Here is a 70,578-nt window from a genome sequence, read left to right as displayed (position 1 = left end):
TAGATGCAGAGAAGCAGATATATATTTAATTTTCTAGATTGATCCCTTTTATTTTTTTGCCAATAGAACTGCAGGAGCTGTGGTGCGCTCTTTTGAAAATCTAGCCAAAAAAATGCCTAATTCTCTTCTCACTTGTGCAGGCCAGTTGGAGATTGCTAATGGTGTCGGTCTGGCATACATAAAAGGAAAAGCAGGCCCTGACTCCTCTGTTCACAGAGAGCCAGGCTGGGATGTTCCCCGTCAGCCTGGTTTGGTGGTTTTGCACTGTTGGGGAAGCCTCTTAACCCAGTGGAGCTGCTGGTGGCACCAGGTTCTAGTCAGACTGAGTAAAAAAAGGTATATCCAAGCTCTGCTGCCCTCTTATGCCCACATTTCCTTTGTTTTCTCCTAGGTATTATCTTTCCAAAGAAGCTCTCGGCCCTTTTATAAGTGCAAGTGTGTGCTCGCATATGTGCGAGCCTGAGACACATGCCCTGGCTTACAAAGGCATGTTTTCGGGGGCAGGAGCACACAAGCTGGCTTTGAGCACAGCCAAAGGAGCAGCCCGCTAAAACCACCTGCAGGCTTTCAGGCAGCCCAACTGCAGTGGGCTGCACCCACTGTTTTGCTAAGAGGCCGTCAAGCAACACATTTCTGTGCCGTTTTTCTTGCTGCATCTGCGCAGAGCTGCTAACAAACAAGAATTGCATTGTCCCAGGGCTGAAATATTTTCATGAAGGCAGACCAAGGAAGCTGGTGCATTTTTGCTGGAGGTTGTTTTGCTCTGGCTGCTGTGTCCTTGGCTGACTTTAGGCAATAGCGCAGCAGTACTTATTGCTCTACACGCCCCGTTTTCACACAGGGATTGTGGAAAGAGCTGTTAACCAGGGATGCCCTGAATTGGGAGATAATATCTGTGGAAAACATTTTCAAATCTCTGCTTTGACTATTGACCATCTATGACCCCAGTATGGTGCCACAATGTGCAGTTGCAATGCCCAGCCACAGCAAAGAGGATCTGAAGCATTCTCAAGAAATCTTTTTTTATCTTGGGGTAAAAACCTCCAAGAACTAGAAGATAATAAAGCAAACCCAGCTGCTTTGGCTTTCTTCTCTGCTTCTGCAGCTAATGCCAACCTGCCTGTGTCCCCAAAGCAAGCTGTTGTCCCTCCTGGAAGATGTGTCTAGATCTGTAGCACCTTGGCGCTGCCATGAGCTGCAGGCAAGTCCCAGCATAACCAAAGCATCCAGAGCTGCAAAAGGCAAATTTCACACACTGTAATTCCACACACTGCCGTTCCTGCCTTGCCCTTTGGATACACTCTCTTGTGAAGCATCTGAAGCAAATTTGAATAGCTGACAGCTGTTAAGAGCCAAGATGATGGCTACATAGCTGAGGAAGAAATTTCCTGTCTTTCCTTTCTGCTAGGTTCTTGCTCACTTTCTGTGTCTTTGTGGAGCCTTCCTGCAGGAATGTCCCCAACATTTCCACTTTTGTTTGGATTTTTCTGTTAATCTGCACTGGTTTCCTCTGACTTTTCTTCTACACCAATCTCTTTCCTTTTTGTTTCTTTCTCCTACATTTATCACCTCGCACTTGCTTTACTCATCTAAACGACTCCATTGTCCTCTGTGCAGTGCTCCTCTCTTTCCCTTTACTCTTGTGGGCCAAGTGCAGAATCACAGGTCTCACGCACAGGGCAAGAGGCAAATGTTGGCTTGGGAAACAGCTACAAAAGCATCAGAAGGCCCTGTTCCCCCTCTCTGGAGAGGTAGTGTCGGCCATATGAATGCTCTTAATCCATTCCAGAGCAGAGTAAACTGAGTTCACTGAACCAGCATTGGAGCAATGCATGAGAAAGGAGGATGTGTACTGCCACGATCCACTTCTCTCAAAGCAATAATTTCTCGTGCTGCTTCGGCTATTTTGCATTACTTGTCTGAATACTTCCTAAACACATCAGAGCATGGGTAGGCTAAGAGTTAATTTGCAGGAACGCATGCTGCAGCCAGGTGGTCATCAGCCATGCAATGCTTTAACAATAAACCACATCTTGCCACTGAATTCTGCCATGATTTAGGGCATGATGTTAGAAGCAGAAAAGGATTTTATTATATCTCTACACAGAAGATAAACAAATTTATATTGATTTTGTACCTTTCTGCTGGCTATTTATCAGCTCAGATTAAACCTCACAGCTCTGCCACTGATGTTGTGCAAACACTGAGGAGCACAAATGGTGCAGACCCTCTGCAGATCTGCCAGAGCGTCCACTTACTTACCTTACTTTGCTTACTTACTCAAAGTAAGCAAAAAAGTTAGGAAGCCTATTGGAGGAAAACCCACCTTTGTTTTCAACTCAAACTGTGCTGTCTCACCCCAGTGAATCTGCCAAAATGGACTAGAAATGAAGTGCGATTCCCAGGGCTTTGTTCTTCTATAGAGGCAGGAAAATACCATGCAAATGCCTTTCACCCAGTATTTTGGTGCTTCCGTTTTCAGTTTCGCTCAAGATATGTGGAAGGGAATGTACATAACAAAATCTCTGTGGGAATGCGCCCTGGACTGGAAGAGCTGGTTGGATGCTTCAGTGGAAATTTGGGCTTGGACCCATTTCCTTATTTCTTACAGGGATATGAGTTTGTCTTCTGGCTGCTGAATGTGCTTCAGGATTTATGTTCTTTCTTTTATTTTTTTTTTCTTTTTCTTTCTCTCTCTCTCTCTCTCTCTCTCTCTCTCTTTTTTTTTTTTTTTTTTTTTTTTTTTTTTTTTTGCATTCTTTGTAAGTTCAAGTTCAAATCCCAGCATGCTGCGCTGGGGAGATGCTCCTACTTTGAACACCAAAGGAGCTGCACACATGCCTCACATCTGTCTGGGGCCACCAGCTTCTGAGGGCAACATGACAAGCATTTAGAAAGATATCGTTTACAGTGAAAGTCCTTCCTTACCTGTGGTAATTAGTGGTCAATTAATACCCTGAAGCATCATGGGGAACATCCTTTTCCACACTCTGGATGTTACATCTTGCTCCTACTGTAATCAGTGGCAATACGCTCATACCCTGGATAAGTTTCATCTCTACTTTCATTTCTTACTACTCCTCATCTAAACCAGTAATTGCTTATTCTTCCGTATTGCTACTCAACTGCCACTTGGTTTTGTGCGTTTAGGCCCATGGCTTCATTGTGCAAATACCTCTGCTGTTTGTAGTGGGCCAATAATAAATCAATACTTCAGCTCCAAACATGGAAAGCTTTGTGTGGTAGCTGGAAATTCTGGTCCATTCTCCCTCCCCTCAACCTCTCTGCCTCATTTATATCTAAAAATCTGTGATCTTGCCTTAAAAGAATCTGTAATGACTCATTGCCTTTCTCTGACCTACTGCCAGTAACACAGTTAGTTATAACCAGTTAATTAGCTGGAAATTCTAATTACTTAAAATTCAGGCTTTTCCTGGGATTTTGCTATTGCAGGAGAATGCCAGATAATAACTATGCTTTTCAATATACTCTCATTTTATTTTTCTTGGGAAACATACAAAAATTATGTGTAAATATTTCTTTCTCCAGTGAGCACACTTTATTATCCCTCTTCCTTTTGCTTTCATTAAAAACTGCTCCCACCCCTTCTTTAACTTGAACATATAAATAAATAATGCCTGATTCAAACAGCCTCAGCCATAAAAACCTGCTTGAAAAGAATCTGAGGCAACTACCACATCTGGAATAATAGTCAACATATTTTAGAAAGAGACTTCATTTTTCTCACACAGGATACTAAATCATGGTGGCTCCATGTGCCAAAAATAACACAGTGGGATATGACTATGGGAGGACGTGAACCTATAATGAGGTTCAATAAAGTACTAATCTTATTGGGTAATGCAATCTGGTTTGCTTTTGCTTAAAAAAAAGCGTGCGTATGTGGGAGTGAGTGTGTGTGTATGCATACATGTTGGTGTGCTTTTTAAACAGGATTCTGGGATCTCCTTTCAGTCTCTCCTCACTGTTTTGCAATGCAAATAAATATTTCAAAACTCATTAGTTTTGTCTCAAATTAGCCTCATTCCAGGATGGATGACAGATTCCACCTGCCCCATCGTTGCAATCTGGGAAAATTTAATGAGACAATATACTGTTCTGAAAGAGTAATAGCTTTAGTGTTTACTGAAAGTCTCCAGAGGTTATCTGCTGTGGCACACAATTTCTTCAGGTTTGACACGATCCATTTTGCTCCAGTTCATCCCCAGTTAGAAATGAACCACTAATTACAGGGCTGTGTATTAAAATCATTCAGGAATTTGGAGAAATAAACCTGTGAAAGATCAAAAGTTGCATCTGTTCTTGCCTTGTGTCCATGGAGCCTACAGACCCCATGATGAACAGCAGGCAGCTCTGTCAGAGCAGCACCAGCGAGCCAGGAACGGAAAGGAAAGGTGACAACTAGCATGAGAAGTATGAGAAAATTAATCAAAGAGCAACTCTGTCTGAATTGCAGAAAATACTTTCTAATACTGAAATCCTACAGTCTAGGCAAGAGTTACTCGAGAGAAAGGGGAAAAGCCTTATTGCTTCAGATATTTCTACCTCTGTTTATGTGGAAGAAAGACCAGAGATTGGTTGTTTTGGGTTCACCAAGAGCTTGTGGACTTTCTCCCCTTTGTGGATCGCTGAATGGGCCAGTGGCCACTGAAGGGCCAAACATGACCTCTGAAAAATGGCAGGAAATTCAAGACCTTTTCTAGTTCTCTCTCTCTTTTTCTTTTTTTTTTTTTTTTTTTTTTCCTGAAAGAAAAGATTAACCAGCTGAGGAACAGTTGGATGAAATTGGTTTTTTGAGGGACCCTGGGAAATGCTGTTCCCAAGACACTGATCCGAGGCTGCCCTTTTAAACAGCTTTCTCTCTCATTACTCCACAGGAGGGATGGTTCACTTGGGGTCCAAGCAAATACCAAGCTGTGACTAGCAGGCCCTGTCTGGAAGCATATACCAGAAGAGTTTCACAATATGCTTGTCCTGCTCTTCTGTACCTTGCTGTTCACTGTGAACCTCCAGGAGATGGGGATGGATAGGTAGGTTTGTAGGTAACCCAAGATGGCTTCCCTCAGTTGATGCCTCCTCTGGTGTCCTGATGTACTTTATTCACTGGAGGTGTAATGTGGCAAGAGCTTCTTCCTGGAATATCCTCTGCAGTCCTGCTTTAGGATCCTCCAAGATCCTTTCATGCCTTGGTGTGTTGCAAGCAGGAGCTTTGGCCCAGGAAGACAATGCTGAGATGTCCCACATGAACATAGTGTGAAGAGTTTGACCTTCATCTTCCTCCACAGATCTCACAGCCTTAATGGGAGATGGCACTTTGCTTCCAGCTGATGGAGGTAAAAACAGTAAAATAGTTTACCAAGGTCACCCAGCTGGCCAGTGGCAGAAATGGGAATAAAATCCAAATCCCTGGAATCCTCTCTAATGCATTACTGGACATTTTTAGCCCACAACATTCTTCCTTCCCTTCTGCAGTTTTATTCCCAAGAGGCTAGTGCAAATGTCATTCAGCACTTGGGTTTGTTGTGAAACAAGAAGACATAACACATGGTTCTTTTGACTTAGAGAATGCTGTCCCTTGCAGCTTTATTCAAAAATAACTCTGAAGTCCCCCCAAACATTTTGATTGCCAGTATAATGCCAGCCATTCTGAGCTTCAACTGATTTATTTTTTGCCATGTAATCAGTCTGGTTTCATAAAAATTCACCTATATTGCCATTCAGTCACATGTGCTTTACAAATGTGCACACTGTATTGAATCAGATGTGTGGGAAATATATATTTTTTCCATATGGATCACAACATACCGTAAAAGGCTTTCCCCTGCCCACACTCCCCCTGACAGTCTCATGAGGGCATATATCATAACAATTGAAATCTGATGAGAAAATGAAAAAAATGCTTGGTGTTCATATCTTCCAAGTAGTTTTCCAGAGTCCTGCTGCTGAAAGGGACATAAATCATTAGCAACACTCAGGCACAGTTTTTATCTGAATATACAAAGCAAAATACAGATTTTCTTGCTACTGGAAAGAGGGAAGTATTGCAACCATGTAAAAATCTTGAAATTGGTATCACTGAAGTCATATGTAACTGGAGAATTTGTACATGCTAGAAAACACGGTACCAGAAAAGGGAGTATAGTCTCTCCCAAGAATCTCCGTGGCATGATTAACCTGGGACACTGTAATGCTTTTCCACTCTGGTGGATCCCAGTGGGGGGTGCGAATCATCACCCTCTAGACCTACTTCACCCACCCCGAACACACTCACAGAGGGGCCTGTCACAACCTAAAATTCAATCACAATCTTTAGATTGCTGGCACAATCTAAAAATAAGAAACTGAAAGAAGTCTAGATAGTTCTGTAGTCAGTTGAAAAACAGGTAATAACTTTTATGAAAATATTGCCCAAACCTTTCACTTCCCCCCAAATTTTGAAATTTAACTATTAATCAAAAGAATTAATTACTTTGGAAATATCCATCAGGTTCATGTGTGTGATGACTACATTCACAGAGAGTATGATCTGTTCCTAGAAGTGCTCTCAACTGGAAAAGAGGATAAAACCCAGGACTGAATTATCAGTTGTGAATGACAGCAACACGCTTTGGCTGCTGGGTCTGTTCTCCATTGCAGGCTGGACAGAAGGCACAGATTTAATCTCCCGAGCTCCTGTGTAATCGCTCCCCTTTGGTACATGGAGGTGCTGGCAAATTCGGGGGCCTGTCCTGCTCTAGCACGTGGCGCCTGGGGTGCCCTCCAAGGCTGGAGCCACATGTGTGCGTCTGGGCTACCTCCTGGCCTGGTGAGTGCCTCCGGCGAACTGCCCAGCCAAAGTTGATGGTTGTAAAGGAGAATGTTGCTGAGAAGCAAAACACTGCTGAACCAGGCTGCATTTCCTTTTGGTAGCAGCAGGTAAGAAAGAAGCAAGTCTGACATCTCTTCTCCCCAAGCTGTGTGGCTGTGGGCTTGCTGGACCGCTCTTCAGAGGCAGCAGGATTGGTTCATGTGCAGAAAAAACAGGCAGATTTCCCATCCTACATCAGCTACTCCTGCTTTCTAGCTCCATCTTCTGGAAGTGAGACACAACCTCAGTTTATCAATTGCAGGTTTCCAAAACCAACCAAGCAATCAGTGCCTGAATTAAGGAGGCTTGATCAGGAGGAGGCTGGGAGGGCCCTCAGATGTGTCAGTGGTTGGCAGCGAGAGGAGATAGACGTTCTTTTCTCTGTGCTCATAGTAATTGGGACAAAAAGCAATAGGCTTAAATTAGAGGCCATAAAATCTAGGCTAGGTGCTAAGAAAAGGTTAGTAATGTTAAAACCAGTAAGGTGGTGAAGTAGGTCATTTAGGGCAGTGGGATCTCCAGTGTGGGATGTTGCTATGAGGAGGTTACACTGCACCAATTGGGTCTAGATGTTATGATCTCACCTTGGGATGGCGGGCTAAACTAGGTGACATCCTGTGACTCTCATCAGCCTGACCTTTCATAACACTGGTAACGCCTGGGCAGTCTGTAGGCCCTGCAATATGCCTGGCACAAAAAAAATTCCCCTCTTTCATTAGGTCTGAACCTTTTAATTAACTTCCACAAAGCACCTCTGCAAGAAAAAAAAATCTCAGCAGTTAAATGAAACCTGAGAACCAGAGTTACATATAAGAGCATCAGTAATGCTGGGTTACTGCTCCTGGCTGGCACGTAAGGGCTAGACCTTGCAGGGTGGTCATGGGCTTTTCTGAAGGATCAGGCACCAGGGCCAATGGGTAACCAGATTCTCTGCCTCCTTTTTAAGTCCTTGCCCATTCAGTGTGAAAGAACAGGTGGATCCAACCCATAAAAGCCCTCTGGCCTCTCAGTGGCCATTTAACTAGAAAAAGGATGAACAGAAATAGCTGAGAAAGGATTTTAGAGCTCAGCTCAGCAGGTTTTAATGCCGGAAACAGGTGCAAGTGGCTCTAGGACGGGGCCCACCCTGCTGCACATAGAGACAGATCCTCTCCAAACCAGAAAAATTAAAAATCAATGTTTTCTTGCTGAGACTGGGCTCCTCAGCTTCAGCATGGTAAAAATACAGCAGTCAAAGTGCAGAAATCATCGGTCCCTGCCTCATATGTGCTGTTGCTGCGGCCGTGCCTGCTGCGCAGGTGCCTGCCCGGGCTGCCCCACGAGACCAAGGAGCAAAGTTTTAAAAGGTTCAAGTCACTCTTTTGTTTTGGGGTTGCATCTTGTCTGCCAATGCTAGGCCCTACAGATCATTTTAGATCTACTACTTCACTTTATATGATCCACTTCAGCACCACTGTAACTCACTCAGGTGTGCTGCCCCCCCCCCCCCTGCAGCGCTCTGCGTGACGTGCCACCGCGGCCCAGGGGCTGTTCTGCTGGGGGTACTCGCCAAAGAGGAGTTTTCTCTGTTTTTGCAGGGAGAAAAATCATTTCACGGTTTAGCTTTGTGCCAGAGGGTGGTGCTCAATACATTCTCAGCTGAATTTTCTGCTCAGGCTGAATTTCCAGACTCGTATCTGGTTGCTGAGGCCAAGGTGGAGCTGTTTGCAAGGTGAACAGGAGCAGTTTTCCACCTGCTGCCCAGCTTTGCCTGGCCAGAGGTGAGCAGAGGGTGCTTTTCTCACATGCAGGGCAGAATCCATTGGCAGCACCTCGTGCCTTCGTTTTGACACGTCCACAGGCACTTTTGATGGAGGATTTTGGGAATGTTCAATCTAAACCACTTCTGAAGGATCTGCTTTTTAAAGAGCACTGAGTATCTGAAAATCAAGCCCTTGAGGGAGTCTGCTGATAATTCAGCGGTAAACAACCTTGAATCTGGAAATTATTCATTGCCCTGAGGCCTTCTGTAACGTGCTACCTACCATGAGTGGAAATTGTAAAATTTGGCCCAGAAAAATGTCTAAATCTGAATCTAAAATTTTAACCTGTGTTTCTACTGTTTGTTTGTCATGAATCTCTGCATTGAATTTATCAAAATTAGATTTAAAGATTAATTAGATAATAATAATAAAATATCTTTAGAAGTATTATTTCAGATTTGTAATGAACTAATGCTGGTTAAAAATCTGAATCTTAAATAGGGCAGAGAATGAGGCTTTGCTTTTGTATCAGAAAGTTATCTGGCACTTCATACAAAACATATTTAATATGTGTTTTTAACACAGTGGACCTTTTGTTCAGTTTGCTATCTCTGGAAAGCATTACAAACACAGTAAATATTTAAAATACATATGATAGGAAAAAAAGCCATCACTTGAAATCTTTATAAATCATGCAGCAAGTCCCCACTATTTCTCCTCGAAAAAATATGAGCCAATAAAAAAAAATAGCCGAAAAGGAGGAATTACCTAACAAAAGAGATACATAGGAAAAACTGTCCCATTTTATCCCACATGCGTGAGTGACCACTAGACAGACAGGCTCCTTAGAAAGAGTGCAGAGCCTGTCGGCTTGCAGGGTGCAAAGCTGTGTCACGGGTCTCAGCTGCAGCTGGAGAAACTCTACTTTTCCTTCCTGCCGCGGGGAAGTCCCAGGTGTTCTCTTCATCATCATCATCATTGCCTGGAGTCACCACTAATCTTTGTCAATGTATCTACAAGGCTTAGGATTTCAGTGGAATGGGGGACTAGCCAGATGAGACCTTTTTTGGAGAGGAGAGGAGAGGCAAGGCTGGAGTGGTGCTAGCTCTGGCAAACTCCCAAACCCCTTGCCCATCACAAACCATTTCTGCAGGCTCAAAATCTTGAACTGCAGCATGATTTTATTTATTTATTTATTTATTCTCCTGCCAGTATGGGAGGCGGTCATTTCGTGCAAAGGCACAAAAATAAGATGAAGGTAAGTTACCCCTTCTGTGACACCAGGCTGAATTTCCAGAGCACCCATTTCTGCTGAGGGTGGCACAAGGTGCTTGCATCTGCTGCTCTTCCCTAGGCAAAGGACAGGGCAAGGTTCTGGCCACTTGTTTGAAGGCCAGCAGCAAACTCTTCTCCTCTGTGGCCCTGAATGCCAGAAACAGGCATGGGGCTTGCTGTCACACAGATACAAGTCACCCTAAGGTGGGAATAAAGATCTGAGTGGCAGGTGCCATCTCAGCAGCCTGACCCAGGCGTTAGGCTGTGGACCATGGGATGTGGTGTGGAGTGGAAACACTGCCCCATCCACCGAGCTGCTGCAGCTGAACAAGTTGCCACATACCTGCACCAACTGATCCCTTGCTGATTCCAGCACCTTTCCAAACAAGAGCTCAAACGTGGCAACTTTTATCATGCTAAGATGCTTTTAACCTCAGTGAAGCTTTAAACCAGTAGGAAATAACCCAGTCACATGTATCCTTAACATACACATCAGAGTAATTAGGCTGGTTATTAGCAGTTGTACTGTTTTAAAAAAATGATTCTTATAGTGAAATGGTTGATACTCTAAACAAGTAGGAGTGAGTTTCCACTCTTATGCTACAGCTACATTATTTTATGTTGATCCTGATCTGCAGGAAGAGATACATGACTGAAGTGAATCACGTGCGCACATGAGGAATGCTGATGCTCACCAGAAAAGCTGCAGAATAAAATGCTGAAATTCCCAAGGATACCAAGGAAACGTGTGTGGTAAATTCCCAATCATTTGAAATGGCTGTGGAAATCTAATCCTGCAGACATCTTGAGAATCTTGCCTCCTTTCCCTGCTTCCTTACCTCTCCACTTATAAATCTTTGTCTCTCTGTTTCTGGTGTGTGACTTAGGATTTTTTCAATGCTTATTTTGGCAATGAGCAGTGGTGGGATATTTTAGCTTTGCCTGGAGGCTGGAGCAGGATTCTCTCCTTGGAGATAGGTTTAAATATGAGGGACTTGGCCAAGAACTTCTTGGTAGAATTAGTTATTCTCAACAGTAAGATTCTTAAGAAAAAAGTCAGGAGGCCAACTTGGACATCTGTATGGCTTTTGGCTGAGATAATTGTAAACCATGGGATAGTGACCTAAGCAAACAGCAAAGTAAACGGCAGATGATCTGATTAGTTTCTTTGGCTCTGGCATGGACATCTTATCTGTATGTTCAACACTGAGTGAAAGACCATTCCTTAAAGAGCCAAGCATCTTTGTGGAAATTTTCTGTTATTAGTACCCATGGTGATGTCAGTCAGGCTATTCCCCAGCTCTGGGGCAATGAAACCCCTAACCTGGTACAGCCAGCCTCTTCCATAAAAACGAAGGAGTAACTTTCTGCAGGACACTTGCAACACATAAAATTATATTTCTGGACAATATTCAGTTGCAGCTGGATGGCCCTTGGAAAAGTTTCACTCTATCTCTTTCCTTCTTTTAACAGCAATTCTAGGCAGATTTCTGAGTCTTGTAGTCTTAGAGGGAGCTAGTTCTTGTTGATACTAAAATGCCAGTGTATATAAACATTAATTCTGGTTATTATAAATAACAGAGTGAGATAGTGAGGTATGAATATTGCATTTCTTTGCAGTGCTTAGAGACTGGAGTTTGATTATAGCAAACAGTTTTTAAAATTTTCTGTTATATGGGTTTTAGATATGACAATAAAGCCCTAATTGTTATCCTGCTGAAGTAAAGCAAATTTTGTGTATAGTATGTGCATGGAGATCAAAAGCTAGGCTCTTTTATTCCACCATAGGAGGGTAATGATTCCATTTAGCATTCATTAAATTAAAATGTAATAGCTTTCAAAATACCAGTTGTCCTTTAGCCATTAAGCCATGTAATAGCGTGTTTATATGTAACATGGGTAGCATTTTCAACATTTTAATTCCAGGAACTGAAAAAGGTTTGGAATTATTTTGCTACTGTGACCTTCCTTGCTTGTTGCATCTGCAAGCCATGTTCAAAAGGGAAGAAAGTAGAAAAAGAAAAAGTCAAGTCCTCAAGTCTATGTAAGTCAGAGCAGGTGAAAACCTCGCTGGGAGCTGTAGGTGCAAAGTCAATGGTTTGGCCCTTTCCGATTCATGCATTTAAGACATTGTTGCATGTTGAAGTTTAACTCTGGTGACATGAGGACTTGCACCTCTCATGCGCTCCAAGCTCTAGCCCAGCCTGCCCCACCTGGCATGGCTCATGGGGACAGAGCACTACAACATGGGTAGAGCCAGAGTGGTTGAGAAGGGAGCTACTTCATACAACCCAAGAGAAAAAAAGAAAATTATTTATGATCCCTGGAAGCCAACTCTGTGAGATCCCAGAAAGATCATCAGCTAGCTGTAATTTTTGCAAGGGCATGTGCAGATATAGAATAGAAGCTCTCCACCTGAAAGCTAATGCTTTCTGCAAAAGGAGGTTGCACCTGCTTGTGATCAGTGACTCATGTATATGGCACAGGCAATACAGCATGTCTTCACCATGAATAATAACAGGTAAAGACATTTCTTTTGTCAGCTGTGAAATCAGTGGAAGATGCTGCCCGTAAAGAGTCTGTGAACCTCTCAGACTTGGGGTGCATTTCTGAGTTTGGTGAAGCCAGTGCAAAAATGCCCATGAGTCCCTTTGTGGAGCACCCTGTGCCAATGATATTGGCAACTGCAGCAGCTAAAGTGCAGAGAGACTCAGAGGCTTATCGCTCTATGTCCTTCTCCAGCTTTGCAGATCGAGAAGGCACAGAGCCCCCACAGCTGAGCACCTCCACATGGCTAGCTCCCCTTGGCACCCTCACTCTTCTCTGTTTAGGAACAGAGCAGATGCCTTCAGTGCACTGACTGAAAATATGGAAAAACAAAGCCCTTTGCTTTCCTATTCTTACACCACTCAGAGTAAATTGTTAACAAGAATAGCAGCTTACTTCCAGACTTTTTCCTCTTTGAGTCTGTTCCCTTCACTACTGCCTATCCTCCAAAACGAATCACAGCTTCTGAGGTCACACATTTTCCCCATCCAGGGAAATCATCTTTTCTGATTTCACTTTTGAGGGAAAGAAAAGAACACGCTTGGAGATGTGGGTAGCTGTGCTGAAACCATTGTCCCCAGGGGCTTGTTTCTCTTTAGGTAAGCTTCCAAAGATCTCATTTTCTTTAGGTTATCTGAGTTCCTTGAAGCTCGCTCAAAATGGGCTTTGACCTCAAGAGTGCAATTTTTCTTTTAATTGATCTCCACTGCCTAGTCGTGGCAACAAATACCAGTGGCACCAATCGTTTTCATGGTAATTCACAACTTCATTCTCAGTCCTGGTGGCAGCCTAGAAAAATGTTGGGTGAGGAATAAATTACTGACTCAGATTTCACATCCTGGAGAAGTCATTTGCTTCAAATTCACCTCCAAAACCATAAGTCCATCTCTTTTGTAAATAAGGGCTGCTTAGAATTTAGTGTGGCCCCTGGAAGGGCCCATTCTGATTGGTGCTATAACAATAAGCACATTAATTAAATTAATTAATTTAAAGGGGCAAAGGTTCAGTGGGCGGGTGGTGCTTTTGTATTTCCAAAACAGTTAACTCAGCTCAAATTCAAACCTGACCAAGACAGATCTTCTTTGACTAGCAAAACCCAGTGTATTGCAGAGATTTAGTAATGCTCTTTGTATAAGATCAGCCCTTGACAAGCCTCAGTAGCTGGGATGAGGCATGTTCCTAGGTTAACAGAAACCCAATAAGATATCAAATTTGTTGGGGCTCCCTTTTCTTTTTGAAATCATTGAGAGAATTGTGATGCACCAGGGCGCAGGGTGCTATTCTTCCTATCTCTTAGCTCCATTGTGCTGGGGTGAACAAAGGCAAGAGGTGTAATTTAAAGGTGCTGTGACCTCCCATGAGCAGCTCTCCCCATTGTGCTCAGGTTTTTGTTTTCTGTATGTGTTTTTTTTTCACTGAGATCTACTGATCATAAATATGCATGAATAAAAGAGCCAGCAGAGAGGAGGGGGAGGGGGAGGGGGTTCATAACCAGCTTGGATAAAGTCCTTTTCTGAATTTTCCACTTGCAACTTCCTGACGTCAAATGAAATAAGGGACCACACCACCGGATTAACACAACCGGAGTTCCTATTTCCAATTGTAAAAGCCGAACTCCAGCATCATAACAATCATTATAATTATCACTTACAGAAGGGTCTTATCATATAACAGCTTCTTTTTATTGGAGAGGGAGGAGGGCAGAAGGGGGAGATAATTCCAACCACAGGGGCTTGCGTCTTCATTCATTACTTTCCAAACAAGTCAGTGGAAAATTGAAGTCCCTGAGCAATTTACAGATTACAGCTCTCTCCTGGTACAGGGACACGTGCGCACACACAGACATGCACCGAATCTGCCCCAGACATCAAACATAAAACAGGTACATGTTGGGTGACTAGTGGAAAGAAAAAAAAATCCACCACCCTTTTTTCCCCCCCCCCCTTTTTTTTGCTCCAAACTCGGGCAGAAACGTACGTAACCTTCCCTTTTAAGCCTAGCAACTCCAGCCTGGCCGCACAGCTCCTCCTGGATTAATCTTTCTTTTTTTTGGCTCAGTGAATTGTGGTCAAGGCCATTGTAACGTGAGTGCTGCCGGGGCTGGGATTGGCTGCAGGAGGCTCCGAGAGGCCCCTTTTCACAGGGGACTAATTGCTTTAGACCACCAGTATTTGGGAGCTACAGATGTCTTCCTTAATTTGCCTAGAGAGCACAATCGGCCCCATCTGTTGCATTTTTTTTTCCTCTCCCCCCCTCCTCTGTCTCTCAAGTCGCCTTCTTCCCCCTGTCTGCAAAAGCCTAAATTGAAAACTCATCAAAAAGTAATACAAGAGCAGTTTGGCTGGGAAGCTGCTGCCGTGGGGCTTTGCCTTTAATAAAGGCCCCCCTGCTACTTTTACACATGGGCTGGAGAGCAGAGAAAGGAGGAGGAGGAAAGCAGAAACAACCCGGGGCGGGGGGGGGGGGGGGGGGGGGGGGGGGCGGAGGAGAAAACAAAACAAAACAAAACAAAAAAAAACAGAAAAACCCACCCCACCACGCTAAAAACTAACAGCCAGATGGGGTATTTGGAGGCAGCATAATTTGATGTGTCATGGCTGGAGGAGAACAAGGGGCAGCTCCTCGTTTTCGGTGTGTACCCACAGCAAAATAGATGACTTCTGGAGAGGAGAAGGGAAGGGGGCCGGGGGCCGCCGGTTTTTCAGTCTGAGCGTTGCCGGCGGGGGAAGCTCCTGCACGAGGCTGGCTTCCCGGGAAGGAGGGCGTTGGAGAGGGCTCGGGCGAAGGGGGAAGAGATAAGGAGGGATCGGCCCCTGCCCGCCGCGGGGAGGCCGGGGCACGGTGCCGATGGCAGACCATGGCAGACTGGTGCCCCAAAACCCCAGAAATTCAAGAAACTCTGCTGGGATTAATACACTGATCCCAGAGGTTTTTCCTAATCCGCAGGCTCTTCTGGTAGGAGCTGCCTAGGGCCGGCGCCATGCGGCGGGGGGCAGCTTCACCCCCGAGCCAGCTCTTGGGGGGAACAGGGGACATAGCTCTCTGAAAATATTAATTGGGAAGGTTGTAGGGGGAAAGAAAAAAGAAAAAAAAATAACTTTTATTCAAAATCCTCAGCCCGGCCTCAGTGGGCGCATGCCAAGGGTCATGGCAAACTGAAAGCAGCCCTGCGGCCTCAAAAACACCCGAGTCAGGCGGATGTCGCTCTTTTACGAGGTGACGCCTCTTTGAGCCCCAAGGTTGTTGTTCCAGGCGGAGGACAACGTGCGTTTTGGCGGCGCCCCGCTCCTCAGGAAGCTGTGGAGAGCGGCAGAGTCGCAGCCCCGCAGCCCGGCCCGGCTCGCTTGTTGGCGGCCTCCCCGACAAAATGGCCGCTCCCCCGACGGGCCGCGCGCGTAGGAGAAGCGTCGCGGAGCGGCGGCTGGCGCTTCTTTATGTTCAAACAGCACCGTTTAATCTCTGGTAGGTGACCAAAAAAGTTGTGATGGCAGAAGAAAACCACCCCCCGGGGGATTTAGTCACCTTTTCCCCTTTCTTCGCCGGGCCGGGCGGCGCTGTGGAGGGCGGCGCGCCAGCGGCAGGGCTCAGGGTGGCAGGTTGGGTTGGTCGTCGTGGCCGGCGTCCCCAGGACCTCCCAGGTCTTCTGGTGCTGGAGAGACTGAAGCTAGCGATGGCGGGAGACTGCTGCTCGGCGCGCTGCAGAGAACGGCAGCCGTTCGTGTCATGGTCGCCGTGGCCGGGCAGGCGCTCAAGCGGCACAGACGAGCCCCGCGCCGTTACCAGGATTTAGCCTGTAACCTGAAGCCTGGGTGCCAGCGCTGGAGCCTTCAGCACTTGATCGATCATTTCCATTTCCTGGTTGTCCATCAGGCATCTCTGATGACATGGCAAGGCCATTTTCAGTCTTCGGAAAGGTTTTGTTTAGACGTTCGGTTACAAAGTCCATTTATCTTGAAGGACCCCCTCAAAACAACGCACAAGAAACCACAGCAGCAGCTTAGTGCTAATGAACCCTTTGCCTTCCATAGACGGCTGCAGTAAGAAGAGCTCCTTCCCTGTTTGAAAGCTTGAGTGGCTGGACGTGGCCCTCCGTTTCGGCTTGGAGGTTACTAAGAGGGAAACAGACAAAAGTACCCACGCAAATACGGACAAAAGTGACCCAAGTCCACCATGGGTGCCAGTCCTTTCTCTAAACTAGGCCAAAAACCATGCCAAGGAGCTCCTTTGTGACAGACAAATTTCATCCAGCGCTTGCTGAAGACCAGTAATAAATGTTGCACTATACCAAAGGCTTTGTGTGGAGATAGTCCCCTGAGCCATACCATGGGGGAGATTATTCTTTCCATCGCTGCTTTAGGGGATTAGAAAATCCTATTTATGGATCTTTCCTCTGAGGAAGGCCCAATTCTTCCCCTGCTTCCTGCAGAGAGACACTCTTGCTTCTCTGGAGTTAGCAGGGGTGACAGTAAATTGTATTTTCTCTATGTCATTTTGGAATGAGAAGTAAGGCAAGTTCGCTAAATCATTACCTGATTCAAATGGGCCATGGAGATGTCCTGTTCCCTGAGACACCCCTGCAAGTGGATTTGTTTTATATATGGGGAGCTTAGGGACTGAATGAAAATACCAGCATCAATACCCCTCCCGGATAGCAAGTACCTTACGGGGTTTGTTTGCATATGCTATCTCTCACGTGTATGTTTTGTAATTTCTCAGGTTGGTGCTGTGTTGCTTTTCCCGCTAAAGAATTATTTATTTATTTCACACACTGTCACTCTGACTGTGAGTGGGGATATTTTCACTCTCGGGGAATACTGAAGATTTAGTGATTTCAAAGTTGTTAAATAAAATCCTAAGTCATTTCACTCAGGTGCGGGGGAGCTTTTGGAGAGATTCTTACCTGAAACAGCCTTATTGCTGCCTTTGCTTATTCCTTCAGGAATAAAGCCCTACATTTCCCTGGAGTACCCCTAGTTAAAACCCTAGTAACTTTGCTTCTCTTAAAGAAAAAGACAGTTTATCAAACAGGGAAGATTTCAAAACTGCTGGCTGAGAACAAAGGCAGCAGGACTGAGACTTCCAAGCGAGTGCTGTGTCACAGGAGCTCCCTGGTGACCTGGTCATACAGAAATCATTACAAGCTCGTCTCTGTTCCTGTGGCCCTGGAGAGGGAAGGGGCTAGTTACTTATCAGGGTAGCCCTCTCCTTGGGGAGAAGGTGTGAATGGTTTTTTTGAATAAGTCACTGGATAGCCTTTGCTAGGCGAAGGCTGACTGCTGCTTCCGATAGGTCTCTGTCTTCTGTCTTGCTGTTCAAAAAATGGATACTCTGTTGTGACATTTATTTTTCCTTGAGTAGTTTTCAGAAAAAAAAACAAAAACAAAACAAAACAAAAAAACCCAAACCCCCAAACCTGTGTGCAGGTAGGTGGTGTTAATCAGAAACAACCGTGTGGCATGTTGTGGAGCTGCATGAGTTTTTATCCTGGGTGACAGGCATATATCTTGTCAGGGTTTGTTTCCCATAGGGGTTGAATTAAAGATCAACAGTTGAAAACTTTTAGAATAATATGGTGATCAAAAGAGGCAGCTCTAGTTCTTGTTATTAAGACAGCCCACAAACTGTTGAAGAGCCCCTGGAAAAGCCATTCAACTTCTGTTTAATAACTCCTGTGATAATAATTAGCTCAGCAAAGACAGATTTTAAAGGAGCTTTAAAATTCTTGTTCAGTGGCTTGAAAGAAAAAAGGCAACCAGAAGCCTCTGTCATCTGAACATCAATGTGAATCCCACAAAATCCCATTATTCCCCTTTTAGATCAGCAGTTTGATCAGTTCAGCCTTTTCCCTCCCCAAGGCAACAACTTCCCCCCTTTGTGCATGTTTTCCTTCTCCGAGATCTGAGACTCACCATAGCACACATGGAATGAAATAGAGCCTAGATGTGAAAGGAGACCCCAGCCCCCCCAGACTCCACTGAATTCTCAGAAGTGAGAGCAACTTTCCATGCTTGCCGTGCCAGAAAGGGGGATCAAGGAACAGGAAAATGAATAGATGGAGGTAGAGGAGGGAAGTCTGCAGGAGTACCCAGATTCATCCAGCTGTTTTTGTAACATAACAAGAATGAATTTATTGCACTTAAAAGCCTGATGAAGCTCTCAGGCTTCAATTTGAAGCTTTATCATCTGACACATGGAGTCAAAGCTTAAGAATATGAGATGCACCTTTTCATCCAAAACTACAGTGGAAGGCAAGAGAAAAATCCTCATAAAGATCTATTTTTTGGTTGATTTTTTGAATGAGTCAATAACATACCAGTGGAAGAAGTGAGGCTGACCCTAGCAAGACTCTGTCAGCCAGAGACTCAGCGTGGCTTTGCTTCAGCTCGAGACCTTCAGCTACCCCCAGTTCCCAGGTTCACTGAAATTTAGAACAGCTCACGGGCTGCTCTAACGTGAGGCCACCAGAACCAAGCAGGGTGCTCGGACCATGAAACTCCTTCGTCTTCATATCTGGAGCGCTGGAGAAGCTTCTTCCCTGAGACCTGTGTCTAAGGGGAATGACCCAGTTTAGAGGCGTTTATAGACAAAACTTAGAGAGAGCTGCTGCTGTTTTTGCACTCCCAAGAGGTGCTAAGGAAGCTTTCTGAGGAAAAAATCTGTAAGTGCAGAGAGATCCACAGCCACCAGAAGCTTTTCCAGCACAGCCAGGTGCTAGAGAATATTTCAGCAAGATTTGAGATAAGAAAAGGGGTGAGAAAGAGAGCCTGATTTTCAAATGGAGAGATAGGCACAGTTCCTAGGTAGCTGGTTTTCCTCTTGACCCAGTACCGGCTGAATATATCTATCCTATACGGTTTATATGCCAAACCTTCCTTCCAGTTATTCTACACAACTTTGGGCAAGAATAATTGAGGCAAAACAGTCATGAAGCAGTTACAGACAACTGCAAAGAGGCTTGATAACATGCTGTGCCTGATAATCCTAAACCATGTGCCATGATGTCATTAAAGTATTTCCAGGCTGAGAACTTTGATTTCAAGCTCCACCTGTGTTTGTACGGCACCTACCAAGCAACAGTCCTGCTCAGCGAGGAGGCTTCCTAGCTGCAATACCAATGCACATAATGCCAGTTTGTAGCTGAGAAATAACCCCCTCCGGAAGGAAATACACAGCTTCACAGAGGCTGAAACAGCTCTAGTGGTGACACCACAAAAAACAATCAGTTTAAATACAAACAAAGCCTATTTTCTTTGCTGAATTTTCTCTTTTGAGGGGACTAGAAGTGACATATTAAATATAACTAGAGCTGAAAGCAGGTTTTGCTGGTAAAATAAACTATCAGTTGCTTCAGAGTCTACTAAACTGTTTTGGTTTTAAAAGCCAAATAATAAAGGAGTCTAATAAACGGTTGGGTTTTTTTCATAGCCGTTTAAAAGTGGATAGAACAGAGATCAGGAGTTCAGCCTCTTTCCTTGTTCTGTTTGTGGTATATTTATCTTCATGAAGAGAACGGTAGCAGTGGGATTTATTTTTCTGAATGAATGTCTCTAAGCCCCCCATACCTCCGGGGCTTATAGTAAGGTTGGATCCAATGACAGAAGAGTGAACATTATAAGCCCTTAGAGAGGGCTGAGTGGTTGTAGATAGTCTCAAGTGGATGCGCTTTCAGAGCGCCGTTACCCCGGCTTACATTAGCCGCCGAAGAGACTTTGTCTGTCCCCGATGCCCTCGGGTGACCTGCGACCCCTGCGACTTCGCTCCGCAAAGATCTGAAGGTTGTGTGAGCCGGGCCGAGGAAATGGAGAGGTGCATTGTGCCACGGAGAAAGGCGAACACAAACACGGGGTGTTCTTAAAGGAAACAAAACCGAACGCAAAAGCCCCTTCCAAAACTGGCAGCGCGGCGTAGCCGAGGGGAAAGCGCAGGCACACGCACCGCCGGCCAGAAGCGCCAGGAAAAAAATCCCTGCTTGGGTGTTTCAGAAAATCCCCCGTTGCTCGGGTCTCTCTGCAGTGGGAGTCCCTGTGGGATATTAGGCTTGAAGAGTGGCTAAGCAGGCTGGGGACGTTTTAACTGGGAGTGAGTTTCCCTAGTGGTTCTGCATTTCTAAATCAAAAAAAAAAAAAAAAAAAAAAAAAAAAAAAAAAAAGAGAGAGAGAGAACAAGAAAGAAAGAAAAGCAATCAAAAAAGCTTGCTTTGCTTTTGTAGATTATTTAACAAATTTAATGGCAGAGATATAGTACAGAGATTATATGCTGTATGTATTGCCCCAAACAAAAAGCACACAGCCAAATGCTACTTACGTTCCCAGCCAGCAAATTCTGAAATTTCCTTCAGAATTTCAAGTATCAAAAAGGGAATGAAATTTTCCACTTTTTTTGCATGTCACTTTTTGCCTTACCTTGCCTTCCTGCTTTTTTTTGTTTTAGCAGGGCTAGTTGTATTTCTGTAGGACCCCGGCTTGTGCAGTGTGAACACTTTCTGCAAGGTGACCAGTACATCTGCCCTGTGACACCTTCAGGCCTGTTGTCATCTCCTTCACTTTTCTGCTGCATCTCAGAGCCCACTTCTGAGAGGAGTGAGCACTCTTCCTCTACCTGCAGTCCACCTGGGTATTCAATGCAAACGCTTCCTAGCCTGTGCAGAGCTCGCCAGTCACAAAATCAGACCTGCGACTGTGAAGCCCACCTCTGGGCAGACGTAGTCTGAATGGCTGTGCAGAGAAGCTGCCCCAGGAGCTCTCTCCCCACCGGTGGTTTGGGGCAGCCAGGCCCCCTGCACCGTAGAGGAAGCCAAGACCCCGAGTTCCCCTGCTCCCATGGGTGCAAATCACCCAAATAGGGGTTTGTGCGGCAGCAGTGCAGCTGTGCTAACACCTTCGCTGTGGCAGATCACACAAGGGCCCTGTGGGTGTCTGTGGTTAACAGGGAGCTGCAAGCCCTGGCCCCCGGCTGCTGCAGCGAGGTCTGTAAGGAGCTGGGTCACTAAAGTGGTTGTTATGCGCAGCCGATGGCTTCCTTTGAACACCTCTGAATTCCCTAAAGAGGTTGGCCTGCTCCCGGCCAAGCTCCTGCCAGAGGCGCAGGGAACTGAGGTGGTGCCTCCGCTGCCTGCAGTGCCTGCCAGCACGCAGAAAATCCACCGTTCTGGTGGTCCTGCAAAGAGCAGCAGAGGATGGAGGAGGACAGGAGGAGGATGAGGTATCGCAAGTGACACGTCCTGAAAAACGTGCCTAGGTCTGGTCTCCTGGCATCTCCCTGCAGGGATGTGTGTGTGTTTAATCAGCCATATCCTCGGTGGGGAACTTTGAGGTGGCTTTGGGGCTGATTCTGTGTGCTGAGGATCACCATCCTGCCTGGCCTTAGAGTTCAGCAGCTGCTATCATCTCAGCCTAAAAGTGACAGCGACATCTTCATATAGCCTCCGGACACTGCACGGAGGTCTGCAAATAGTGTGAGATTCACCATAAATCACAGGCAGGCAGCAATGGCATCATGTTCCCATTTTCTCTCTTAAAATCTCGACTTCCCCTACCTGTTTATTTCCCTTTCTTTTGGCTTCAGGCCTTGCTGCTCAAATTTGGGTTCAGATCCTGTACTTATTTTGCAGCATGCCACGGGAAGGCACAGAAATAGCTGGACATCATTTCTCTTTCTTTGAATAGGTGCGGTCTGCAGGGTGGATGCAGCTGCAGTACTGACTGGAGAAAAAAGGGGAAGAAATGACTGTGCTGCATCGTCCCTGTCACCGTGCACGAGCTGTGACCTACACCAAGTGATGCTGGAGGTAGGATGTGGATCACAGCTCTGGCCCCCAGCCCACCCACTGAATCCAGACCTGATGCACGCACAAGAGTATTTTCCAGATGACACTGTATATTTAAAGGTTAAAAAAGGTGCACGGAAAAGCACATGTCATGGGTGCCTAAGCTAGCAGAAGCATTTCACCAGCACGGGGGAATGTATTGTCTCCAGAGTGGCAGAGTGGATTTGCATGCTTAATGCCTGCTAAGCATTTCGGAGGGACTAATCTGATAAAATCTTCAACCTATTGATAGCGTAACCTTAGTCAGGAGTCCTTCATAAAAAGCCCTTGGGACTTCTAGACCCAAATACAGAAGCCCACCACCAAGGAAAGAGACCTATTCACCCCATTGCTGGCTGGCGGCTGCTGACTCCATATCCTGGGCTGAATCTCTGCCCAAGCTCGAAGTCTGATCTCAGAAATCTGACAGCAGGGTAGGGAAAGAACAGCAGCAAGCCCTCTGCTGCTGAGGACAGACGGAGGAGCGCTCTCCAACATAAGAAGACTTTTATCCCATTGTTTTTCCCAGTGATTAATCCATCTAAAGTGCTTCTCTGAGCGTAGCCAAGGGCAATGTAAGAAAGAAGCAGTATGAGCTTTGTGGAGCTTCCCCCCCCCCCTTTCCAAGTGTGCTTTACAAACATCCTCTCCGCTCACCCTCTGTATTTGCAAAACCGTCTCCTTCTGCCCATGGCTCCTGATGAAGTCCTTGCAGAGCTCCTTGTCCACCTCCAGTCTTTTCAGCACGTATTCAAATTAACCCTTTTGTCCCTTTCACACACCCTTTCTTTGGTGGATATTGTGGCTTTGCCAGCAGTGATCCTGCAGAGGCTATTCTAATGTAATTGCATTCTGGCAATGCCTTGAGAACCTGATCAAGATCATCTGAAAGTTTAATCCCCCCAAATTACAAAATGTTTACTATCAATCACCTTTATGCAGCTTTATTTTGTGGGCTTTCTTAAAGGAGCGAGCGGGACGTGTGTGTTTCCAGAGATGCCCCTTCACATCTCCAGCTGATCACCTCAATGGGCCCAGAGTCAAATGGTCAAGGCCATATGCGTATGAAAGCCTGGGCTGCGCTGCCAGCTATTCTCTCTAGCTCTGCATGGATTTCACACTTTCTATCCTGTTAGGGTGCCTACCCATTTACTTTAGTGACGATTTTTTTTTTGTTCTGGGTTCGGTGTCATCTGGATTTAATCTAGTTAGCAGATTTTCTGCCTAAAATTGCATTGTTAACGGCAATTGTTTAAATTTGGGCCAGTGCAGAATCCTGAAACCTTTGAAACCATGTTCCCCGCCTCTCTCCATCACTCCAGCCTCACATACCTAAACTCTGCTCTGGCTGCAGCGCTTGGGTTGGTGCAAAGGGGCTTGGAGGTGGCTTTGCTTTCTTGAAAGCATCCATTGCTATTTTCAGAACCACAAACAGATGCAAATGTCTCTGCAAACATTGCACAATGAGATGCAGGGAGAGGACAGCCTTTCAAAATCTCTGAATAGCCCTTCAAAGCAAGTCTAATTAGGGTAAGTAGAGGTAATAGGCCCACTTGCGTTTTTACACTCACATTTTTCCCCCCTCAAAGGCTGCAAGGCTCTTTTTCACCTATGGCTGGCTGGCAGGGAGGGGGTGAGGTATATTCCCTTGCTCGTTTGTTTGTGCTAACAAATGTAGGCCTGGAAAGAAGCGGGAGAGGTAGTGGGGGGGGGGGGAGAAAAATCAATCATTTGAAAAGTCTCTTCTGTTAGTTTTTTTTGTGTGGCTTTTCCTGGTGAGATAGATAGCAGCGGAGACAGCAGCATCCCAGTTTGGGGGCAGGGAGGGGGATGTGGGGCAGTCACCAAAGGAGAGGCTGCAGCTCGTGTCATGTGGAACTTCAGTAAGTGAAAAAGAAAAGCAGAAGGTATGGGCTGAATACTTGGGTAAATCAGTAATAGAGCTAAAGGGCATATGCCTGTAGGGAATATGTTGGCATAAAAGAGCTTTAAGAGGGGCCATTCATACTGACAAAGGGAGATTTGAATTGCTGCCTTCACAATAGCATGAAAGGATGGGCTTGGGGTGTTCTGAAACAAAGTGGAAATCATACTGCCCTGAACGGCTCTAATAAGCTTTTAACTATTTTACATTATGGCATTACCTCTTTTTTTTTTTTTTTTTCCTCTCCTTGTGAGCCAAGTGCCAGGCCCACTTAAAAGTGTGATTTATACTTTTTTGCTTCATGGTAACTTTGGAGAAAAATAGATGGGGACTCAAAGGCAGTAATTCAGCTTTTTCAAAACGAGGAGGGGAAAATGCCATCATTTCTGAATGTCCCAGAAAGCACACTTGTGAGCTGAGCTCTCTGACTTAGAGCACAAGGCAGCACCACTCGCCACCTCGCACAAACCTGAGCTGGAGATCCCTGGCTCTTTGCACCCTACGACCAATTGGACGTTTCCAGCTTAACAGTGCTCATCGTCAGCCGGGCAGCCAGGCAGCTATCGCCTCACGCTGCCGCTGCCGTTATTCCCTGGGCAGCTCAGGTGGGCTTCCTGAATGCATTTCAAAAATGCAGAGCTCGCGTGTCTAAATCCCGCACTTGTTGGGGGGTATGAATTCAGTCTTCTCAATCCCCCACGCTCTGCTGTGGCTCAACACCTCCGCCCACACTTGCGGGGACGCGGAGGGCCCGTGGCTCCCGTTGACTCGGATGGGAAGGAGGCAGTTGCCTGGCCTGTGTGTTGGGAAACGTGCGCTGGCATTGTATGTGCGTGGGGCTCCCTCCCCGAGCTCCCCCCAGATGGTGCGATCGCACGACTGCACTGTTAAAATAGAGCTCATATAGACAATTAGCCAATTACTCACTCTGTCATTGCACTTTCTTCTTGTAACTGAGATGCAAACTGGACTATGTCTTCTTTGGTAGCTTCATTCATTGCCAGCATTATTTAATGACACTTTTGTCAGCTTTGGGTCTGCCCAAAGATTTCTGAACGTAGCTTTATGAACCTAGAAAGGGCGCCCCGCCGAGTGAAAGCAGACTTTGAACCTACAGACTATACTGAAGACAATGAATTTCCCAAAGTCAGGGAAAGAAATCCAGAGCGTGGCTACCACAGGGCATGTGACTTAGCCCCTTATTGTCAGTAAGAGCGGGCTATGGAGAGAATAGCCAAGTAGCCAAAGTGGGGAAGTATGTGAACGCATAGACCACTTTGCTATAAATATTATAGAAAAAAATCTGTATCTATGACGTGCTGCTGGGACCATTTTGCAATGGGAAGGCTAGATGACTGGAGCAGCTGTCCTGTACCAGTGTCTCACCAAGTATCCTCTTTGACGGTGCCAAAATTAAGTCCCCTTTGCTTTGAGGGCTGTTTGTCTCAACTAGAATTTAGCTGTAGAGTACATCTGCGTACAGCCGTGTCGAGGCAGCCAGCAGGACTAATTTAGTGGAAACAGTGAGAGAGAGAGATTCTGTTTTGCTCCTGGCATTTTTCAGGGAAGAACAAAAACATGCCTACTGCCTAATGAAGGAAACTCCATCCTTCTACATATGTTTCTTTTAAAAGGACTGATGCTTTTATTATCCATAACTTTTGGCAGCAAGTGTCATTAACTTCTCTTATTCATCTCTTAAGTTCAGCTCCATACAGGTGCAAGGATGTCTCCTGAGCTGTCTTTAAATACTGAAAAAAAAGGGAAAAGAAAAAGAAAAGGAAAGAAAAAAAAAGAAATCCCATCTGTTTCTTTCTGGAGGGTAGAGTTTCTACGAGATTTAACTTGTGGCTCCTTGAAGCTCTGTTAGCGGGAAGCGTGTGCACACACACACACACACACTCACCCCCAGCCTGGGGTGCACGCAGCTGCTGCCGCCTTCCCCTTGACTGACAATTCCCTTTGCCAGACTGATGCATCCGATACGCCTCCGTGAGCCTGCAAGCGTCTGAACAAGTGCTTCCCACTGCGGAGGTGACAGGCAGAGTAGCGCAGGTGACGAGGCGGCCAGGTCAGGTAGCCCTGGCCCTCCTTCTTAGGACCTCTCAGACCTAATTAGCTGCCACTTGATTTATCAAGAGGGCATTCTGGCTTTGGAAACCTACATCTTTTTTGATTGCAAATAGGAGAGGAGGAAACTGTACCATGTGAAAAGATTGATTAAATACTAATTAACCTCTTTTCTTAGATAATGAAAGCACTTCAGTGAGCTGGATAAACATGATGCGCATCAGTTGCTCTCCTGGTGAAGCAAGGGTAATTGAGAAAGGAATATCCATTACTGGTGTTGTGACAGGAAAAGATTTCCTTTTAAAATGGCAAAGGACTGGTGCAGGATAGATTGTACTCAAATAGGAGGAAGAAAAAAGCCATATTCTTTTATTTCAGAATTTAAACTCTGTAGGTTTGGGTACTCACATTAGTGAATTACAGAAGCAACTTGTGCATTTTTATCTAGAGATAGTCAAGTAAAGAAAATAAAAATGCAAATCAAGCTATTAAGTCTTTGGAAGGAAGAATTGAGTCAGTTGCATATGGTTGCTGGTCTTTACTGGTAAGGTCCCTAGCTGTTTTAGGAACTTGGCAAAATAGTTTGTAAATATTGCCTACTTCCTGTGAATCCCAGATCCCAAACTGGAAAATTACAGGGGCAAAGATATACTTTTTCTGGTCTGTGTTATGATTTAAAGGGTCTCCCCTTAATGTCATCAGGCTATGTGTTATTCTTTATAAAACTACCTTGTCAATAAGGAGGTTTTTCAAAAGTAAACACTTTTAAGAAGAACTTCAAATGAGAAAGGACTGCTCAGGGGAGTTAGTTCAGCTTTTACCTATTGCTAATGATTTGCATTCTTTCTGGTTCTGCATTTTAGACTATCTTTTCAATATGTTATCCAGTATTGGATAACATAGTCCAATATTAGAAAGTAAGGTGAATAACTCCATGCACAGCTATTCGTATTCTTTCCTTTGCTTTTCAGCACCTACCTTTCTGTTTGGCCTCTTTTCTCTAAACAGAGGTGTTCTTTGAGGACCACTTAATCTTTCAGTCCTTACTGGACTGAACAACAAGGACAAACTACTGAGTCCTAGGGTGTCCAGTTCCCTCTCTCCTGACACCTTCAAAAGTGGGCTTACACCATCCTTTGCCTGGGATTTTGTGTTTGCATCTTTTATACTTGCAAATGCAGTGTCTTCTCGGTTTTCATCTCAGTTGAAACCTGCAGACGGGAAAAACACGATGGTCTGCCAGGTTTGCGTTGGCCTACAGATGCCACGCTGCCACAGCAGACAGTCATACTGGAGTTACTAGCAGATAGGATTTTTATAAAGATTACTGACATCTGCCATACAGGGAAAAGTAGAATAAGTTGTTTGTTTGTAGAAATAAGTCCAATTATCTCCTATAGTTGGAACTTAATCCATTATTTGTGCAACAAACCATTATGGTCGGTAATCGCCTTGGATTGCCATTAGACAGCTTTAAATGCTTTCCTAGAAGGTAATGTTGTGAAATCTTCAGGGGAAAAAAAAAGATTATCCTGGAATGTACAGAATGTAATAATCCAAGAAAGAGATAGTGAAGTCCTGAGGACTCTACCAAATCCTTGTTTGGGAAATAGAGGCATCAGTCCCCTCACACGCTTAAGTTCCTAACTGAGAACATCTCACAGGCGTGACCTGAAGCCTGGAGAGGAGGCTGTGTTACGACAGAGACTGGTCTTTCTCTAAAGCATAGAGAATACTCTGGATGGAAACTGAGGGAGCAGAGGACTGAACAGTGCAACTAAACAGATAAGCTCAAAGCACAGATGTTAGCGAGATAGTTTGAGGGTTTTCTTTGTGGTTAAAGTATTAGAAACCCTGCTACCCTGAACTCGACAGAAATACTTCCATTGATGCAGTCTATGCAAGACCATGTTTATGGTATATGAGCCCCAGCAGACTTTTACTCACTATTTTATAAGGAATAAGGCTAATCTCTTCTCTGAAAGTCTGATGCCTCTGCAAGCTTTTACTTTAGGTAAAAGTACGCAGTTTTACTGTGTATTAAGTATGCAAATGCTATGTTTAAAACTTGCATACTCAAACCCACAAGGGGATGTATTGTAAGTAGAGACTAACTGTTATATTAGGGGAAAGAAGAAGGGGGAGAATCAGAGAGGAATCTGCCCTTATACTAGAGTCGAGGCGACTGGAAGAGCTGGGGTTAGGGAGCAGAGGGACAGCTCCTCTTCTTAGCCTAAATGTCAGTCTGCATGCTCCATCCTACCTACCTAATGCCCAAGTCTTACTGAAAGTCAATGAGTCAAGCAAATGGCGTAGCAAGTTGAGTGAGGACCATGTTTTATACTTTGCAAAGCAGTATGCATGAAAGGCAGAAAAGGACGGCTGGGGCATGGCTCCGGCCTCTGCGCTGCTCCATCCCTGCAGCTCACTTTTCTGTAGGACCTCGGCCAAGTCACTCTGCATCTCTGCCATAGCCTCTGTAGCATGTTTTTTTTTTCTTCCTCTTTGAGCCATCAGGTTTTCATAAGATTTTCAAACAACGAGATGGGGGTACTGACAGGTGTTACTGCAGAGGCAGTCAAATAGAGGCAGAAGACTAAAACCTGGGTAATAAATAGCGCTATGCCATCAACATTTCCACACTGACATAGAGCAGTAAAGTATCAGAAGCTGAAAATACTTTATGGGGCATTTTGACATCTCCATCCTGCAGTGCTTATGTATTATACTGGATGAGTAGTAAAACTGCTTAGTCCTTAGTAACGGTGTTCCTCTGGATGATTTCTTTCAATTGCATATACCACCAATGAAAAAGCTCCTGATGCTGAAAATTAGAAGTCACCTGCTTCTGTTCTGATAATCTCTACCTACTATACAAATCAGTCTTAATGGAGCACTCGAGCACCAGAGATCTATAATTATAATATTAAGTTTCATGTGCTCAGAGGTAGTAATGCAGACTGTATTTTACAGATAATGTACAGAGCAAAATCCAAATCTACAACAGATTGATATTCAGTAATAAAAATCCTTCTCAAGATGTTCTTGTTAATAGCTAAAAAACATTGAAAGCCTTGTTTGAGACTAGGCCAAGCAGTGAAGGTGTTAAGCAATGTACCAGTTGGCACCACATGGCATTGAAATCATGGGAAATATTGAACTTGGTATCTCAAACTTGTACAGAATTTTAGATTCACAGATACTCTTTCGTAAAGGTGAAGTGTAGAAAGTGATTTTTTTAGAGTGGGCTACAAGATAATATCCCTTAAATAATGATTGCTTAAATCATCAAAATGATGATCGATTGAACAAGAGATGTTTATGTAGAAATTCTCCTAAAGGATGTTGAAAATTTTGTTACCATTACTTTCATTCAAGAGCATACAAAATTCAGATTTTTTTCCTTTTGTAACATTTTCCACTGACAAAAAGAGATATGTTTTTCATGATGTCATATATACCTTGAAAACATAGAAGCAATTTCATACTGTCTTCTTAGTCCAGTCAGTGAAGTCTTTCCTGTTTCTTTTTCCATTCTGCATACATCTCTTTTCAGTCTCAGAAGAAGCATAGGATTCAGGAAGGCATTATTAAAGTTAATTAAAAGCTGAACAAGGTTTGAGGAGAAAGTGCCGTATTTGCGTGTACAAAAGGCAGGCACACTAGTAAGCAGTGTGCGCAGAAGAGACTCTGTTTCGGTTATTTCCAGTGGCAAAGATCATCTTAAAGGACTGGCTTGCAGTACCTTTTTGCATCAAACTATGTTTTTGCAGGTGAATTTGTTCCATCGTAGCCATGCTCATGCTTCTGAGTAATTCCTGACAGGGCTAGAAAAAGGGGTTTTTTTTGTCCTTCCTTTCCTTTTGCACAGCTTTAGTTAAAAAAAAGAGCACAGCTTATCCTCATCTGCATCTATGCACCTATCTACAGGGCCATCTCAGACTTTCTCACGTAACCTGAGGGAATTAAATGTGACTTAAGGACTAGCAGAACCTCCTGGCAGAAGGTCCCTATGTGTGCATTCCCCAGCGGTGATTATTTTGGTCCAGCAAGGATGGGGGATTACCAACACTGTGAGCAGACATACAAAAAAATACATATACGTATATGCATTGTGGTGCCAAGGTTCAAATTCGACCTGTTTTAGTGACTCTGAGGCCAGATCCTGCCCTTACTGAAGTCACTAAGGATCTTCCCACTGGTTTCAGTGAGACTGAGATCAGTGTCCGTTTATGGAAAGATTTTACCAAGTAAGTAGTGTTTTTTTGCCAGGGATTTGTCAAGAATTTCATCAGTCCTAACATTTAATTCAGTTAATTTATTTCCCTTCTTATTTGTGCAAAGAGATGATTTTACAGTTGCCTGTTGCCTGTCTGTAATCAGGGGAAGTCTGTTCCAGTTCCTTGCCAAATCACAAAACTATCTTTTTTTTTTGGTAAAAATAAATACAAAACCCACTGTTGTAAACCAGGGTGCAGTTCAGTGTTGCAGTCTCTGAACATAGGCATTCCATCTGTCCCAGCGGCAGATTTGTTCAACTATGTCTGAATCCATCACTGCTTGGGGGAAAAACTGTTCTCCGACTCATGTTAATGTATGAATCTAATTGTATCCTCGCGCAGTATGCAGCTTTCATTACCCATTAGGAACATTAATATCATAAACTGAGTCCTGGTAGATGTATGGTCTTTATATACTGCATAGTGTCCACAGATCTCTGCTCACAGTTAAGAGAATACAAAAGAATAGAGGATATTTTGAAGTTTTGTGGAGTTTTTTTTTTACTTTGAGATTGAAGTCCAGTGTCTTGGGACCCAGTGACTTTAGATGACCTTCCGTCTCCACGGACTGTACTAAATTTCAGCCCCTGGAGGCTACTCCATACAAAACCTCCTGGCTTTCAAGGGCAGGTGCAAGCAAAGCTTCACTGCGTCACAGATCAAGACCTGTTACTGCCAGAATTAGATTTCACAAATCTCTTTTATTTAACAGGACATCATTAAGGAACTGGTTTATACTGGTTGCTGATGTCTAATTAATATAAGCATAATGCTTCAATTAAGATTTCCAAGCAATAGCATTTCCTTTTTTTTTTTTTGTATTTATACTGACTGAGGGAGATGGATGTGTGTGAGTATGTGTGTGCACATGCAGAATATGTTGAAGACATGTTATAAAGATTTCAAACTCAGACACTCAAAAATGAGAAAATACCAACACTGAAGTGTCTGTGCAACCTGAATTCAGCTCATCTGCTTGTATGTTTTGTGGTGATTGTATGATCCTGTGTAAAAGTTTTAGTAGTATCTCTGCCTTCCTCGTGACATAGGAGGGCTGACTTTCAGGTACAGAATTTGCCTGTGTTATGAACAGCTACTCAAAGTTTTGTCTGTGTTTACCCTGCGCCTTATTTTCTGCACAGTATTTGATCATGTCCTGAAGACTGAACTACTTCCTGGGCTTTTACAGCCCTCCGGAGTGCCCTGAAAGCTCTGCTCGACGAAATCTTTCTGTTCACCAGTGAGGTGAAGGCGTGGTGGTGTTCTAATTTTATAGCTGGGAAACTGAGGCATGGAAAAATGCAAATAGATTAAATGCACTAATTTGAATGGGCTAATCTTGGGGTGTCCCATCTGAGAAGTTGTGGACTTGACTGTTTAGAGTACTTGTGCTTGTGCAACACTATATGTTCAAGCATCCGCCTCCTCTCCCTGCACACATGCACGGTTTATTTCCCTTGTGGCACAGATTTTTTGGGAGATGGCTGTAAGGACCCGGCTGAGCACTCTAGAGCTGTCAGAAGCCTGACTGGGATTAATTCTATATAAGCTGAGATGTACAGAAACTGCTGTGGTTAAAAACTGTCCAAAATGCAAGACAAAAACTAGTGCATGCCAATATTTAGCATAATAAATGGTCAAACTTTCTCAGCCTTTGACTAAGGTATACCAAACTGGGAGTTTTTCCCAAAGATGTAAGTGACAGAAAATAGGTTCTTAGGGTGTTGTTCATTAACCCTGATAAGAAGGGTTATGTGCATGTGTTTGTACTTCATTTCTTCAGGGGCTTCTTCATTGCTGGGGGTTGTGAGCACGTCCTGTGTTGGAAGCTTGATGTGGAGCCCTTACAGCTGTTTTTGCTTTTCCTGGATCTGTGCAACCCATGGTGCCATTGCTAGTGCACTGCCGAGTTCTGCTCAAAACGCCTTTCTAAGTTGCAGTTCACTTACATGTTATTTTCAGCATTATTTCGTCTGATTAGAATAAAATTGCTTATTTTTCTGCCATTAAGTGTATTTGTTCATCCACCATCCAGGGCCACTGAGTGCGTAAAGTAGTGTAAAAATGTGGCTCTGGGGCATCGCAGGCGGTGAGCCAGGCTAGCCTGGGTGCCAGCACCCCTGTCCTGTGACAGGGTGGCATCCAGCAGGCCTCGAGTGGTGGAAAAATTGAAAGCGGTCAGGCTGACTTTGGTCAGACTGCAGAGCCTGCTCCCATACCCTTAACAATTTCCGTTCTTCCCCCTGCATGCAGTAACGCCAGAGTCTCCATTCTGGTCTCACTCCCCTTGTCTTCCTCCCTAAAATAAGGGGAAGATGATAAAAACTGTGATGCTTTACAGGTGTTTGGCTGCCCAGTGTGATATGGGAGCAGTGAGAAGTCCTGGAGAGGGGGAGGATGGAGAGCAGAGGCCTTTCAGCAAGGTAGGATTTGGGGGTCAGAGGGTTCCCCCAACACATCAAAGGTAGCGGGAAGGGCAGGGGCGGCTCTCGTCCCCGTAGCAGCTGTGGGAGGGCAGGACCCGCTGCGTGGGGCAGCCTCCAGTGACAGCAGGACCGGGCCCTGGGGGCCTCACCTGCAGCCTTTTGGGCAGGAGGGGGGCAGAGCGCTCCCACGCCCTGACCTGCGCGTGGAAGTGAACCGTCCGTTTTAACCAGCCACCCCGCGTTAGCGCGGCACGCCAGCTGGCCCCGGCGGCGAGGGCTGCACCGCTTCCCACGTCTGCAGGAACGCGCTGGAAGGAGCTGCTGGACCTTCCCCGCGTGAAAAAACGCCACCAAAACCACCACTTGTTCGCAGCGCTGCCCGTGCTGGAGGGGTTACACTGGAAAAAATAAGTAACTCGGGACTCCAAATCCCCCGACAGCTCCCAGCGCCTCTCATAAACTGGGGCAACGACAACCTTCAACCCGGGGCTCCTGGAGGCACCGCTCCTTCCCCGGGGGTCTCCCAGCCCTTCCCTGCGCGGCTCGGTGGCAGCTGACGGGTGCAGGTAGGCGGCAGGAGCCCGCAGGAGCTCGCCGGGTGGCCCCGGAGGACCCGCGCGGGCCTGCGCCAGCGTGAGAAGCGCCGGCTCGGCCGCGCTGCGCACCGCCCCGGGGCTGAACCAGCCCTTCCCTTCCCCCGGGGCTCCTGCCGAGGAGCCAAAAACCAGCCTTAACAAACAGCGCGCCAGAGGCAGGGATAAAATTCAGTAAAAACGTTAAAAACTTTTATTTACAGCGTAACTTAAAGTACATTTTTTTTTTAAAAAAAGGAACCCACTTTGATAAGAGGCATAATAATAGAATAAAGCTCTTTATGTACAAAAATACAATTTTCATATGAATGAACATCTTGAATAAATTAAACCGCCACCCAGCCCGGTTGCTGAGCACCCCGCGCCTGCGCCCGCCCCAAAGCGGGGCCGCCGCGCCGCGGGGCGGCAGCTGTAAGGCAGGAGCCGCTCGGCGCGTCCGTCCCGCGCGGGGTCCCATCGGGCCCGGTGCTGGGGCCCCCGGCGGCGGCGGCGGCGGCGGCGCGCTGCGCCCCGCGCTGCGCCCCGGGCCGCATGGGCCCGCTAAGCCTTTTCATCGCATTGTCAGGGCGTTCAAACCAAATTTTCATGCTCGTTTTTCTTCGCCGGAGAGCTACAAATTGTAAAATTGACTTTTCACCTCGTCTGCGGCAGCAAATCTGTCCCCGTTCTTCCCGGTTTTCGGGGCGGCGCTGGCGGCGCGGCGGGGGCCGGGGGCTCAGCAGAGCGCAAGGCGGGGCGCGCCCCCTCCCCGCCGGGCGCGCAGCGGGCGCGCAGCGGGCGCGCCCTAGCGGCAGGGCGCGCCGGGCGGCGCGGCGGCGGGCGGCCCGCGGAAGGCGCGCAGGCTCTCCGCGGGCGCGTACGCGCAGTCCTCCGAGGTGGCGGGGCTGCTGGGGCCGGAGGCGCTGGCGCAGAGCGAGGGGGCGGACGGGGAGGCGCTGGACAGCCAGGAGCCGGCGTCGCTGCCGGGGCTGGGGGGCGCGGCGGCGGCGCGGCGGGCGGCGGGCGGCGGCAGGCACTGCTCGGCCAGGCGCAGGGTCTCGGAGAGGGCCCAGATGTAGTTGTAGGCGAAGCGCAGGGTCTCGATCTTGGTGAGCTTGGTGTCGTCGGGGAAGGTGGGCAGCACGCTGCGCAGCTCGTCCAGGGCGGCGTTGAGGTGGTGCATGCGGTTGCGCTCCCGGTCGTTGGCCTTCACCCGCCGGCTGCGCTTCAGCGTGTGCAGCAGCGCCTCGGTGCGCGCCCGCGCACGGCCGCGCCGCCGCCGCCGCTCCCGCGGGGCGCCCGGCGGCTCCGCCGCGCCGCCGCTGCTCGCCGCCTCCGCGGGCATCCTGCGGGAGGGGGTGGGGGGTGGGGGAGAAGAGCGCGGCCGTCACTGCGCGCCCGCGGAGGTACGCGGCGTGCGAAGCGCGGCCGCGAGGGGGAAAGTGCGAAGCGGACGGGGAGAGGAAGGGAGGGGGGAAGAAGAGAAAGAAAAGAAAAATAAATAAATAAATAAAAATAACTAAGAGGAGCGGTGGAGGTGCGGGACTGGCGGGCAGGGCGCGCAGGCTGCGCGGCGCCGGTGCTTGCGCCCCCCCCGTACTCACATGGCAGGTCAGTCCCAGGGATGCGGTTAGGCAATAAGGAAAAAAAAAAAAAAAAGGAGAAAAAAAGGAAGAAAAAAAAAAAAAAAAAGGAGGCAGCAAGCCGGTGCCCGGCGCAGGGGAAGGCAGGGCAAACTTCGGCTCCTGGGAGCCCTCCGCGGAGAGGGGGAAAAGAGAAAACCCCCAGCGCAGCCGGGGCCGGGGAGAGGCGGGGGCGGGGGACACGCGCCCGCCCTTGTCTTTGAAGTGCCCGGGGCCGCTCCGCGCTCGTGCGAGCGCCGGCTTTGGCACACGACGGCCCCGCAGCCCCTTACTTATAGCGGCGGGCGGACAATGGCGCCCGGGCGCCCCGCGGGGCCGCGCCGCGCCGCGGCGGCAGGTCGCCGCCGTGCGCCGCGCCCTCGGAGCGTGCCCGCAATTACCGCCCGCGCCGCCGCCCTCCCGCGGCCTCTCCGCGGCCCCCGGTCAGGCGAAAGCGCGCTGCAACGGCAGCGATTCCGAGCGGGCCCCCCCCGCCGTGCACCGTACGTGTGGCTCTGCCCCGGCGCGGCGCTCCCTGCGTGCTTCCTTTTCAGCTGGCGTTTTGCAGGTGCTCAGAAAGCTAAACATTCCCAATTGCGTTTTTCTTACAAACTTCAGCGCGTCCGAGTGCATATATACAATTCTTTGTTTCCAGGTTAAAAACAAGCGAAAAGAATAGCATCGCTTTTACTATGAAGCTCTTGTAACTCCTGCTAATTCCCACTAAGCCCCTAGGTATCACCGTCTAAAACAACTTCGAGAAGCTACAGTTTTACATGTGCCTGATAAGTTTTTATATTTCTAACGTCTGACTTTTTACATCCTGCATTTCAGTGTTGTAATGGAGCACCGTCGTTAGCACTCAAGTACTTGGATGCCTCAAAACATTTCGGTTTCATCATCCATCGATAGTCATTTTTAGAGTGACAGACCTCAAATCATATTTATTTACATTATTTGCCCTTACATTAGATGTCGATTCACTCTCCCTGCTGTGATTTTCTCCTGTGCCTTTCATAAGCAGGGAACATTGACAGCCTGAAGTTATTGTCTTTATCTCTGCATTTTAAGTTCATAGCAACCATTCTTCAGCTTGAACCTGGGAAGAGTTTGCTGATCAGAGTTATTCTTCCTGCTTCTTCACCCTCCTTGCTTTGAGATGATCCATGACACGGGCAAACTGCCACAAATAATCTTCTTTGTGCTAAAAAGATCACTCACAAAAGTGAGCAATCAAAAAAGTCTTGGGCGATGAATATTAACTAGTCTCAAAGCAGAGATAGTTTCCTAGTAGACTAGCCGGGTCAGCAGCAGATTACTTTATACTTTCTGACATCTTTGTGTATTTTGACCTTAGATGCGTAGTATAACTGTATAAAACAAGGTGACTCGGTGTTGCTGCTCTGCTGGCGAGACTTAGCCCTCTCCATCACGGGACCTGCAATCAGGATGATGGTTTTAGGGCCCGCGCATACATAAATGACTTTATGTAGCTAAGTGGTTCCACTTCACTGTTACTCATGTCCTTAAGTGGCTGCACGATTAGAGGCCTCAGTTAGGCAAATATCTGTAGCAGAGTTTCTAGTGTAAACCAGAAGAAAGTTGGAAGAAACTGAAAATTAAAGCTGGTGGAAGCATATGGCAAAGAATATGTTAACGCTTTTGCTAGGGTGCACTTTGTATACAATAATATGAACTCTGCTGTTGTCAACAACACTTTTATTGTCTTTTGTTTAGGTGTCTTCAAGTAGTCAATAGTTTATTCATTAAAATGTTTATGATTCCCAAGAGTTTCACTGACTGGCACAACTGATCACTTGTCTGAAAGTTTGCAGTGAAAGCGCATTATTCATTAGTCCTTATCCATCATTTGCAGTTTGTCATTTGTTATTCTCTTGTTTTAAAAGTTTGTGCTCCAATCAAGGAGGGGAGAGAGCACCATGTGTCTCTGTGATCAGTCACAGCCATGAATAGCCAGGGCTGAAGTGAAGGTTTCACAAACAACCCATAGGCTGAAATTTGTTTGCATAATCTATTCACTGAATACTTATGAATAACGAATGCATTCACAGAATCAGAATTGTTTCAGGAAGCCTTCGCAAACAGAAAGAAGTGCTACATATCTTGGATAATTTATTCCCGATGAATAATTCAACCAGTTCTATCACAGGCAGTCTACTAATTTTGCAGATAAATTATTCAGCCAACAAAGATAATAGCTCTTACACCTCATGGGCCTGCGCCTGTGGAAGTCAGCTGCAAAAGGTCCGTGAAGTTTTCTGGGATCAGGAAAAAGAAACAGCCCCAAATCAAAAGAGGACCTTTGATTTTGTGGAAGGCAGAGTATGTTCCTGGTGTCTTGACTGATTTGTGGCCTTTGATATGAGCTTCTCTGTCTTGATGTAAACGCAGCTAGTCTCGGGTTGTAGGTGGTATAAGTTGCACGCTGTGTACTCTGAGAAAGCCTATCGCGTAGAAATGCTTGGGCCGTTTGCCTTGAGACACCTTGCTGCACTTTAAAGCGATGAGAAGATGCTCGTGATATTTTTGGCTACAGAAACCAGAAAAGCACAGCTCGAAGGGCCTGTCCTTCCTCGCCCAGCAGCACCAGGCCTGCTCAGCTAGTGTCCTGCTCCCTTGTGGGTCCGTGTGCCGAGCTTCGGAGCGCCGCACGTGGGATAACAAACTCAGTTCGTCCAAAATCCAAGGAAACCATTGGGAGTCCCAATCGTGCGGCAGCTGTATCCCTTGGTGGACTGGGACATAGGTGAGATCCTCCCTCCATTTCCCTGGCGTTGGCTGAGGTGGCAGGCGATGGCCTCGTGGCTGGACTCCGGAAAGACTTCGAGTTAGTACCCAGAGGTGGACGTGCCTAGAGGAAAGGCAGAGGGGCTTGAGGCAAGGTCCAGCAGGTGCCGGGCGCTGCCCGCTGAATACACCCTGGCCAGCAGTAAGAAGGTCAGTCAACAAGAAATCGCTGTTCACTGGTAAGTATTTATTGTGCCTCCTGACAAGCCTCCACTTTAAAAATCAACCTTGCATTTCAAAAGTGGCCAGAATTTTAGTGACACTGTTAGTGTCACTCTTCTGGAGTGCTGCAATGACGAGTTCAAAGGAAAACTGCTCTGGTAGTTGCAAGATGCCTCAGAGAAGTTAGTGGTACCTTCTTGTAGGTTTAGGATATGCATTAATACAACAAATTACCAAACGGTGTGTTTTGTTACATAGGTATGTGAGGGCTTAAACTAGCGTGGAGAAGAGTATCAAAGCGTAAACCGGGACAGTGCTGCTTTTTTCCTCCCTCGTTGTTGGAAAACGTGGCCAGAGCAAGAAGGCAGAGCTGTCTGTGGAAGATGCTTTGTGCTGGGTTTGGAGCAGATTCCCGGCTGTTCTCCTAAACCACCACCCCGGGAATAGAAAGCTCGACCCAACGGTCACTGAAGACAATCTTCTTGGCAGGAATAAGGTGAGGATCGGGTCCCTGCACCTCGCTTGCCCCCCAGGCACCCGTGCGCTGATGCAGAACTGCTTAAAACAGCTGTATGGAAGGATAAACGGCGAGGGAGGAGAAAGGCGAGAGAGCGCTAACGTAACGCCAAGGGGACACAGGGGAGCGAGAGCGAAGCTGTGGCCGGCTGGCGGCCGGAGCCGCCCCGCGCGAGCCCGGCCTCGCGTGGGCCCGCCGGGACCTCGGCCCTTCGCCTGCGGATGCGCAGAGGGAGCGAGCGCGGCGGCGCAGAGCTGCGGAGCTTGCGGCTGGCCATAAGGTGCCTTTCCCCGGGGGACGCGTAGCCCCGCTGGAGTCAGCTTACAGCTCTCAGCCCGGGGCTACCGGAGGGTTCAGGGGTTCATGCATTTGCTGGCGACTAATGGACAGCCCGGGAAGTTCAGGATTTGAAAGCGCTCTCGCCCCGAAGGAGAGGCATCTTTAACCCCTTCCAGGGCGCGGAGGTGGCTTCGCCAAGCGGGGAAGCACCTCGGAAGGAGGGTTTTAAAGGACAGGATAGAGCCCCAAGCGAGCCCTAGCTGCGGCCAGCGCGGGGGCATCCGGGCAGGCTGCAGATAGATACGCAGGATCTATCTATCTACTGCGGGATACGCAGAAAGACTGGGAATGTTTTATTTTCAGGATTTAAGCATGAGATGCAACTTTTTCTTTTTGGAGGGGAGGGAGCGAGTAGGTAAATGATTGTTCCCTGCAAGCACAAATGTATTTTGTTTGTTGTAATTAAAATGTTTTAATGAGACAACCATAAAATCAACCATTAATTATTTTTTTTCAAACACTTCTGCTTCCTTTTGAGCTAGGTCTATTTAGAAATAGTTTAGAGAGTAGCCTGCAGTTTTATTCTTTCTTCGGTATTATACACGGGAGTGGAGAAGTCATTTATAAATAATTACACAATGTTTTGGGTCTTTGGGTTTGTATAATATATCAAAGCGATTAGTACATGCATTGTTCCATTGTAAATGGGTTTTTTCCCTTCCTTTCAGTTTCACTTGCCTTGTCTTCTATCTAAACCTTTTTCGCGAAATCCTTTGTCTTCCTCATTCTTTTAGCTTGTTACAGTGCAGGGACATTCTTCTTATTCAAACACGCACAGCGTGAGCAAAGAAAGCTACTTCTGTCGCATCTTAAGTTTTACCATAACTTTCTGGCATTTTCTTTTCTTCTAGTTTTCCCAGACTACTGATAGGGTAATGAAGAATTATAACATACATCAATTATTGGTGCTCACGGTGTATTATGCTCCTGAATTCAAGGGGAGATAAAGAAAAAAAAAAGAAAAAAAAAAAAAAGCCCCACTTTCTGCGGTTTTGAGGCACATGGGAGAGAGCGCTCGCACAGATTATTTATAACGTCTTTCGGAGCATCAATTATGTTTGACTCCTACAACCACTTCCTTGTCCCACTGGTTTTATGGCTCGAAGGAATCATTTTTGTGTGTGGTAGTTGTGGCGTTTAACTTGTTTCTTTTATGAGGAGCCCAAACAAAGCATCTTCAGTCCAAACAATCTATCTCCCCGAATAATAGCCGAAACGTCAGTCAAGCGCCCGGCGCTGGGAAATACATGCTCGTGTTGGAGGGCCCCTGGGCCGCAGGTTTGCCCGGCGGCCTCGGGGGCTCCCCGCGCGATTCCCCCCGCCGCCTCCCCAGCGCCGGGAAGGAACCCGGAGAAAACGCCGCTTTTCCGGAGGTTGCCACAATTTCGCTGGAGTCAGCGGCGGCCCCCGAAGGCGAAGGGCCAAACGCTGCCGGGTGCCGGCTGCGCTCCCTGCCCGCTCCTTCGGCTGCCGCCCTAAATGGGAAACCTGGGATTAGGATGTCACCTCGGCAGAGCGAGCCCCTTCCCTCCAGCGCACCCTGACAGGGGGTTTTCCTCCCTTACCCCCCCCCCCCCCGTCCTCCTTCTCCCGCCCACAACTCCTCTCTTCTGTTCATCCGTATTTTGTTAATTGAAGCTCCAACACTTACCGTAAGAGTAAGTGGGGCGCACCGGCCGTGGGGCGGATGAAATCCTCCCCCCAGCAATGCCAAAAGCAGGAAGCTTAAGTACCTGCAGAGAGCTTTCTTTTAAAAGACTTTTCATATCAACAATTTTGCTTTTTTGGGGGATTTTTTTAGTGCAATAAAGATAACCTCTAAGAATTGGAGCGCCGTAAGGGTGGGACGGGGCTGAGCCGGCGGCGGCTGCGATGCTCCGGGAGCCCCAGCGGCGGGGGGGATTTGCTCCCATTTGCATAGCAGGTGTTTGGTCCTTGGCCATTCTTCCTTAAAGGAGTTTTAATACGGGATAAATTACCGGGAATTAGGAGGAGGCCGGGCACAAGGAAGGCGCCCGCGGAGTCTTCCTCTGCTCTGGCAGGGGAAACTAAGAGAATGTTTAAAGGAAACTAGAAAAACCCAAACCAAAGTAGCTCCTGCCCCAGCCCGGAGTGTTTGGGGTCTACAGGCAACTCCCCACAATGTAACCTTAAATTCTCATTAATGAATCTGGTAAGTAACGCAATAATCTCAAAGACAGTAATACGATTACTGGCCTGAGGATCTTCGAGTCAGAAAGTCTGGTAAGGGAGTTTAAAATGTTAATCCCTGGTATAATCCCTTCCCCTGGCATTGTATGTACAAGTATTGCACCCGCAAGAGATTTGCCTCGTTCCTTCCCCGGGATCTGGAGCAGGGGAGGGAAGGGGGGGAGCTGGGGGGGGGGGGGCAGCCCGGGGCTGCGGAGCAGAGCCCGGAGCCCCGAAACCCTGGGCATCTCCCGCGGGGGCCGTGCGCCCCGAAACACCAACGCCTCGGAGCGTGTACACAGGCATCGGCCCCAGGGACAGGGGCGACAAGTGCGTGCACACACGCGTGCACGAGTGCACGTGTGCACATACACAAATGTGCATGCACACGCAAACATGTGCCCACACACCCGTGCACATTCTCACACACCCACTTATGTGCTTACAAGCATGTGTGCACACTCGTGCACACACACATGAACACTCACACGCACGGATGCACGCGGACACGCGCACACACAGCTCTGCGCACACCTGCATGCACACACACAAGCACCTGCGTGCACACTCACGGGCACACAGGTGCACGCACCTGCATGCACACCTGTGCACACACATGCATGCACACACATGCAAGCGTGCACGCACTCGCGTGTGCTGCCCAGCGGCTGCCCACGCCGAGGGGGACCGCTGCGAGAGTGGCGGTGGCGCCGGGGCCCTAACTGCCTGCGGAGGCGGGGGCAGCTCCGGGGATCCAGACGCCACGATTTCAAGCCTGAGGAGCGGTGCCCCAAGCTGGCAGCAGAGCGGAAATGCAGAACGGGGGAAAAAACAAACCAGCAAACACGGCAGCCCTGTGTTTGGGGGCATCAGCTACCGCCGGACATTCTAGTGATGTCACGAAGATGCTTGATTTGTAGTAAGAACCACAGTGCCGGCATCCCTAGAATTTTGAAAAATTAGATATTTCAAATACTTTTAAGCAGAGAGTAGTTTTCAAATGCATCCATCTGCCCGTAGGCTTTTGTTCCCAGCTGGTGATGTTTGCTTGCAACTTTTACTTTGGTGCTTTGTAAAGGGACATCTTATAAAACCATCCAGATGCCTTCCCCCTTTGCATCAAAGGAGGCTCTTCTGCCATGACCTGTATTAAAAATAAAAAAGGTGAGACTGCAGAATCCATAGCACTGATTTGCAGGGCTAATATGCACGCTTTTTGCCCCGAATGACTAGCTCTGCTCTTGCCCCATGCTCGATGGTGGGACCAGGCCTCTGCCTGCTGCAAAGGAGGATGCAGGGGAGGACGGAGGGGGCCCAGCTGCATCCAAAAAGCAGGTGTAGTCACTCAAAAAGAGCTGTGAAAGCTCGGCGGTGTCCCAGTGCCCAGGAGCAGCAGGGAAGGTGGAGGAGTGCGAGGGCAGCGGCAGCAGAGCCCGGCAGCAAGTCCTGCGCTGCGGCCGTGCGAGGGGCGAGGGTGACACCCCAAGGCCTGGCGCTGCAAGCTCCAGCAGCACTGAAGCACCTGTGAGTATGGCTCTTGGGGGAAAAGCAACCTCCGTGCTTTCCTTTGGGCTTTTGCCGTTGTTTTATGACTTTTCCTGCATCAGTAAAAATAAATCTTTGAAAATTATTATTGTTAATTCAGTAAAGCTGTTATGTGGCCCTGAGCCCGAGTGTAAAGACTTCAGGGTGAGGGAAAAGTCACTCAGAAGAGCTTTGCTGGGAATACTGGTTTCTGTCTGTAATGTCCTGGAGTTTGGGACAGTAATCTTGTAAGCTGATGGCTTGTAGTGACTGTCCCTCTGGAAAGCTTTTCTGGCACGGAGGAAATACTGATTTTAAATGTGTGTATTACTGTGTGGGACTGCATGGTTATACACAGTGTGCGTGGGGGAAACGGTTGCTTCTAACAAGTAAAAAGTGCTTTTCTGGGCTCAAGGTTGCTTGTTTGCTTTTTAAATGTGGCAGCTGGAGCTGCTGTAAGTTTTGGTGTGTCGTGAAGGGGTGGACAAACAGCATGAGGGGAACACTGGCTGGAAAATGGGTTTTGGTGGTTTAGAGGCCAAGCAGTAAAACTGGAGTCTGGACAGTGCAGAAGGAGGAAGAGATTTAGTTTGGCTTAAGGAGAATGTAATTTTTAAAAAAATGTCAAAATGAAACATCTAGTTGCTTCTGACTGCATTACAACTGAAACATGTTAATTCAGATGATGCACTTTTTATTAACCCTCTCCTTTTTTTTTCTGCTCCTACCTCTTTCTGAAAGATGTGCTGCTTTTTAAACTTGATTAGATCTGTCAAAAGCAAATGGTAAATAACTTGTTGACCTTCTCTATCTTCTGGAATTTGGGAGTACTTTGCGCTGACAAAAGTGAGCCTGTCACTGTGTGTTTAATTGAGATGCTTTGCAGTTTGTTATACCTTAGTATTATATGTGCAATATATCTCCTAATGTTTACACTGCTCAGATACAAAAAATAAGTCTAACCGTCTGATTCTAGCCCAAATTACCCCCCTGCTAGTGCAAGTGGCTGTAGGGAGGGGACTCGGACCACTGCTCTCCATCACGCTCACAGCTGAGAATCGTCTCCCTCACTATCTGTTAATGGTAATGCCTGTGGGTATAAAAAGCAAAATAAATGCATGGTGTTAAACTTCAAGCGAAGAAGCCTTCAAAAGCTCCCAAGGTGCAGGCAAACCAGAAGTGAGCAGTACGGCTCTACAAATAGATGTCGCTGGTTGGGTTTTATACCAGGAGCTGATGCGGAGGACGGGCGAATGAGGCAAGCAGGACCCAGACTGAGGAGCCGAAAATAACTCCAGCTGGAAAATCATCAGTAATTGCAAGGCCTACAGAATAGCTTAAACTGCTATGTTAAGTCTTGAGTCTTCTAATATGTATTTTAGAGTGGCTCGAAGGTTTAAAAATGTTAGATAAATACAAAAGACTGCTCTGACTAATCAGGAGAGCAGCAGGAGAGTGGACCAGCGTGGCTGAGGGAGGGCAAAGGCAGCTGCGAGCAGGTCTGCTTTCCTCGGGCCCTGGCCGAGCTCTGAGCAAGCACGTGGCCAACGACGTGAGGCAGGTTTGGCTGACGTGCCTCTGGTGGGTCTTTGCTGCATGGGTGCTGCTTTCTCTTTCAATTCAAGCATATATTAAATGTACAATAAATCCTATGCTCATAGAAAATAGTAAAATAAGTGAAGTTGTTAATTAAATGAATATACTCCTAGAATATAGACTTTTTTTTTAATCCCTCTTGGATAAAAGCCCAAAGTATTGAATTCTTCTTTAACAGGCTTAATGTGCTGCAGGTCTTGATCCTGATTACTACTAATCTAGTGGAAATTATCTCTAATTTCTCAGGAGTCAGTACAGCTAAACTTTGGCGAAACAGCTCCGATTTCAGAAGTTTTCTGATCCTCTTCTCAGTTTGCACAGCAGGGTGGGAGGTTCAGGATAAGAGCAGAATCACAGAGAGAGACATCGTTCGCATGAGCTCCTTTTTACTGCATGTGTTACAGGCTTTATGTATGTACGGGTGGTTCTTATCCCAAAGAGGCTTTTTCTCCAGGAATATATATATATAATGTGTGTGTGTATACACAATATATATAACTTTCAGTCTTTGGTGTTATTTATCTTCATTAACCTGCTGGTGACCCTGCATGTGCCCTCAGCTGCGCCCATGACGTGCCAGGTGTTGGGAATTTAGTTCTTAATCTGAGAACAGAAGCAACTACAACCGCAGCTGTTACCGGAAAGGGTAAAAAGCTGTTTCTACGGCTTGTAAACAACCCGAGCAGCCACAAGGTGTCAACCTCGGCCGCCGCCGGGAGCGCCGGCTCGGCGCTGGGGCTGGCGCTGGCGCCGGGCGGGCTCGGTCGGCCCAGTGCAGAGGCTCAGGTGGGAAGTTTTGGTACCTGGCTTCAAGCAGGTGGAGAAAATCCTCCCAGTTTTTTCAGAACATGGAAAACTGATTTTTTTTTAACTGTCTTTTTTTGTTTCCCTTTGATTTCCTTGATTATTTTGCGCTGTAAGCTTCGTGCCGCTGTGTGTAGCGCGGGGTGGTCCTTGTTGCAGAAAGCTTATCCAAAAAGGCAACGAGAAAAGAGGCGTTATCAGTTCCACGTTACGGCTGCGCGTGAGGGGTGAGTCGCTGCAGACCTGGGCCCCTGTCCAGGCCTCTTGTGCAGGTTAAAACACCTTGTAATCAGCCTTAAAACAGAGGGACTGACATTCAGCCAACTGTTTGGTTTAGCAGGACACAGATGGCACAAAGATGAAACTTTTCCTAGAGGAAGGTTGGCTTCCCACTGGAAAGCGGCACCTTTCTGCTCCTCCTTTGACCCTGTATTTCAGGGCATAGCGCTTTCCTGTGAAAGGCGATCCTGATACACCATCCTGCTCAGCAGACCTGCTCTGAGCGTGCCGGTCGACCGGACATCGAGTTCGAGACGCGGTGCTCAGCAAAGCTGTTCTGGGTGGGGAGGAGTGGCGCTTGGGTGGGGAGGAGGGGGACTTGGTGCTGTTATTTACCCTAAACGTACTTGTCCCTCTTGGTTCTTGGAAACACCTGTGGTGACATTGGCAGCCTCGTTATTCTAGGGAGTTCTGGGCTGGTTTGTTTTTCTGAATGTATTTGTGAAAGTGATAAGTCCTCTAGACTTAGAGGAAGCTAAAGTAAACCCCAAGGTAAACTGTAAATGGTGCAATTATGAAAGTAGTAGAAATGGAGTATTTCTATGCATCACAATGGAGTGGGCAGTAATGAGGCAAAAATGCAGAGGGATGAAGACAAAAGACATTTCTTCCAGGATTAGAAGTGAGCTCAAAATTGCTGAAGTTTACCAAAAAAAAAAAAAAAAAAAAAAAAAAAAAAAAAAAAAAGAAATGCTACCACAGGCTTTTTTTTTCCTTTAATAAGCTGCTTTTTCTGGGAGTGCTGAGTGTTCAGATGTAGCACACTTAGTGCCTAGTAACCTAACAAAGCTTTGATTGGTGGCTCTGCAGAAAGATTTTTCTTCTCCTTGTAGGTTCCTAGCCATGAAAAGACACAAAGATCAGTTGCTTCAGAATCCTTAATTAAACACAACAAAGAAGGGCAATTAGAGCTGTGTCTTGCTTCTGGCATCCAGTGAATTTTGCAAACCTCGAATGTTTTCTTTGCCCCAAGATTTATGATGGGAATAAATCATAATTATTCCTGTAATTATCAGCTGTGAGCAAACACTAACAGATTTTTTTCTGAGGTTCTGAAGCATCTTGAAAAGGAATTCACTAACCGTTTTTGGTAGGAAGAAAAACAAAAACCACAGGCGTGGTCTTGGCCGCCTGCCTTCCTGTCATTTCATGTCATGTCATTCTTCCTGCCCAGGTTCTGTATGCTCCTGTTGAGCTGGACTCCTTCCATGTGTGTCATCAGAAGAGTCTTTGCTCAAAGAACTGGTGATATAAATGGACAAAAGTGGTAGAAAAATGTAAGGGGAGATAAGTGCTTTACACCTGAAACATGACCCACAAATGATGAAGACAAATGCTAGCTAGTGTTGCATCTCCATCAAGTATTTCCTTCAGGGACCTCTGCTTTGTTGTGGTGGTTGGATCAAACTGCTCATACCTAGGAAGAAATAGCAATTTCTCCTCTTCACATGTTTAAGGTGCTGGTGTGCATGTTTGTCTTTGGAAACTGGAGGCACAACCCAACCATAGTGACTGGGAACTGTAGTTGTACCAGGAGAAGGCTGGGCCGTAGGTCCCATGCTTGCTGGGAAATGGGAGGCAGGAGGAGAAAGCTCCTGAGCAAGAGTGGCAGAGCTGGCAGAAAGCCATAGACCTTGGTATACAGGGCAACATCTCCTAATAGCTCAAAGGATTTTGTGTGGGTGGTTTAGGGATGAATCTTTCTCGGGTTGTGCAGCAATTCAGTTTTCTGAGCAGATGTGGTGGACAGGGCTTCTGTCAGGCTGGCTTCAGCCAGGCATCCTCTTGACTGCCAGTGCCCTTAATGTGCATGTTCTATGTTAATGTGCTAATATGACCGCACATGTGTGCTTTGAGCCAGCTTTCAAGTACTCCTCGCCACAAAGCAGAGCAGCTGCATTTCCTTTGTGTTGGGGATTTCTCATAGCCAGTTAAGGAAATGCAAAAGTCTCCTCTTTGCAGGCAGGGACAGAGAAGGGTGTTCCTAACCTTGGCAGTGATGTGTAGATGCCAATCTGATTTATAGAGAAGACAGCCCCAGGGCCGCAGAGGTGTCTCCAGCCTGTCTGTGGAGGTTATTCGTTGCCACTAGATGTCCTTTCAGCCTTGCTTTCCCTCACTGCTCCTCCACCTCCAGTGCAGCCATCTGGGCTGAGCACCGCTGGCTGTGGACCAAGCATGGCAGGGACACCAAAGGGCTCTTGGCCTTGCTTGGGGCCATAAGGAGAACAAGAAACATTGAATAAACCTTGCTGTTATAACATATGAGCCTGATAATCAGCACACTGGGTCCTTTCAAAATTCCTCCTGTCTTATGTAGGGCTGGTTAATACAAACACGGATGCTTTTGAGAGTGCCCAAGCTTCTGCATTTGTGCTGGGTGTTAAATACTTTAATACCTGTAATAGTCCCTTATTCATGCTCTTATGCCAGTGTCCAGAGGCCTTGGGATTACCACACTCAGGCAGGTGATGCCTAGGCACACCGAACATCACCTGATTGAAGTGATGGTCTAAAGAAGCAACATAGAGAGGGGGGAAATGAAAAAATCAGCTTCACAGAAGGAAGTGAAGATTTGTGCATGTGTTTAGCTCATGCCTCTTTGTGAAATGACTGCTGTGAATACACTCACAGGTGGAGTCCAAGGGTATAGGCCCAGCCTCACAGCCTGAATGAAGCTCTGAGCTCCTTGGCCCAGGAGGGAGGTGATGGGGGATGGCTCACTTGGGTGCTCTGGTTTGCCCTTTCTGACTATAGAGGATTTGGGGTGGGGGGTGAGTCAGCTAAATACAGTTGCAGAAGCTGGGTGCTGTGAACACCTTTACGTAAGTCTTTACCCGATGGGTGGGAGTACAGGAGCTGGTGCTGCACGTGTTGCATAATGCGCTGCTGCGGCTGCCTATTGCTCAGGTAACGATACTAGCAGCTCCTCTTCTTGGGTGGGTTACGTCGGGTAAAGGAATTATAGAAAGTCCTTTCTGGAGCGGTTGGCCAGAATGAGACTTGTGCTAGTTACAAGCATATCTGCGGTTCATGGGGCCTGTCCTTTCCAGGCAAACTGAGCACCCTCCAGGAAGCACTTAGTACTCTGCAGTTTGGGATCGAAGGGAAATGGAGAAGCAATAAACACAGAATATTTTTGATATTGTAAGCAAACACTATGTCAGAGAACTGCAAACAGCTCCTCACAAATACTTATATATACTTCCATTTGGGACCACACACACCAAGCCATTGAAAGAAGCAAGACGGAAGGAGCAGAAATCCCAGCAGAAATGCTGTGAGTGGAAAACTTGGAGTGCCAGAGTTTATAGCCACGCTGGAATGAAGTCGGCATGGCTACAACTTTCAAACCTGGCTGCCTCAGCTTCTGGACCTGAAGTCCAAACTGAGCCAACAGCCAAAAGTAGTATTTCTTTCACTTCCCCCTCCACCCCAGGGTGCTGAGCAATTAGAATCGGTGAAGCCTGATTCTGTGCACATCTGGATTTAAATGTGCCACTTTCTGGAAGCTGTCTTTGGAGAAAGTGACTGGTGCTTAATGGGAAGTGCATTTTGGAGAATGCAAGCCCTGCCTGAGATTAAATAAAAGCTAGTTAAGAGCTGTTAGATTGTATGGGAGGCTCTTACCTGTTGGACAGATGCAACTCAGTCTGCCTTTGAGTGGGACTCTCAGCTGGGTAGGGCTTTCTGCAGGTGGTGGTGTTTGCTTTAGTTTTCCACAAAGGTGGATGCAAATAAGGGCAATTCTGACAATGTTTTATTAGCTCGGTGGGTGTTTATCTTGTAATGTTTTTCTCCACTTCCTGAGCAGGACTCTGGAATGACCAGGGAGAAGAAACCCCCAAAAGCTGCTCATTGCTCTGTCAGTCCTGTGCAAGTTTAGTTAGTGCAGTGCGAGCTTTCATGCAGTCTGAACATGGTTAGAAAAGCTCTTCCTATGCGTGGCTCACCAGCAAGGCCCCATGGCTTGATTTAAAAAGCTCTGGGGGAGCAGGGGCATGGCAGACACCTGGAGGTGCAGGTCTGGAGAGGGAGCGAGAGCACCAAGCCATTTAACAGGCCCTCGAGCAGCTATCGCTTGTTAATAAACTTTTGGCCATTGGTGACCTAGACCGTATATGAACAAGTGAAAGGCAAGTGGTGAAAGGATCTGTAGAGCATTACTAATCCCACATATGCTCTCACCGAAGAGGCAGGGCAGGCTTCCCTGCTGTTGTTGTGTCCTTTCAACTGCAGCTGATTGATTTACCCTCGCGCTCTTATTAAAATAGAACCCGATAGCGTAATTACTGGATGCAGCTGGCGATACACGATGCCGGAGGGAAGGGTGGGGAGAGGTGGGCGAGCATCGCGGGCATCATCCGCTGGGCTCGTCCGGTCAGCTCGCTCCGTTGCCACGCCGGGCGCTCCTGGCTTTAGCGCTCCGGGAAGCTTTGTTGAAAGGTTTGCATCCCGATAACACGGTGTAGGTGCTTGAGTAAAGGCTGCGTTGCTTCCCGTGAATTCCCCTGGGATGAAGCTGAGGATTCGCTGTGCCAGCAGTAGGGCTGAGGAGCCCCTAGAGCTGGCTGAGCATTTGGGCTGCTGGTGCCTGGGGAGCAGTCTGGGCTGGCTCGTGTGTGCTCAGAGCATGCCTCAGTGGCTTAGGCTTTCAATCCTAAAGTAAAGATTTACAGGCTGTATTTATGGGAGATGAGACTGTGGTCTCATGTGGCCTCACAACCTGCAAATTTGCTAGGAAAAGCAGAACCAACCTTCAGGTTATTGCCAAATCTAGGTGGAGGAGTTGCCTATATATACAAATGCGTATGTATATACATACATATGTATACAGGGATAGGCATAGTGTATGTGTGTGTATATATATATTAAAAACATTCTAATAGGTCATTTTTCAGTCTGCAGGAAAGCAGCTGACATTTCTAGTGTGTAACAACTACCTCTTGACCTGCTATTTCCTATTACGACTGCAGTATCACAAAGGGTGATGGATGCTCCTCCTGTTTCTGGGAACTTAAACCTGCCTGGAGCAGTGGTTGAAGAGCCTTTTAAAAACAAGCTCATTCAGTTTTTCCCTCTCTGATTTAAATCCATGTTTCCAACAGCGATTCCATTCTGAGGAAAGATTTCAGGTTAATTGGAATGAATGTATTGAACAAAATGACTTTTTTTAGACTCTCACTACAGCAAGGAAAAAAATTGTTTGGTTTCTTTTGTGCCAACTTTCCTGGTTATTTGGATCTGGCAGCCAAACCCAAAGCTAAGCCATTTGTATGGACTATATCCTGCTAAAGTGTGAATCACTGTATTGAATTTGGGCAGCTATTATACGCAGTATTCCCAATGAAGTGTTAACCACATCTTGTGCAATTGTATCAACATTTTTCCAGGAAATACATTGCCTAGTAGCAGTTAAATAAATAAACTTTCTTGAAGTTGGTTGGTATGTTGAAATCGAGTCTTCTCAATGAAGAACTACTGGTTTTGTTAAAGTATGAGTCAAGAAATGACTCTACTGCGTTTCCCTTGTGTGTGGCCCGAGGAGTGAACGCAACGTGCTGATGGAGTCACCGGTCCAGGCGGAGCGTGATGCTGAGACGGGAGACCCTGGTCAGCTTTGCCCTGGGTGAGCCTGGCAATCTGCACCTGCGTGCAAAGTGGGAATGCCCTAATGTATATTAGGGCCTATCCTCCTCAATATTAGTTACTAGGAACTATTGCACTTGGTAAAAGTAAGCAAATGTCAGCTGGATGGTGGTGAGGGGGCCGCTCGAGTAGCCCATGGGTCTGAGTTTGCCTGTGGTTCATGCGCCCAGTCTAAGGCGGTGGTTTGGAGTTGATATTCTCAGGTGCTTAATTTGTTGAATATCCTGGGATCTTTTTAAAGCTTTTTAATAAAAAGAACCCAAAGTTCTTAGCTCCATATTTATGCAGAATGTGAAAATATTTGGAAATCTAATAGCTGTTTCTCCTTCAGCTCTGCTGCACTGTTAGCTCAGTAAATAGGCAGGTCTCCTAAGGAATTTATTTCTGCTGTTACTGAGTAGAAAACATCTCCTTCAAGGGCTGATATCTGATATTCCAGCACTTTAGGAATAGGCACATGCCAAAAAGTAGACCTATGGAAGGAAATTAATTTTTTCTTCTTGCCTCCCCCATATGCGGCCATGTGAAAAACATGATGAGCGGCACAGCACATCCACTGTGTATCGCAGAGGGAGCAGCGTGCCCCTCTCCGCATGGAAACCACCTGAGCCGGAGAAACCCCTCCAGCCGAGGCCGGGCGTTGCCTGGGCTTATCCTGCGGCTGGCTGGTGGGAGAGCCGCGCTGACCTCCGGCAGCCTGAGGCAACGCTGGGAGCAGCAGGGACAGGAGAGGGATGCTGCTCGGAGGATGCCAGGTGGCTTTACCGTATTGAAACTCTTGCAGGTTTTCGTTCCTATCTGTTACTTTCCTTTCAGCTGAGCAGGGCGTTTTGACGGGCCGCGCGTGGGAATCCCGCGTTAGTGCACTAACGCTGGGGGAGCGGTGCGGGTTGTCTAGGGACCGCGTCGGTGTCTTGCTGCGTGCGAAAGCTTCGGGCAGCGGCAGAAACCGCAGTGGAAGAGGTGGGCGAGACTGGGACTTTTTTGTTGCCTGACTTCCACCGAGCAGCCTTGCCTAATTTAACTGGGAGCTTATAAATCATGTCATTTTATTTGCCTTTTATATAGGGATATGGGGTGGTCGACCTACATTTATTTAACATAACACTAGACTAGTGGCTATATGCAATGTGGCGTAGTTGCTTTTTACGTAGTAAGATTCCTCAGTATCTGGGTACAGTCCAAATCCTAAAATGAGAAAGTGTTAAACAGAACCAGAATAACACTTTTAATTCCAATGGGAGGAAGTTGCCGTGTCCCTAAACCAGCTTCTCTGATACAGTGTTTTCCCAAAACCAATTCAGCCACCAAAAAAAACCACACCATTAGGAATAGCCGGAGTTTTGTGATGGTTTAAGAAAACTTAAGTGCGCTTGCCAGCTTTTTTTAAATATATTTTTATTACTTTTTTCATTTGTCTTAGAAATATGAAATCTGCATGCAACCTTCTAAATATTTCAAACATTTAAATAGCATATGATAATTTAGCAGTACAGTACATTATACAGAAAGATAATATAGGGAGATTTCCTATAGTATATTTACAAATGAAAAGGTAGTTTTGTTATTAAAAAGAGGAATGCACTGCTTAACATTGAAGTATTACATTCAAAATAATGAATATGTTGTATTGTGGCTAAAACACATAGATATTTGTTTACCCTATTTTTCATAAAAAGGTACCTTTTAAAGGTTTTTTTGCTACAAATCTAGGAAATCATACACAATAGTCTTGAAGCTTAAAACGTCTCAGTACTGAAGCTGCAGACTTTCCGTAAGAACTTCAAGTGGAGGAAAAGAACAAACGTTTTTTTTTTTTTTTTCTTCGTAATAAAAACGACCTAGAAATGCTTTCTAGTGTGCCCAACGTTAAAGGGAATACGCGGCGCGCTTCGTCCTGCAGCGAGACCCCCGGCCGGGGCAGAAGCGCTGTCCGTGCTCCTCCGCCAGCGCGCCGGAGACCTCCTCTGCGGAGCGGCAGCCCGCGGCCTCCCGGACGCGGCCCGCGCGGCGCGCCGGTCTTTGGTCCCCGCTTCGCCCCGCTGCAGCCGAGGCTGCAAACGCGGCAAACGGCCACAGCGCCGAAGCTCTCCCGGCGCGAGAGGGTGAGGGACGCAACTGTGTGATACCTTTACGGACAGCGGTGTTTGCCTGATGAGCTTATAAAGCTCGATTGCAGTCGTAGTGAAGTATGAATGAATAACAATAATAATAAAAAAACCTCTTTAAAATGAGAAGCGTGAGTTTTCCCAGTCTCAGTAGAAAGCAGACAGGTATGAAATCTGAAGAGCGAGAGATGCTTATGAAATCTGGAAGCCTTTTGCACACGGCTATAAAATGTAAAAACTGACCCTTGGTAAAAAGTGCTTTATAATAATATAGAATTTGTGTCTTGTGTCTGTGAGAAATAATTTTCTGCAGAGCCCAGTCCTACGTCAGTCAGTCTGGTCTGTTCCTCATGCTGTTTCCTTCTACTCTTCATAAACCCTGGAAAGGAGGAAAGCCAAGAGCAAGCTGTTTTTAAGCTAGCTTAACAAGGAGCGGAACAGCCCCCTTCCAGACGATTTAAAAACTAGAAGATGAATTTTTAACCTTAGCATAAGTAAATTGAAGTAAGTTACTGACTTGAGCAGAGTCGCAAGGCTCGTAGCTGCGACGTGGGTCGGAGCAGGGGCTCTGAGCTCGCCTTCCCGGCTCCTTTTGGGGCTGCGCGGAGTAACGAGCCCACTGTGCTCAGGATTACAGGGATGTATAAGATTAGGAAATCTGCATCCAGTAATACACGTTAACCCCTGGAAAAATCCCTACCTCATATACAAATGTTAAAAGATGTCATGAGCTGCACATTTGAATTGGAATATGCTCTATATTCAGACTATCTGGCATGTTTTGAATAATATTAATCTGTTTTGCATCTTGAGAAGACAACCTGACAATACTATTTTCCATAAAACTGCTGAAAAATCCTAGCTGTACAGGCTCTCCAGGCAAGAGCAGTCTTCCCCTGCACAGGGAAGATGAGGAGCAATGCTATTTTGGGGAAGGGATGCGTGTTTGTGCTGCACTTGACTTTAAATAAAAGCCCTTGGCTTTTCCTGAGGAGCAATTCAGCGCACAGGTTTGGCACAGCTAGCACTGAAGGCATTGACAGATTGTTTATTTTTTTTGTGAGGACTTGTTTTAAAATTGTTCTTTGCCTGAAATAGTCACTTGCTGCTGTGTGATTGCAACAAGCCTCGCGGGTAGCAGTTTCCCTGGTGGTCCCTTGCTGCAGAGGGGTGTGATGATGGACGGAAGAGGCCAGGAGAGGAGCAGCAACTCTCTTTGGGTCTCCTGGCCCTTAGAGAGGCCTCTGTCACACACAACATGAAACTTCCTCCAGCTCTGAAGCTGGAAGGGATTTCCTGAAGCTGGGGGCTAACTGTGTGCTTCTCTTATTAAGGCAACTGCTATAGGAAATGCAGTTGTGAACGTTGCAAACACAGGGAAATGGCAGAGAAGTTGCAAAATTGCAGCGGGGAAATGCAGGAGAGGCTTAGGGCGGGACAGAGGCAAGAAGTAAAATGCAGAGGGTTGCATTGCCCCTGGTTTGCATGCTCCAGGCTGGCAGCCAAAGCCATGGCCCCCCCCGGCTGGGCTGGGCTCACGGTCCCTTCTCTGCTTCTCCTTTCTCCTGGCCACCTCTGCAGCACAGTCCCCTGCCCCCTCCTTGGGATGGCAGAGAAGTCTTGAGCTGGCGAAGAACACAGAGAGGCGCCTGGTCCTGTGCTGCAGCCGGTGGCTCGGCCAGGACATGCTCCATGCAAAGGCTCTTTCCTGGATGTTGGTTAATGCTGGTTCTCGTGTGGATGGTCTCCCCATGGATGGGTCTGGAAGGCTTCCTGCAGCCCCAGGTGCTTCCTGGAGGGCTGACAAGGCTGTACTCGGGCACCTGAGTCTGAGACATGGCCCCAGACCCAGTGCCAAGGTTGACTTCTCATTGCATCTCCCAGGGCATGTTTATGCTCCAAATAAAATACCCTTAATTCTTCCTGAAATCTTGAAGTGCCCAGTTATGGACTGAAGGAAGCTAGATCATTCCTACCTCGCTGCCTAGGTTCTTCTATGGATTATTTCTCCTCAGATTTGCTGAAAGATTTGCCCCAATATTCCAGGGACTTAAAAGGCTCAGAAGAAACACCTGATCCCCCTGGGAGGTGATGGGAGTTGGGCAGCTCCCCTTAGTTAAGGATGGAAATAACACGATCAGGAATTCGTGTTTCTCTTTTAGTTATGTCTGGCTTCTATTTATTAAAAAAAAAAAAGTGAACAAAACCTCTCCTTGCAAGGGAGAAGATGGCAGTGCATCTTACCAGCAAGTTGCTGTTATCTTGAGAATGATACGATGGTTAAAACTGGCAGAGATCTGTTGTCAGGAATTGAAGATTTTGAGATGCTATGGTTAAAATGTGTGACATGAAGTAGGGCTGTCTCTTCCCAGCTCCGGCTATCTTACACATGACCATGGAAGTAATTTAGCTTTTTATCCCGGCTTTTTAACCGTAAAAGGAAGGTGAGCATGTGTAAGTAACTGAGAACATCAGCTGACAAACAATTTAACAGAAAGTAATTATTATTTATAGCCGAAACAGCCTAATCCTGAGCTCTGCATGTGGAGGAAAAGAAACTACATCAAGAATGTCTACTTATAATTGCAGCTTAGGAATGAAATAAGTCCTCGGTGCTGAATGGCGCATTTGTAGTATGTAAAATAGGGAGTCTAAGTCTGAACACCATTAGCTGTCTAGCTTGCCACCAAGGCTTTCCCCTCATGCAGAGGTCATTTAACACAGACCCTCGGGTGGTATGTTGATCAGCAATGAGGGATGTTGGCTTTTGCAGTCTGGTATTTCCCCCGGCACGGTCACGGCAGCAGCCCTGGCGACTGAGCCGTCCGGCGGGAAGCGCTGGCGGCGAGGACGGACCTGGCTCCGTGCTCCGCCTGTGGAGAGCGAGCGAGGTCCCACTGCGCGGATGGGTGCTTACCTGCCTTTCTCCTTCCATACTCTGTACCACTTCAGCAGCCGCACCGTGTTCTGGCGCTTGGGGTTCAGGCAGTGCTGCTGCTCGCCTCGGACCCGCGTCCACAAAGTCACGCTGCAACGGGGAGAGAGCGCCGGTTACGGGGGTCGCGGGAAGGAACCCGCCTTCGTTCATCAGTGGGTTTGCTTGTTCAAAAGCCTGGGGGATATGCTTTGCTCTTATTCCAGGTAACTCAACCAAAAAAAAGGGGGGGGGGGGATCTTGAGACTCTTACTCGGTCAGCAATGGAAAGACTTTCGTGCTGCGTTTTATGGGAGGTGTCTGTGTTTGCTGTAATAATGTTGGAACAGATCTTCAGCTGTTATGAATCAGCACAACTCTGTGGACAATATAGCACTGTGCTAAGTTATACCAGATGAAGACCTACCAGCTATTTTTAATCGGTGGGTTTGTTCTGCTGTTTGTTAGATATTCTTCTTTTGAGTTTAATAGCTGATTTAATTAGAGTTCATTCAGGCAGCTACAAAATCTTTGCACAAGGAGATGGTTTCCTTAAAATCAAGTGCTGCATCCAAGAGAAAAGATTAGATCTGCGTATTCTGTGTGTGTGTGGTCAGCAATATTTTAATGCTTGCATGTGACAAGCTTCTGGATGGCCCAAAGGGCTGGCTCTGAGCACATCAGGGCAGGCAGACCTCAAACATTCACAGACCAGTCCGTTTCTGCTGTCCTTACCAGCAGCCGTAGGCTTTGCGTCCCTCCTTGCTAGGTGTGCTGGGAGGCAAAACGTGGCAGAGGTCTTCCATCTGTGTAGGCTTCCTCCCAGTACGCTTAGTGATGCCATCTCTGTTAAGCACTAGTTGGTCTTGCAAGAACCAGGCTATGAGAAATCTGGCACGGCTCCCCAAGAGAATGGCTTTTCAGAGAAGTCAAAATTGCTATTACTTCTCAGGGCTCAAAATCAACAGGTTTTCTATTTTTATTATATTGTGATTTATTATATTGTGACCCTCCCTCTTTTTTATTGGAACAGCTCACTTTTCTAGAAATACTATCCATAGTAGGGAAACAGTTTTCAGTTTAACTAAAGTACTACAGCAGAATTCTTAAAATACTGCTAGAAACCTCAGGAAAATGACAGCAGTACCCAGACGTATCTGCTCGTACTTACGGGGCTTCTTCTGTGACTTGGTTTAAAAGGTGGCTCCTCACCTCTAATACGAAGTGCCTTGCAATCACTTTCAGCTCACGCCATTCACCGTGTGCAGGACCATGCCTCACTCTTTCCTCAGAGGTGAAATGCTCTAAGGTGCTAGCATAAGCTTAGCTAAGGGTCTTGCTATGCTTTTCCGGTGTTGTACAATGTGCCTTTCCATTCAATTAACCTTCTTCCCTGCTCTGCTTCTCCACTCCATCTCCAACAGGTCTAAATTAACATCACTGAAAGATGAGGCATTACTTCCTGTGTTATTTTTTGGGAGTCAGAGACCCTTTCCCCAAAGCTTAGGAGAGCTGTGCAAGGCCTCCAGAAGTCTATATGGCTGCAGGTATCAGGAAGGGATGGTCACTGTTCAAACCTGCAGATCACTTCTACTTCAAAGGTGTTCTTAGCCAGCTCCTCTGGGGATCAGTGTGTAAGTAAGAAAGGAAGTTTCCCTGCAGCTTTGAACAGGAGCGAAAAACCCAAGCCTCTATCAAAGGCACAAGGCATGCAAGTTTTAAGGAACCGGAGATCAGTGCAAAGTTCTTCATCCAGCAGCTACTTTCTCAACTGTGGCTATTCATGCTTGTAGGCAGTGTCTGATGCCAGAACCTGGCTTGAGTTTCTCCTTTGATACAGTGTAGAAGGTTATTTCCAGAAAGTGATAGACAAACTAAATCACAGGGAGGAGCAGAAATGCTCCTACGAAGTGGCAAACCCTGATTTTGCACCAGAAGTGAATAAGACACTTCTGGATTTATCTAACCAGGAGAAGATGCATGGTATGCTTTTTAAGTGAGAGATGGGGCTTTTCTAGGGGTGAGAGGCACTGCTCTGATGCCAGGCATAGCTTTTATGCTATTGATGCTCTATCACTTTTTCTAGTCTCTGGGTGAAGAAATATGGAAATAACAGTTTTTTAGATTTCCTTGTGCCATGGGCATGCTGCCCACTTGTTAGGCAGACAAACTCTTATACGCTTAAGAGTAGTTGCTGTGGGAGCTGATATTCCAAGCAAGGAGTTGCCTGGATGAGTTGCAAGGAGATCTCCAGGGATGGAGAAGTGGCTGAAGCCTCAGTGCTCTTGTCCCTGCAGCACTCCCTCTTGCAGGATTCGTGTGTCCTGTATCCAGCTCAGCCAATCTCATCTGACAGTTCTCCCAGGGCTACGTGTGGGGGGACAGGGTGGTTTTGAATCCTTTCAGGCAGAAAGAATTAAACCTCCCTCCTATTTCCTACCTCTTTTCCTCACTGGGGAGTGGGGCATGACTACTGTCTGGTGGAGCAGAGCATGAATCTTCATAGGTTTTGACTAGACCAAGGACTCAAATTTAGCTGCCTCTTACCTAGTACTGTGGTTCTTCCTGGGAGGTTTTATCCTAAGGTGAATTCCTTCCTAAATTGCATCTGTGTACCTGTGTCTTCTGTGCTGAACATAACTTATCTTCCTCCCGTATGGAAAGATGTGAGCTTTTGAGGAGAGTAGGAGGAGAATAAGCTTCTTGAACTCATTCTAGACAATTGCTCTGGTAACAAAAACTCAGTTGCAGGAATTTAGCTGTTCTATGCTTTGTCCAGAGACTCCTGCATCAGTCGATTCTCTCAATATTAATTAAAACTTGTTTTCAGTGCTGATTTCAGACTGCACTATGGTAGCCTGGAAAGGCACTGATGCCAGTGCACGAGCCTTTCCCTGCCCTAGCCCCCATGGGTGCAAGCAGGAGTAATCTTTCCCAGCAATGTGAGACCTGTGGGGTAGCTCTGCCCCAGGAGTTGGGTGCAAACCCAGAGCATCTCCCTTCTCCTGAACTGCATTACTCCAAACTTGCATAGCTGTCCAGAAAGTCCAGCTGGAACAGCAACCCGCTCGCGGAAGGCGTTTGGGCACAGGCTGAAGCAGTTTGTATGCTTTCTGACTTTCTGATTGAAAGTGAAAAGTTGCGTTAATGAGGTTTATTTTATCCCCATGCATTCCCCTCCCTCTCAGCCACCAAGCCTGGCCCAGCTGCTTTTGAGCAGATGTCTCTCCTAGACCTAGCCTCGGAAAGCCCGTTATTGTTTTTCTGACAACGCTTTCCCATCCAGCTTCTGCTGGCATCCTGCTCTGGGGGGAACATGCTCCTGCTTGCTTCCTAGACAACAGTTGAGCCTTCCAGGCACAGAGGGAAACCTCGAGCAGCAAATTCTTCAATTGCTTTTATGCTGCTGCAGTGCTTCCGCTGCTTTTGTTAAGGCCAAGTGATTGACATGAGATAGGAAGAACTGCTGGGCTGCACCCACTGAATGAGCATTAGGGTGCCCTTTCTGGGGAGGGCTCGATGCAGATATCGGTGCTGCGTCACCTGGGGCTCCTTCCCAGGCGGAGAGCAAAGTGTTGGTGATTCAATCCCCTGCAAGAGGTCAGTGCTGTTTGTTTAAAATGTTTGCTTGACATGTTTGTGCCCGAATGGCTGGTGTGGGATCAGAAGAGCTAGTGCCCCCCTGTTTCATATTTGTGCTATTCAAAGGTCAAAGCAAACAAAGTAAAACTGCAGCAGGCTGATTCCCGGGACTGGTTTGGACAGGGGTGCTCTGAGTGCAGGTTATCTGTTGGGTCGCTGCTGGATGATTCTGGCCCCAAAGGGATGGGTGTGATGCTCCCCGGGCTAAATACTGGTCTTGGTTATGCTGCTGTAAACCTGGAGGGTCTCGAGTGAGGCCAGCACATTCTGTCCCTGCTCCACCTGCCAAGTCCGGCTGCTCATTTCGGAGGGGGCAGGATCAGTGCCTCCTCGTTTGTGCTGAGAGCAGAGTCTCCCTTGAGACCCATTTTTCTCCTCTTAGATAACAGAGTTGGGTGCAGGTCTTCCTGGCTGATCTGCCCTTCAGGGCCTTACTCGGTCCTGTGGGCTGGCTGGTGGTTTGCATGCAATCTTAACAAATCCAGAATGGGACAGGAAAAAAAAAATCACAGATCACCCACATTTGAGATGATGGGGGAAAAATGCGCTTCTCTTGAACCTGTCACCAGCGAGGCCAAAAATCCCCATGCCTGCCTCATTCCAGCTTATCGCTGCCTCTCTTGAGGTTTCGCCGCAGTGTTAGTCACCGCTTTGCAGCGAGGCTCGGAGGAATGAATGTATTTTCTCGTGCACTAGGTAATCCTGTGAAATGTCAGAGGATTGCTTTGGCACAGCACAGGCAAAAATTAGACTGGTTAGGATAACTCTTCCTTGCAGAAACCACTGTGGACCAAATCCTGCTCTTGGTCTCACTCTGCACATCCCAAATAACTTGAGTAAATTCTTCTGGATTTCATATTGGGCAGCTCAGAGTACGATTTGATCCCTATCTCCAGTTGAACTAACAATTAGTCTTTGGTTACTATATATATATATATATATGTATATACACACACACACACACACAGTTTCATAAATATTTCTTTGAGTAGGCAACTATATTGAAAAATTATAGCTGGGTTTTTGATCAGAGTTACACTTACTACATCTAATATAGCAAATAATTATTGCAGGAAATTAGTATACCGGGACACAATAAAACCAAAGAGCAAAGAAGGAACTCGCAATTTAAGGTAATGCAACTGAACAGATAAAGCAAAAAAGCAAAAAATGCAGGAAAACTTACATAATCATTTCTTCCACGCAGAAGGGGTACCTTGGCTTTATTTCCAGCTTCCGTACGTTAGAGAATCTTATTTTAGGACCTTTTCTTGAACATTTGCACTTTACTCCTACAAGAGAAAGCAGTTACTCATGTGCCTGCAAAGCCTCCTGCATACCAAGTGTCCCTTCCCTGCTAGCACATGTCTGCGTACGAATGTCAGTTTGATCTTGTAAGCCGTGGCAGAAAAAGCTGAATTCTGTAATGCTGTTGAGCTTAAAGGTAATATTTTCTCTTATTCCCCCCCCCCCCACAAAAAAAATACAGTAACTCCCTGAGAAATGTTTTAGTGCCGCATACATTCTGAGACTTAGCCAATATTACAGCTTTTTAAAGTGCACCTGCTGTGATTAAATATAATTACATTTAACAAAAGCCAAAGGAGAGAATTGGAACTTCCTAAGAATTGCATTTGCCTGTTCAGCTTTCCTTTCTCATTTCACTTGTCTCTCACTTAATTTGTAGGACTTTAAGTCACACTTGTGATTTTTTTTCTTTCTTTTTTTCTTTCTTCTCCGGGTGCTACGATGCCTTCTCAGCCATACAAAAGCTTTTCTTTTTTTGGTCATCGTTTATATGCGTAAGAAAATACAAGCTGGTAAATTCAGTGAAATCCGTGCTAACGCATCAAATTAAACTCTGCTCTGTTTTCCGTGGGAGCTGTCTCCGGTCTAAAGGAGACAGCCCAAGCGCGCAGTCACCGCGCTGCGGTCTCTCTTCCAGTAGATCTCGGCTATGCGGCTAGCAGCAGGGGGACAGCGCTGCCTCCCTTACCGAGAAGCTCGCCGGAGCCCGCAGGCCGGAGCCCGCAGGCCGGAGCCGCGGCGGCGGCGCGGGGCCCCGCGCGCTCCCGGGAGCCGCGGCGGGCAGGGCCGGGGCAGGGGCAGGGGCAGGACGGCGCCGCTCACCTTCCGCGCCGGCCAGGCACATCGCGAGCAGCAGCAGGAGCAAAGCCGCCGTCAGGAGCTTCATGGTGCGGCGGCGGGAGGGACCGCGGCGCCGGTCCCGCACGGGTCCGCTGCGGGCGAGCGCGGCGAGCGGGCGCTGCTGCTGCCGCCGGCTCGGCTCGGCTCGGCTCGGCTCCCGTGCGCGCTCTGCCGCTCGCCGCCTCTTGTCCTCTTTTAAAACAGCTCCTGCTGCCCTTGCTCCCGCTCATTAATATGCAGAGCAACTCGGCAGCTCGCCCCAGTTTCCCAGCCCCGGGAGAGAGGGAGGGGACAGGCGCCCCGGGCGGGCGGGCCGGGCCCGGCCCCGGCCCCGGGGGGACGGACGCGGCCCCCCGCGGGCAGCGCCCGGGCGGCCGCTCCGCGCAGGGCTCCGCCGGGCTCGGGAGGGGGAGCGGAGGGGAAGGGGGGGGGGGGAGCACGGTTTGAAAGAGCGAGGAGGAAGCCAGCGCATGGCCGAAATCCCTGCTCCTCTTGAAAATTACCCTCGCTGAGATTTCACCTAGTCGGCAGGGGCAGCCTGTTTGCTTTAGTGTTGATTTTTTCAGCTTTAAAGGGCTTCCAGATCTAAAGGAAACCGCAGGGAATTAAATAGGAATCTTTCTTTTTCCAAGAGCGTTGTTAGGTGGGCTTCCTATATAGAATATTTTGGGTGGTAATATCAGTTTAGGGCTGCTTTAGCAAATTCTCAAGCGACATGTCTGAAACAGGGTAACAACACACACAGACCTCATGAACGAGCACGCGTGTTCTCCCTCTCAGATGCCGTTTCTCATTTCAGACATGGTTAAAACAGCATCTTTAAAAATCCACATTCCCATTTCATGCCTATGCAACTGAAATGGGTGAAAATCAGGACTGAGTGTCTAATCTACTCTGTAGTAATGTATGTGAAATGTGTAATTAGTAAATGCCTGGGCTCACCCCTGTGAATCTCTGCTGTTTTCCCAGAATAGCTTTGATCACGTTCCCCCCTTGCCTACCCAGTGCAATTGCCTTTCCCGCAGTATTTTGTATATTCAGCTCGCACGCAGTTGCATAGCCAAAGACAGTTGGAAGCTATATTAGCAAGCCAAGGAATTAAACATTCCTATTAACTGCATCCTTTAATCACAACCATAAATGCTTAAAAAAAAACAATGTAAACTGTCCGTCCTGCCAGTTCAGGCAGCGGCTGGGAATAACCCGCCGCACGCTCCTCGCTCTGGGTTCGGTTGGAGTTTCCCACGCGGCGGCTCGCTGGCAGCGCCGGCGCCGGGCCCCGTCGCCCGCCCGGCCGCTGGCGGGCTGCGCGAGTACAGCCGGGCCGTGCGCGCTGCACGTCGCCCCTGGCCGCGGCCGCCCTGTTCTCGCCGGCGCTTTTCAGGCAGGACGTGCCTGGACGGGGCCGCGTCTCCGGCGGGCTCGCGGGGAGGAGGAGGAGGCGCCCGGCACGGGGGAGCGCTCAGCAGCGTGACAGCACGCTTTTGGGGTGGAAGACCCCTTTCTGGATAGGTGTGCGTGCCGTGGGGCAGGGGAGGGAGGGCCCTGGGGTGGTTTGTTTTGCCGTGCTTGGCTCGTTTGTGCAGCAGACGAGCGGTGTGACGGGGGGGCTGTAAAAGCCTCCCGCTGGGGCCGTGGGGTCCGTGCACGCAGCGCTCCAGGGGCTGCCTCTGCGGCCTGCCGATGAAAACCGTGCACCTCGGATGTGGGGGATCTAGGATCAAATTTCCACAAGATGCTTTCAGGATCCGGTCACTTATATGAGTGGGACCAAGTACCGCAGGAAAGCGGAAAAGACTCATTTCCGAATACTTGCTGGCCCGGTGGCTAGGGTGCGTGCTGGGGACAGGGGAGAGAGCTTAAAAAAAAACCCCTCACTCGCATCCCATCCAGGTGCTGTAGTCCTGGCCTTCTGCCACTTGGGGTTATTTTCTCCTCCCCAACTTTCTTTGCAGACCCTGCTCATCCCAAAGCAGAGGGGAAAAACTGCGGGGAGGGGGAGGCATTTTCCCTGCCTCTCTCCTAACACGCGTTTGGGTGCAGCGCTGGCTATCGGCAGCCTGAGCTTCCCCTGGGCCGGGACGCTCGTGTACGGTCTGGATGAAAACTGAGGGAAACTCCTGAGCTTTCCAAAACTGAATCCTTGATTCTGGTACGACTTTTGCTGTCATTCAAAGCTAAGCGGGCTATAAGCCCGGTATATTAGCAATTGAATAAGCAAAGCACTGCTCCACGCAGGTACGTATAGGAACAGTAACCGCTCGTTACACGACCAAGCAGTAGCTGTGTCTGGCACTGACTCTGACAGTAATTATTTCTGATAGCTCAAAGGTGCCTCTTGTGTGGTGTAACAGACTTTGGTCACCGCGTACGGCTGCCTTTGAGACCTGAAGCTGGCTGCGTCTGAGTAACAGAGTGACGATCACAGGAGAGGGATAAGCTTTGGCACAGGGAACGTCTGTGTGGGATGCACCATAGTCCCCATCAAAAGAAAACCCGGTAACTGCTGATGTATTTCATTAGCTAATTTTCTTTGTGCAAACATGTACCAAGCTGAGCAGCACGCGCTGACGCTTTGTGTGCCTGCAGCACCTCTGAGCGATCCGCTAAGCCTCGGCCCGTGCGTTTCTGCTGGCAGCCGGTGCTTCCTGCGGTCAGCGAGGACGGGGGCCAGCACGGAGAGGTGATGGGGTGCTCGGAGGGCTCCTCCAGCCAGCGCTGAGCCAGGCACACCGGCATGTATGGAGCAGATGTCCTCCCGGGGGATGGCCATGAGGAGCCATGGAGGTAGACCAGGGTGAACCTGCCGCAGGAACCGCCCCGGCAAAACGGCTGCCGTGGGGGCGATGGGAGGTCAAAGCATTCATTTCAGCCCCGCTGGCCATCACAAAAGTGCCCCATCATATATTAATAAGCCAGGGCTTGGTTTTGCACCCTACAAAGGGAACGTTGCGTAAGGGCTGGAACCATCGAGGTCCCACATTGTCCTCAGAGGTCCCACATTGTCCTCAGCGTCATGCGTGCGCCGGGGAGCACAGCAGTATCTTTACTCGTAGCATATTACCCCCTTTGTCTAGCTAATTAGAGGGACTTTGTCGTTATTGAAAGGTCTGGCATTTCAGCTAATTAAATATTCTTTCCAGGTCTCTGCCCCAGCATGAGGCTCCCTAGCAAGTCAAGGGTAAAGCCTGGCTTTGCCTCTGAGGGTGGAAGTGGAGCCTCTGGCCAGGTTGGCTGTAGTTTGGTGACTTCCAGCACAGACTAAATGTGAGAACTTGCATTGGGGATTAGTGTCTGTCCCCTCCAAAAATCAGAAAGTGCAGGTTTGGCAAGCAGATTGCCTTGAAAAGCAAGAGGTTCTCCAGTTTTGGCCAACTGGAAAGAGAAATATTTCAAGCTGAGCCTCACATGCAGCTGAGCTAAAATGAAGCATTTACTCTTTAAGACAAAAACTAAGCAAAAGCTGCCCTGCAGGAGGTCCAGGATTTATCTCCCCTCCTAACGCCCCCCCCCCCAAAAAAAAAAAAAAAAAAAAAAACCCACCATGGAAATGGGAGGGCTCCAAAGGAACTACTGGGTTTGCCAGTGCAATCACATTTGTGCCTTTTTGCTGAAACAAGATTTGGACGTGGACTGTGCTCAGTCCTACCAAGCTCTGATGCTAACCATCTCCAAGTGTACCTCAAGGTGAGATTTTCCTCTGCTGCTGGGGGGCAGGTGATATTGGGCTCACTCAGGGCAGAGGGTCCCCTGTATATTCCACTGCATCCCACTCTGACCAGAATATATATAATTAAAAGTGTAGCTGTTACTGGAAATATTTCACTATTGCCAATTGGACTTATGCTGATTATTTGAAGTATAACGTGAATTACAAATTGTATTAATTGTCCCTCAGAATTTCACAGCATGTTTCCTGCAGGAAAGATGCAAAATGCCCGTCATTGTGAGGAATATTTGTAAAAATGGCTGTGAAACGGAGGCTTGCTTATTGCTGTTGGGATAAACTGATGTGAATGCCTCATCTGGGCTTATCGCATATGAATATTCTAATCAGCCCATCAAGGAAAAGATTAAGCGTTTGAAGTGGCATGACATAATCCCTGAGTAGCATGGCAGAAATTCAGGAGAGGAATTTGACTTAGATGCACACTAGGAAATTGGGCAGGAGGGTGGAGGTATTGCATAGGTGCATTTTTTTGTTGTGCATAATTGCATAATCTTTTTCTTTCTTCCTCTCCTGGAGTCTTGTACTTTAGCTTTTTGCCTCTTGGGTAACGTGACCGTTTTGGCTCTAGAGTCAGGTGCGAGATGTTGTGCAGGAGAGATGCTGCGCACCCCCGCGCGCAGCACACGGGCTCCGGTCCCTCTGAAAGAGCAAGGAAGAAATTTGCTCCCCAACTGGAAACAACTGGAGAGCTGCATCGGGTTTCGGGAGTGTGTTGCAAGCCTTGCTGCTGGGGTGCTGCCGTTAGTCACCAGAGGATGTGCTAAAGGTTGTGGTCAAGTCTGCGTTTTCACCCTGAACTCCAAATGGCTTTTTTCCCCTTTTTAATAGCTCTGAACAATAGCTGTGTCGTCATGTTATGGTTTTGTCCGTCATAAGTTGAAATTCAAAGCGTCGGATTTCATCTTTTGTCTTGGGAAACACGAACCACGTTTCAGGGAAAACAGCTGCCTTGCTTTCGGTGAAGTTCCACAGTGGAGGAATTCTGCAACATGAGGGTTGCTTTGGTTTTGCGCTCGCTGCTTGCTTTTGGTTTCTTTTATTGCTTTTTCCACTAAGAGACGACATTGCGGACGCTGTGCCTTCTCTTGGGAATGGCTTTAAGGCAATGACTCTCGTAGGCTCGAGTTGTTCGGCCAGGCTCAGGATAAGCAGGTCTGACTCGGGACCGTTGCCGCACGCCTGCGAGCCGTCCTTGGAGCTCTTCGTCGCGAACGAGCGAACAGCGCTGCACTAACGTGGCAAAAGGGAGTGCAAATACGGCTTATGCTCGGTACAAGCTGCTTACCGGGCGTTTACGTTGCAGATGGACGTGGGCGTCTGTTTTGCACGTGGCCGCGAAGCTGGCTTCCTCCTGAAAGGAGACCCGGGCGCCGCGCAGCTCAAACGCGTCCGCGGTGGTGGTGGCAGAGCACGAGCCGCGTCTTTCACGGGGGTTCGAGATCAGCGTCGCGCCTCGGCCGCCTGCCCCCGAGGGAAGGGCCGAATGTTCCCGATTTGCTGAGCTAGTGGGGGGGGGGGGGGGGGGGGGAAAAAGGGGTCGGCGACGTCCTTGCGTCGCGGCTCCCGGCCGAGGCGGCCCCGGCGCCTCCCGCGCGGCTCTGCCGCCTCCCTGGCAGGCGCTCGCCCCGCCAAGCTTCGTCTCCCCCCAGCTCATTTCCTTTCGGTGTCTTCTCTGCGTTCTCCCTTTCCTGAATGCTTTTTAATCTCCGTTGGACTGAGAGCTCGCAGGCGAGCGTACTGCTCTCTTCCACGGCTTTCAGTGCCAGACGTACAGTGAGAGCGTTACATAGGCTGAAAAACACAAAGGTGATTGAATGGAAAAGCTTGCTTTTGCCCCAAGATTAGAAACAAATTCTGCCTTCAGATTGTGCTCTACGGAGTGGTGATTTTTGGTTTTTTCTTCTTCTGGAGGGTAGTTTTGGGTAATCTGTAGGTCTGTTTCTATATGTAATAAATTACTGGCAGCCTCTTTCTGCACTGATTAATGCCACTTGTCTCTGAGAAGGAAGCGGATCCTCTGCCAGCCCATCTACGTTCAAAAGCTTGGGGAACCTTAAAAGCGAACCACAAGGTGTTTTATTTTTGCAACAGAACAGAACCGAATGAGATCAGCGACCGAATCTGTTTCTAGTCCAAGCCCAGGTGAGCTCTCGTGGAGACGGAGCCAGAAACGCAGCGGTTCGGCGCGAGAAGATCGCTTCCTGGCATTTATCCTTCAGCCGGCTCGCAGGGAGGGAGGGGAACGCGCTCCGGCGGTCGCGGCAGGGATTCGGCCCTGCCCGGGCTGCCCTCGTCCCGGCCGGCCGGGGCTCTCCAGGCGGGATGGGTTGGCCGCAGGTGTCGATGCTGCCGTGGTTTTATGGGCTTTAATTAAAGGAAAGTGGCTTTTGAGGGCGAGGGCGATGGCGCTCCGGGGAGCTGGCAGCTGAGGGTGCTGCAGTGGAGCTCTGAGGGCGCTGCCGAGGGCCAGGCTGTCCCGCCCGGGCTGCCGTCGAGCTCTTTGCAGGGTAAGGTGCTGTTCAATGTGGGTGAGAGCAGCAGGGATAAGGCGAGCACGACCCGCGGGCTCGCCGGCCCGAGGAGCACCCGCGGCGGCCACGGCCCCGTGCCGGCGGACGGGGCGGCAGCGGCAGCAGCAGCGGCACCGCCTCCGCTGCGCCGGCGCTCTGCAACCCCCCCAGCGCTCGGGGCTCTTCGGTTGCGTTGTGGGAGCAGTTTTGCACTCGGAAGATAACCTGTAAAATGCGTCATACGTGCCAAATCCCTGTGCCCCAGCGCCCGCTCCCCTGCCCTCCCTGAAGGGCCCGGCCCGGCCTCGCGGCACGTCCCCGCCGCGCGAAACGCCCGCTCCGTGCGGAGGGAGCCCCGGTGCCCCAGGACCTGCGGAGGCGCTGGGAGGCCCCCGAGCTTGCCCAGCGACGAAGCTCCCACGGAACAAAGCGCTGAAGCTGTTAAATAAAAACGACTATAATCCAGAGCGATTAAGGACGGGGGTCAACGTCGCGCTCCGTCCGCGGCGCGCGCGGAGGTTGGCGCCGGGCCGCGCACGGGTCCGACGCCGGCAGGACGCCGACGGGGCTCCCCGGTGCTTCTCTCGCCCCCTTTTCCCCCGGTGCTGCGTGTGCAGAAACCCGCCGTGCGCGCGCTCGCTCGCTCGCTGGGCCCGGCCGCTGCCGCCAGCGTGGGTGCTCCGCGCCTCCCTCCTCCTTCCGCTGAGCTGGGCGTTAATGAGCGGTATTTTTCATGCCCTCGCTTTTTGCCCTTGGGGTGCAAAAAGCATACGTAACGTCTTTAAAGACAAATGCGATGAAACGAATGAACTAACGATTCAGACTTGGAATTTGTAATAGGTTGTAATCAATCATAAAACAGAATTTTCTTCTGAGTAACAAGTGTGCTAATTATTTTCTGTTCGAGATAAAAGCTTAATTACCATAGTATATTGAGGGTGGCTGTTGTTCTCGGTTTTTCTAAGAAAACCGGTTTATTCTGCAGCTCAAACAACCGGCATTTTGCAAGTAAAAAAACCCTCGTGTTTCTGCAAGTGCAGCCGGAGCTTTGGCTGCCTCAGGTGGATCCTCTCTCCGCGTTTCCTGCCTCTCACAGGTAACGAGGGCTCTGCAGCTCGCTTCCCCCTTCCTTCATTAACCCGGGATACTCCTGCAACTCCCGAGCTTTGCGCGGCGGCGGCGCAACCGGCGAGGCCGATGCTCAGAGGGACTTTGCTGTGAGCCGATGCGTATTAATGATGACTTGGTCCCTCTTCACCGCGGGCAGCTGTGGAGAGTGCCTCGCTGCTCCAGCCCTCTGCTCCGGCCACACTTGCCCACTTTCCACAGGGTTTCCACGCAATCATGTGCTCAAGTGTGAATTTGGGCCAGGCTCCGGCGGTCTTTGGATGGAAAAGCCTAGGCAGCTTGGCTTGGCTCTTCAGTGTGACCCCCGTTCTCATTTATGTGTGGTCTGCAGAAAAGCTGGGCCAAGCTCTGCAGCCCTGATCATCAGCAAAAACACCTAAGCCTCTCTCTTCCTCAATGCAGGGTGCTACAGGCTTGCAGACATTAAAATGGACGAGAAATGGGTGGGTAGCAGGGCACTGTTGCACTCCTGAGTAGGTAAATGTGAGCTTTTTTTTTCCCTCTAATAATCTGAAAAAGCAAGCAAGGATGGCACTTTAGAGAATCAACGTGGTGAGCGGGTTATTTTTCTTCTGTTAAAATTAAACAAGGAATCAGATAGAGAAGAAGGCAGGGCTGATAAATTAATACAAGTGCCAAACTTGGCACAAAGTGGCACTATGATGCCACAGATCTGTGTTGGCAGTGGGACTGGGACTGGTGATAAACCGCCTGGACCCATCACAGAGCATCAACTCTGAGAACCTCCCTAGATGTCTCCCCCAAAACTCAGGCTCCACTGCTTTCACTCTGAGACAGAAATATGTCTGGCTCCTGATTCTTTCCAAAGGTCTTTGGCAGCCTCTCCTGTTGGCAGTTGACTGTTTCTGAAAAGGCAAGCAGTTGTTGCTAAAGTGATTTGGAAACGCAAGTGATGCTCAGGAGCCCTGGTGCTGTGGGAGGAGATCGGTGGCTGAGGTTGTTGCTGTGGCCGCTGGGCCTGGTTTTGTGCTAGCGCCTTGGCTTTGAACGGAGGGGCTGGTAGGCTTGCAGGCATGCTGTGGTCAGGTCTTCTTCCCAGCTCCCCCCACACTGGCAGACTTTAGAGGACAAACTGCAAGAAATCAGATACAGCTGCCCCATCTTGTTCCCACCTTCTACGCATGATAACCAGCCTTCATTGCAGCGTTGCTCCTGAAGTGTCCACCCTGCACCTGAAAGACTTGCAGGGATTGTGCAGATTGGAGAAGACCCAGGCATACCCAGCAATACAGAAAGACGTAGCAGCTAGCACTTCTTCAGAGGCTTGTTAAAGATTATCCGAGAGTCTGTCCCATATCCAAGAGCTCCTCAGTTCGTGGCAGCTCCTGGGTTTGAAAGAAGAGCTCCAGTTTCAGAGCAGCTGAGTTTTACAGAGATA

At 47.9% G+C, this 70,578-nt stretch overlaps 2 protein-coding genes across 2 annotated transcripts; both read right to left on the bottom strand.

The window, feature by feature from the left end:
- Nucleotides 1-34,314: 34,314 nt before the first annotated feature.
- On the bottom strand, nt 34,315-34,854 carry NEUROG1 (neurogenin 1). Its single transcript, XM_062587637.1, has one exon. It carries the CDS (start codon nt 34,852-34,854, stop codon nt 34,315-34,317), a length of 540 nt encoding a protein of 179 aa, XP_062443621.1.
- A 17,659-nt stretch (nt 34,855-52,513) lies between these two features.
- CXCL14 (C-X-C motif chemokine ligand 14) lies at nt 52,514-61,992 on the bottom strand. Its single transcript, XM_062587469.1, has 4 exons — nt 61,794-61,992; nt 60,850-60,955; nt 56,025-56,135; nt 52,514-53,486 (listed from the first exon to the last, which is right to left on the bottom strand). Exons 1-4 carry the CDS (start codon nt 61,855-61,857, stop codon nt 53,471-53,473), a joined length of 297 nt encoding a protein of 98 aa, XP_062443453.1. The 5' UTR covers nt 61,858-61,992; the 3' UTR covers nt 52,514-53,470.
- Nucleotides 61,993-70,578: the final 8,586 nt, after the last annotated feature.

The sequence above is a fragment of the Rhea pennata genome, chromosome 14, assembly GCF_028389875.1.
Source record: "Rhea pennata isolate bPtePen1 chromosome 14, bPtePen1.pri, whole genome shotgun sequence".
Classification (NCBI taxonomy): Eukaryota; Metazoa; Chordata; class Aves; order Rheiformes; family Rheidae; genus Rhea; species Rhea pennata.
Note: the sequence above shows the minus strand (reverse complement) of the source record. Positions and strands in the feature narration are given on the sequence as shown.

Bases quoted from the DNA above. Each gene is read 5' to 3' on its own strand.
- NEUROG1 (XM_062587637.1), bottom strand. From the start codon at position 34,854: ATGCCCGCGGAGGCGGCGAGCAGCGGCGGCGCGGCGGAGCCGCCGGGC.
- CXCL14 (XM_062587469.1), bottom strand. From the start codon at position 61,857: ATGAAGCTCCTGACGGCGGCTTTGCTCCTGCTGCTGCTCGCGATGTGC. The intron at 60,956-61,793 runs GTGAGCGGCGCC...TTTCTCTTGTAG, and splicing joins GTGCCTGGCCGGCGCGGAAG to GAGTAAAGTGCAAATGTTCA. The intron at 56,136-60,849 runs GTAAGTTTTCCT...TCCCCGTTGCAG, and splicing joins TGCGTGGAAGAAATGATTAT to CGTGACTTTGTGGACGCGGG.